This window comes from Mangifera indica, chromosome 20 (assembly GCF_011075055.1).
Source record: "Mangifera indica cultivar Alphonso chromosome 20, CATAS_Mindica_2.1, whole genome shotgun sequence".
Lineage (NCBI taxonomy): Eukaryota > Viridiplantae > Streptophyta > Magnoliopsida > Sapindales > Anacardiaceae > Mangifera > Mangifera indica.
Window position 1 is genome coordinate 2,235,221 of NC_058156.1, and position 69,912 is coordinate 2,305,132.

Consider the following 69,912-nt stretch of genomic DNA (forward strand, 5'->3'; position numbering starts at 1 on the left):
ACCACAAACAGGAAGTGAAGTGGCCAAAGTTTGATTTGCAAGGTGGGGAGTATATCAACTCTAGAGAATAATACAGAGCTCATAATGACATACAATAGGTCTGTTTATGAATCGACAATTACAACTTAAATCATCCCATAAGGAGGAATTGAAGAGATTGATTGGAAGTCATTTGCCATAAGGTGAGGTAAGTATACCTTTTATGATGAATCAATAAGAAATGTTAGTTATAATATTGGTAGGGCAAGACTTATGAACAGAAGGGCTTTTGATAGGCTTGGTAAATTTGATTTAAAAAAAAAAAAACTTCACGTCCAGCAATCGTTTGATCCATAATAAGCATCAACTTTTTCTCGATAATGACATTGAATAAAGGATTTCAATTGGATTCGATTACATGCATGGATGCAAAAATGGTCAAGTTCTTAGTGATTAAATTATAAGCATTACCTTCGAAATCATTTGTTAGGTCTTCGGGTGATTAAATTATAAGCATTACCTCTCCTCACTTTTAAAGAATATCCATTAGTTTTACCAATTAAAACATATTTATAAGAATTGGAGATGGAAACAATAAAGATATAAATGAAAAACATATTGAGTTAACCGGTTGGAGAATAAATTAAATGATTTTAGGGCAGAATGACCTTCCAATCTTTTCACATAACGATTCCTATCAAGTAAACTAGATGACGGGCGAACAAAGTTTTCAAATTTGAGGGATGGACATGTTATTTCAAATAAGTTTGGGTTCATAGATCATCAAACATCACCAATGTAGCTTGTGAGCTACGCCGGTGGTCTGTCCAATCACTCAAACGACTGAGAACATGAACAGTGATCGCCTTGTTTCCTCCTATTACTTCTCAAAGACCAAATTTTTCCCTATAAAATTGAAGCAGAGATATCTGGCTGAATCAGAAATGGAGCGTGTGGTGGGTTACAGATTCCATCCAACTGATGAAGAAATCATCCGTCTTCTTGAGCAGAAGAGGCGTGAACCTGATTTCTCTGTCCATGCTATTTCTGAGGCTAATATCTGTGATTACGAGCCTTTTCAGCTAACTAGTAAGTGGGTTCTTGCTATCAGTTTTAAAATTGATTTAAAATAATGTTTCTAACAGTTGTTTTGCTTTGGGTGTGGTGCAGGGCTTTCACGGATACCGTCCAGTGAAAAATGGTGCAGCTTTTTCTGTGCCCCAGATTATATAAATGTTGATACTAGTCGTTTTAGTAGAGCAACTAAGACGGGATACTGGAAGCTAACCGGTGAACCTCGTAAAATTAAGGCTAAACGTAGTAAGAAGGTAATTGGTGCCAAAAGGATTTTGGTATTCTATGAACGTCATGGTGGTTCTAAGGGGATTAAGACTAACTGGGTTATGCATCAGTATTCTGTCAACAATGATCCTCTTTATAAGGTATATGTACCTTTCGTTTCTGATTTATTTGCTTGGTGTTTAGCTATTGTACATTTGGCTTTGCATTGAACTTCACTATTCATTATGTTTTGCTTAATTTCCTTGCTTTAGTGATGATCATCTGAGGAAGGCAAAACTTCTGCTAATGTTCATTTTGTAAACTGTGCTGACCTAAGTGAAATGTTACCTACTTAGTTCTCTTGATTGATTGTGTTAGTGTGTTTTACTGATTTAAGATAGAAATTAATGTGCTAGATTCTTGCTTTCAATTTAGATATGATTGGATTAGCCTCAAAATATTCAGAACTACAGGTTCATTTCTGTGCTGCCTTTTGTTAACATGTTGTGGGTGGTAACTAAGTTAACTCGCAGAATATTTCACCCTGTATGGTAGGTCTTGTGAAACTTAGATTTTGAGATTTGGGAGTTGGATTGCGGTAGGTGTGCTAGGAAAAAGAAAAATTTGAATGAATGCCATGTTCAGATATAGATAGCTACATGGATTTTTTCATTTGCTTATATCTTTTTCATCAATAATGTAAGAAGTTTATATATTTGTTTTTAACTCTAAGTAAGACTATTATTCATTTGGCTAAAGATATTTAGTCCGAGGTTTATTTCGATGGATGAGAGTTCAATTTTTTTACTTTTAGTTCTCCTAGAATTTCAGTAACTAGTACTTTATTGTTGTTGGTGGAAATTTGCTATTGCTGGAAATTAAATGTTAGTTCACAATTACAGAATAGCAACTCATTTTCTGTGACAATTATTTTGTGTAGAAGGATTTTGTTGTGTATCGCATAAAAAGAAAAAGAGATAAGAAGTATAATGTTTTAACCAACAGTAAAGATCAACAAAAAAAGAAGCCCCATGTATCAACCAGGAATGATGAACCAAGTCATAGTATTTCTTTTGCTAATGGCTGTCCTCCAGAATTGCAGTCACAAATTGCAGAAAACACTTCAGAATTTCAGTCTAATGTTGCAGAAAATGCTTCTATAGAAGCACAGCTAGCACCAAGCAATTGTTCAGCTTCCTCTCCTAGATATCAAGTTACAGAAAATACTTTGCAAGTGGATCCACACCATCTTGCAGAATCAAATATGCTCTATGAGTGTAATGGGTTGGATGACACATCGCCCTCGGCACTGCAGTCGCATGCAGGACAGGGACCCTCATATTCTAATGTCTCTAGTAATGACCAAGATGTATTGGATTCACCATTTGGCAGTAAGAGAGAAGACAACTCTGTGAATCCACAGCAGCATATCCAGAATTCATACCCTTACGAGGACACAGGAGATAGTACCCATCCTCATAACTTCAACTTGACAAATTCAGTAGCTGGATTTGGCTGTGGAGTTAGCAGTGAATGGGACTCTGAAACGTTCATTGAAACTGTAAGAGTTGTGTTTGAGTATAATCCACAACCAGATGCTGTATCTTTGACATTGTAATATTTTTTTCACTCTAGCTGGATATTCTTAAATATGTAATCTTTAATTATTGTTATATGATATCTTTCTGGAGTTTGTTCTTTAGAACATTGGAGAACTCCAATTTGTTTGTACCCATCGATGCTGCTGAAAACAATATGTAAGGCTGGTACATAGTTGTTTTTTTGCTCCTATATGATTACTGTGAGAATGTCATAGAATAGCTAAAAGAACTGTTTCATTTCGTGTCCAAACGGAAATTGCCGGTAAGCAACTGGTGTTCCTGATTGATCACTTGAGTTGACTACAAGCTCATCGTGCATGGTTCTTGATAAGAGGAGATGCCTCCATGCCAGGAAATGGTGGCTTCCTAGTGGCTTGAGTTTTGGTTTGCACGACAAACACGAGTTGTTATCTGCATGCCAAAGACTAACACCATTGCGACCTAGGTTGCATTATGCTCGCCAAAGGGATGCCTCTAGAGAAGCAGCAGGTTCATGGCACAAGTTACCCATATGCACGATGTTTGCACACTAATCTCCATGCCATTTTTGGCGCGAGTTATGTCCTGCATGTCATTGTCCTATTTGTGTCCAATTTGCCTGCAACATCTCGCTCAACCTAGACTGTTATAGCATTTTAGGAGGCATTCTTGGTGATGCGAGCTATAGAGAGTGCTTCTTCAGAGGAAGGTAATAGATGGGTTGTTATACAAACTTGTAGCTAAAGGAACCAAAAATTTTCCAAAAATAATCCTTTCGATAAATACCCGAGAGAATCAATTTTCATTTATGCATGCATAACATCACTAAAGGCAGAAACAACTTGTAAAAGAAGGGATGGCTTCACTGTTACTTTTGAAGAAGAAACCGTGACATTTATGGAGAAAGACAACAAAAGGAGAAGAAGATTCTAGACAACTTGTAAGGGAAGGGGACAAGTTTTTGGTTTTTCTAACTTCAATACTTGTCGAGGAAGGATTTCACCTTTATAATCAAATTGAAAGTGGGGAAGTCAGATGGTGGGGTCTTCATTAAGTATTGCTTGTTTTTTGTGTATATAAAGAAGTGATCGCCATCGCCCATTTGCCATCAGAGCAAATTCTTCAAATGGGTGTTCTTGTTGGTTTTAGATTTCATCCAACTGATGAAGAAATCGTGCATCTTCTTGAAATGGAAAGGCTTGACTCTGATTTCTCTGTCCAAGATACTATTGAGACTAAAATTTACGATTTCGAACTAGGTGAATTGTTCGGTATGTGGCTCAACATTATCACTTTAAATGTTAAAAGTCCATAAACGTTTCTATATTTGTTATTTTCCTGGCTTTGTTTCAGGGCTTTCACGAAATCAATCCAATGGAAAATGGTTTAGCTTCTTCTGCACAACTGATTATGTAAATGCTGATAGCAATCGTGTTCACATAGCAACTAAGGTGTCTACTAAAACCGACTAGGTTCTTCTGCCAAAGACAATACTCTTTATAAGGTATCTTCTAGTTTCCTTTCTTATTTATTTGCTGGGTTTTGACCTGAACATTTGCCGTTGCTTTCAGTTTTATTATTCGTTATGCTCATAACATGTCATTTCTCTGAAATTATGAAAGAAATTTTAATCTTGTTTTTCACTTCATCCTCAAATCTGGCTGGAAAACTGTTAATCATTTGGTTAGCAAAATAGTTGTTCTGCTTGCGGCTAGAACTTTGGCTAGTGCTAATCTGCCATTTTTTTAAATGAAAATTTGCTATTTATATTGATGCTGTAGCATTTATAGTTAGCAAGCTCATTTCTTCTTGACCAATAATTTGTGCAGAAGGATTTTGTTGTGTGTCGTGTAAAAAATATGGAGATAAGAAGCATCGTAATTCAACCAAGGTCAAAGGTCAACTGCAGAAAAAGCTTTGTACTTCAACATATGTTGAACGTGAACGACAAGGAATACCCGGTTTCTAATTTCAGAAATCCTGTTGCAGAAAGCACTTTTCTGAAATCACAATTACCACCAAATAACAATCTGCTTCATAAGTTCAGAAATCATGTTGAAGATACTTCGATTTCTGAATCTAGAGATAGTCTTGAAGAAAATACTCCAATTTCTGAATCTTGGAATCATGTTGAAGAATCGTCGATTTCTGAATCTAGGAGTCATGCTGATCTATATACTTCAATTTCTAAATCTAGAGATTGTGTTGAGGAAAATACTTTGGTCTCTTAATCTGAGATAATGTTGAAGGAAAATACTTCTCCAGAATTGCAGTTACTATTATAGTTTCTACCAAGTAACCATATGCTTTCTAATTCTATAAATCATTTTGGAGAAAACACTTCTCCAAATGGCTATTTGATTTCTGAATGTAGAAATCATGCGAAAGAAAATACCTGTCCAGAATTGAAGTTATTGCCGCAGTTACCAGCAAATGACTATTTGATTTCTGAATCTAGAAATCATGTTGAAGAAAATAGTTATCTAGAATTGCAGTTATTACTGCAATTTCTACCAAGTAACTACACAATTTCTGAATCTAGCAATCATGTTGAAGAAAAAAAACTCCCCAAGAATTGCAGTTACTGCCACAGTTTTTACCAAATAACAATATGATTTCTAATGCTAGAAATCTTGTTGAAGGAATATTTCTCCAGAACAATCAGAATGGCAATCAAGTAACAATTTGATTTCTAATTCTGGAAATCATATTGTAGAAAGTGCTCTGCCACTGTATTCTGATCTGCCTACAATATCAAATGCACGAAGTGAGGGTAATAAGCCAGATGAGGCCATTTCTCACCACTGCAGTCACCTACAAATCAAGAACAAGGATCTTCATATTCTAGTTTCTCTAGTAGTGGCTATCCTCCATTTGGCAGTGAGCAGGAGAATGACATGAATCCAAAATCAGGAATCCATCATCCTTATAAAGGAACCGGACACAGTATTCTTCCCCGTTACTGCCATTCACCGGAGACGGGTGGAGGATTAAGTGGTGGGGATAGCAGTGACATATAGACTCTCAGACCTTGAACAAATGGGTAAATGATATATTTGTGTAATACCACACATGAATAATCTTGTTATATTGTAATTGTTCTTGGATTTTGTTATTAATAACACTTTGAGAACTCAATTTGTGTGTTCTTATCTTGTATGTAATAATATATCAAAGTTCTGGGCTTGTCAAGTAAAGAGTATTAAGAGATGCAGTGGTTCTTAGATAAAACGAAAAAGTTTTGGTTTCTGTCGTTCAACAGATCTGGTTATAAACAACTGATCTTTTTCAATTTTTACAATTTATTTTATTAGAAAATGATCTGCTAACATGCTGAATGATAGTCTAGCTCATCATGGAAATTTCATCTCTAAACAGAACAAAAGAAAGGCAAGACATACATGATACAAAATTCTGGTAAAAGACACCATTTTCGTTCAAAGCACCAACTTTTTCTGGGGTGTCTGTATTTCCACTCTGCGGTTTGTTCCTCACTTTTGAAGATTTCTGTGTGGCCTTCTCTACCTCCCATGGCATCTTCAAGATGATCTCCTGGCACCCTTTAAGCAACACAAAAAAGTCAGTCAAGCTGCTCTTCATGTTTTGAAGCTTGGAGAAAGGATATCCTAGTGGAGGTAATTATATGTATAACCTTTAGATCATTGTGTCTGTGTTCTGTCATCCAGGTGATTGTGTAAGTTCACACTAGACTTCACTATATTTCCAATGATCACTGAAATCACTAATATAAGTTCACTGGAGAAATCAACCTAACCTTAATACTATTTCTTTTCCTGCATTAGAAAATATGAAAATTAAACAAGTTTTCAGTTGATCACGCAATTGACCATAGCCATTGGAAGATTCATGTAACTGGTGAGGGAAGATCTTTGATAGTTTATCAAACAAAAGTCAATAAGAATTTTAAGATCCGGAACAAAGATCTTATTTTTGGCAAAACACATCTTACAATTACTAATCTGTCATGATGTCAAGTAAAATGGTATGTACATTGTTACCTGTCTTTTTTGTATGGATAACTCTGGCAGCTAAGATTCTGAGGAAGGGATAAAGAGAAGTGATCTTTCTTCTCTAGGCTTATGACAGGCCCCAGGCTTTAGGATTGCTGTAAATTTTCATCAGTTGTTCCTTCATTATCATCCCTCAGTGATTCAGAATGGTCATTGAAGGACGATACTTCAAGAAAACCATCAAGTGATCTACTACATTCAGATTTTGATTCTTGGTAATCCTTGTCTAAGCAACCATGTCTTATTCTATAAGCATCAAGCTCGGCCTCTAATTCTTTAATTTCTTCCTCCCTCTTTGAGAGTAAATCCCTGGTTCTTTGCAGAGCTTCCTGGTCATACTCTGCCTCCTCCTCCGTCATCCTCTGATATTGTAAGGCATCCATCTGAACAGCTGCTTTCTCTGCCTGCAACCTGGTAATCATGGCCATTGCATTGTTAGCTGCAACGGCAGAAGCACTTCTTTCTTCATCCAATTCCATGTACAGAGCCATCAGTGACTTGTGATCCAAGCGAAGATGTCTATTAAATTGCTGCAAAATGGAGTCGCCATATGCTTCATTTGATCCATGCCCCTCTGTTAACTCTTTCGAATCATCTGTTTTCTCAAATGGCAATTTTCGTTGAAGCCTTGTGCTAAAGTTAGGACTGGAATCTGACAGTGGGATTCCAAAGAATTTATTTCCTCTGATAGCTCTATCTTCATTAAAATCTTCAGAATCAATCAGCAATGGAACAGTAGTAGCTTTGACTTCTTCCCTTACTACAACAAGAGATTCAATAAATGGATTAATGACATGATAAGCAGACACTGTCATAGACATAAACAGGCATCCAAGTATGATCAATTATGTATGACTACTAGATTTTTTCTATAAATTGGAAATATATGAACTGAGGAATGCAGGAGAAAATTGTACAACAACAAAGGAAATTGTAGAAACTCACATTGCCTATTGAGAGTCGAAGTATCATCTGGAACCTCTGATCCATTATCTGAGACAAGCTTGAGTTCTGTGTATTGAATGTGGGGCAAATCAAACTGGCGAGACTCGTCGTCTCTCAAAGTGATGAATGGTGATCGCGGAGTAGGAGCAGGAGCCATTGAATTGAGCGCAATATTTTTGGGTTTAGAATGGTATCTAACTTTCAAAGGCTCCCCGCAGCAAGAACAGCATTTGAAATTGCTCTTCTCCCTTATCAACTCATCCTTCTTGGAAGAAGGAAGTGTCAACTGAATTTCATATTCATCATCGAGAAGCAGTTCAACATCCTTATGCAAAATCGCAACAAGAGATTTATAGGTATCACAGTCAGAAACTTTCCCTGTAGCAAACGAAAGGAGACACCCATCACACATCTCCCTTACATCAGAGAGCTTCCTATGAACATGGCAATAAGCAAGGGATGACGCATCTTTCTTGTGATTCTCACAAATGGATTCATTGTAATAAAAATCAGAATTTCTATGAACAAGATAATGATCAAGCCTTGTACAAAACAAGCAAGGAAGTCTCAATTCAAAGAACTTGGCAAACTCATTGGCAGCAAATGCAAGAAACCCATCAATGAAAAGTATAATTATCAACACCCATTCAAGAGCAGCATAAATCACGAAATATGGGAACTTTCCAAATTCTTGTTCCACAAAACACTTAAATGATCTCTTTGCCATATCTTTGTTTTCTTTTTTGTTAATTGTAAAAACAAAAACAAAAAATGCTACTTTGTGCTTGTCCAGGTTTAGACAGAAATTCTCAAAGGATAATGATGAGGTAAAAGATCATGACCTGAAGGGGGCAAACAAGATCAAGATCATGACCTTCCTCTATGGAGGAGATCAGGAGAGAGTGATTTTGAGAGGAAGAAAAGGACACAAGTGAAATAGTGATGCTCAGTTTTAGGTTTCAAAAATTGAGTGGTGAATTTAAATTATCTTTAAATAGGAAAGTTTTGATGAAAGAATTTGAGGATTATTAGGAAGACCATGAAACGGAAATAACGGTCTATCCTACAAATTACAACAAATGCTATTAAATGGGTTGGTTTGTTGTGGATAAAACTCTTAGAAATTATATTATAATTTTCTATTTTTTTTCATAAAAAATGCACCTATGAAAATATCCCTCTTTTCCCTTATACGAGAAATATTTTCATAGGTGCATTGTTTAGAAATAAAAGGAGACAATTTACTATCGTTACACTATAATCAAAATTTCATCTTCTACTACAAATTGGCATTTACACTTAGTATAACATCTATTTATATGTTAGAATCTCAAGTATAAGGTATGAGACTTGAATCCCAAAAAATATGGGCTTCTGGTATGGGGTTTATATGCTCTTAGGTTCTCCAATCTCAATAACTAAATTTTAAGGTGTGATTCTCCTAAGATTTATATCATTTGATATCAGAGACATCATCATGTCTCCTAATTGCAATCGTGCGATCTGACTTGTGATGTCGGTATTGTAGTATTTGCCCAAAGTTAGCACACAGCCAGCCTATATGGGTGTTAAGGCTACGAAACATGATGGTATGTTAGAATCTCAAGCATTACAATGTTCGTCCAAAGCTACTGCATAGCCATCCAATGTGAGGGTCAGGGCTACGGAGCGTGGTAATATGTTAGAATCTCAAATGCAAGATGTAGGACAAGGTATGAGACTTAGATCCCACATTAGAAAGTATAAGCTTTTAATGTGGGATTTATATGGTCTTAAGCTCTCCAATCTCAATAGCTAACTTTTGACATATGATTCTACTCAGATTCATATCACTATATGTGAACCACATAAAATTGTTTTCTAGCATCAACAACTCTAAATCAATTATCAGTTAGCTTGTAGGTAAAACATTAACAGATATGAAAGAAGATGTGCATCCCTGCACCTGCAGAGTAAACCAAAGAACAAGGTAATTGTTAAAAATAAGAATTAATCTAGGAGTCAAAATAACATCACATATGCTTTCACAAAATAAATAAATAAAATAAAATAAAAATTATTTAAGCCACCGTTAAACTTTTAAACTTTTGTCCAACACTAATTATCTATGTACTTTCTCATGTACTCCTCTATATATTGTAGAAAGTAGAGTAAGACCAATATATCTTCTCCTTTTCTCACTTTCTCTTTATACATGGTATCAAAGGGGGTCTTAACAAAACCCTAAGTCTGCCACTTATATAACCTTAGCCGTCTTTCTCTTCTTTATCTCTTTTTTTCTAGGGTTTCTCTCACGCTTTCAACCACCAAGACTTTGTTCACTTGCCCTAAGTGAATGGTGAGCATTTAGGGTTTTCTCAAATCACTATTGTCTTATCCTTAAATATATGGTTTCGTGATTTTACAATGTGTATTCTTATATTATTGGCTTGACGTGGGTATATTAAACCTTCATCCACGTCTTCTGCCTCTTTTAGTGTTGTTTTTCAATGATATCCTTTTTGCCCTCATTTGAGAATAAGACTTAATTAGGTACCACAATCAAACTTACTGGGCCTAATTACTTACTTTGGTCTCGAGTATTCAAACTATTTGTGAGATCTTATAATAAGTTATCACACCTCACCGATGCCTCTCCAAATGTCAAGGATGCCACTAAAGCTAATTAGCAACAAGATGATTACTCTATCAAGACATGGTTGCTCAATAACATGGAGCCCACTATTAATAGTAATGTCATGTTCCTGTCTATAGTAAAAGAGATGTGGGATGCACTTAGCAAAATGTTCTCCCAGGACAAAAATGTCCTCTAGGATAAGAATGTCTCCCGTGTCTATGAGTTGTATGAGAAAATGTTTAGTTTGTATTAAGGTGGTAGATCAGTTAATGAATACTATATCGATCTCAAAGGTGTCATAGACAAGCTTGCCATTTATCATCTTGTGACTATAGATGCTCAAGTTCATCAGACTTAGCTTGATGAGTTTATGGTTGCTAAATTTCTTTCAAGATTAGATGAGTCCTTACTTCTAGTTCGTGATCAAATCCTCGATGATGAGAGTCTGTCATCTTTATCAAGAGCACTAACACGAGTTTAACGTGTGTCTCCAGCCTTTAGTTTTACCTCTACTACTATAGGTGAAACTTCTACTTTGACAACTTGTGGTTGTGGTCATGGTAATGGTCGCAATCATGGCCAGCAAGTGGACACAAAGTAATTCCTAGAGCATGACAATGTAAGTACTATGGCAATACCGATTATGTCTCAAAAAATGTTGGCAAAAGTTTAGACATCCAGATTGGGCTAATAATATTGAAAGTGCTATTTTTGTTACTGAAGAGGTTGTAACCATACCGAAGAAATAATATGAATGGTTAACTCGTCCTTCAACATCTTATTTAGTTACCACAACTTTGGATGTCATCACTGCCACTTCAGATCAATCTTGGTTGTTAAATTTGGTGCCACCTCTTATATTATCGGTACTTGGTCTCATTTTTTCTTTTTATCTTTATCTCAATCTATATCACTATGCAATTGGCTAATGATTCCTTTTCACCTGATGTTAGCATTAACTCTATTTCTACTACTTCTTTTCCTCTTGATAATGTTTTATTTATCCATCAGTTTTCTATTAGTTTATTATCTATAAGTCAAATTATAAAAACGTTGAAATGTTTAGCTAATTTTTATCCCTCTTATTGTCAGTTTCAAAATCTACTGATGAAAAAAAGGATTGGTGATGAATATAAACATGGCGATCTTTGTTTTCTTGATGAGGGACCTTCATCTCACAATGTGCAAGCCTTTTCTACATCTATTTTGCCCTTTTAGTGGCGTTGAAGATTAGAGCATCCTTCATTAGAAAAATTAAAAAAGTATCATATGTAGACAAATGGTCAAATTGAAAGGACCAATTAGATGTTAAAGAATATGTTAAGAATATGTTGTTTGGATCATAGGGCGAGTTAGGTTAAGATATTGCCTTTGCTGGAGTTCGCTTATAATAACAATTATCATACTATGATTCAGATAATGCCCTATGAGGCACTCTATGATAGGAAGTGTCATTCATCTCTACACTAGGATGAGTTAGATGAGAGATATACCTTATTTTAGTCTCTTGGACCAAAGATGACTCAGAAAATGATTGAGGACATCTAACTTATTAGACAAAAATGAAGCAAGCTTAGAATCAAGATAGAGATGCCTTGTTTTAGTTATTAGACAATAGTTGCATTTTCATATGTTTTGTGTAAGGCCACCAAAACTTCCTTTACTTGAAACCTCATCTTTTGTCACTTAAGCTATCCTTTGGTGGTTGTATACAACATTGTTATTGTCACTACTACTCATACTTTGGAAGTTTCTTAACACCCTCGAGTTTGTTTCAACTACATCACCTCTCATAAGTTTCACAAACTAACAATGCCTCCCCATCATCACTCTTCGTTGTCTGTCCATATAAATAAAAGGTTGTATTGTAATATAATTGAAGTAATGGAAAGGGTGTATTGTAATAAATTTAAATTTTTGGGAAGAAATAGAAGGCTTATTGTAATAAATTTATGGGTGAGTGGCAAAGCAAAAAAATGATACTCTAAAACTAAAATGATGAAGGAGGTGTATTATAATCAATTTAAACTTTTGGGAAGGAATAAAAGCTTTAGAAGCAAAATGACTTATTTTTCCTTTCACATAATAGTTTTCGTTAATGAAGGTGCATGATGGGTGGAAATGAATCTTTCAAACTTAAAAGGTGAAAAATCATCATTTCATCCAAGTTCACATGCAAAATAATTGTTCAACTATCAAATAAATAGTAAACTTTTTCTCAACTAATTTCACATTTGGGAATAATGTGTTAATCTACGAAATCTGAGGGAGAAAATGTTCTTTCACCAAACACTGTGGTGTTTGCAATCCCCCTTCTTCTTATTTAAACATGCAAGCAAAATAGTAGTTTCAACATTAAGTGCATAGTTTATAATATGATACATGAGAAAAATAATATATATTTTAAGGTGTATTAATATTTGATACGATATAGTTGATGGTGTTAGATTATATGATTCAAAAAATTAGATTTTCAATATGATTCAACTAGAATAGGTGAGAAGACGGGGGTTGGGTAGAATTTTTAGAGTCGAGGAACCTTAGTTTAAAAGAAAATGTCAAAAATTGGATTACATAATATCATTGACAATACATAATATAATTTTAAAAGGCCAAAAGACTTATTCTCAGTCAAGGAACCTTAATTTAAAAGAAAATGTCAAAAATGGATTACATAATATCATTGACAATGCATAATTTAATTTTAAAACGCCAGAAGACTTATTCTCACCCAATGTCCAGTCCATTGCCAAAGTGATACTTGCTTAATTTTGAAAATCTAAATACCTATTTGTCATCTAATTTTTGTTTATTTTTTTTATTAGTTACAAGGGTAAAAATATTATTTAACCAGTAATAATAAAAAAAATAAAATTTTATTTTATTTTCCCGTCTCTATTTAGAAAACTAACAAATTTCCTCTAACCTCATATTTTTCAATTTTAAACAGTGACTTTTTCCCCATGGCTTTAAAAGTTTCATCTCTTTTAGTTTTCTACTTTTCATCACCCCCTTAAAATTTTTGAAAATTTTGTTTCAACCCTAACTTTAAGGTTTCATCTCTTTCAGCTCTAGGGAACTCGGTGGTCAGCTAATCTTCTTTGTCAGCACTCTTCTTTTTTCACTATTGGTCTTCCATTTTTGTCAACCCACTATTTTTGTCAACTCTCTTCTCTAAATTGTCTTCATTGATGCTCTCCTTCTCTCATTATTTTCGCCTTTTCTCACGTTTCGTTGGCTTTCCACACATGCCAATAAATGTGTGGAAGAAGTGTGTGCAAAATATGTTTATTGTACTTGACACTCATACTCAATATCCAAATATTCTGGTGAATGACATGATTGAACCTAATGAGAATGAAATACAGAAACCATCGAACTATAATGGGCTGTCAAAGATGATTCAACTGGATTCCGAGAAGGAGAGTCGATGAAAATAGTGGGTCAATGAAGATGGAAGATGAATCATAGGAGAGGGAAAACACCGATGGAGAAGACTAGTCAATGACAGAATCCCTAGAGTTGAAAGAGATGAAAATCTAAAGTTAGGGGTGAAACAAAATTTTGAAAAAAATTTAGACAAGAAATTGAAAGGGATGAAACTTTTAAACAGAGGTGAAGTTACTTTTTTAAAACCGAAAATTATAAGATTATGAAAAAACTATTGTTTTTCAAAACTAAGATGGGGACAAAAGATTAAATTTTATTTTAATATTATTGGTTAAAAAATGTTTTTATTTTTATAATTAATAAAAAAATTTACTAAAAGTTAAATAACAAATAAATATTTAGATTTTTTAAAGTTAATAAATATTACTTTAACAATATACTAATCCTAACATTTAGAATAGGTGAAAAGACAAGACTGGGTAGAATTTTTAGGGTGGAGGAGCCTTAGTTTATAAAAGAAAAAAAAAAAAACCAAAAATAGATTCATAATATCATTGACAATACAACAAATAATTTTAAAACAACAGTGAAAGGTTTTCGTATAAGAAATAGATTAGGCCAATAAACGGTACAGTAAAATATCGATCTCCTACCTTTCAACTTTCAAAAACTAAAACATCCATCTATAATTTAAAAAATTAACATATTTTTTCTTAAAATTAAATTAAGATTAAGGGCAAAATTATCATTCAACAATAATATTTAAAGTTGATATAATTTTACTCTCTTAATTTGAAAAACTAGCAATTTCTTTTAAAATTAAGTTTTAAAAAGTGACATTTCCCCATTACTTAGGGTTTCCAATTTCGTCAACAAATTTTTGGTCAACAATAGGCGATCTCTCTCTCTCCCTCTAGTGCTCAATATCAAATCTACGATATCTGAATTTAATGAAATCTAAATGAAATCCAAATAAAAAGTCAAAACTCTTTGTCTAGATCTTTGTCATCTATATGAAGTTGGTTTTTTTTGGACGATAATGATGATGATTTAGACAAAGAGATCGGTTTTGTTTCGATCGTCATTATTATTTAGATAAAAAATTTTAAAAATTAGATGATTAGAGTTTGTGATTTCACCATACTTGGGTGGGAATAAGTCTTTTGGTTAATAGAGTATTTAGAAAATATGCATAATGAATTGTCATGTAAATTAAAGTTTCAGCCAATTTGTCGCTTTAGTACTGATCTTATGAATGGATAAACATTGAGTCAAAATCTCAAAAACCTAACAAAAGTGTGCAGCCCTTTTCCTTGAAAAGAAAAAAAGGCTTTGTCATGTCTATTTCATTGAACAGACAAAATTTACCCTAGGTCAATTGATGCACATTATGTGCTAATTGCCAGTTTATCTATGCACATTCTAACAAACATTTATAAATAATTGAATCAAGTGGGTTAAAATAGTAATTTTAATTATCATTTAAATTAATTTTTAACCTTATCTTATATGGTACCAATTGTTCTACACTCAGCCTTTATAAGAGTTCAATAGTTGCCCTTACTTAAAGAATGTTTTCAATAATAGCCCAATGATTTAATAAAATAATAAATATATGTATATATATTTTTTTATATAATTTAAATATATAAATTATATATCATTATGTGATTAAATGATTTTGAATTAAAAATAAAATAACACTCAACACATAATGACACATCATCTGTGTATTCAAATTATATGTAAAAAATGTGTAGGTGTAATATTGCCCTTAATAAAATTTTAATGTTGGCTTTATCGAAGGGATGTTGCATTGCATTTATAGTTTGTTTCAATACAAAACTCTAGACACTATAGATGATGAACGCATACATGACACTGGCTCATATTATGTCAATTTTGGCACGATTCATTATGTCTAAAGGTTGGCTTATGTCTAGGTTTGCCAACTGACGAGTATAGTGGGTCAAACCAATCCACTATCATGACAGGACTTATGACACGGATCAAAACCTATGGGTTATACCTTCACGAACCCTTAACAAATCTGTCCACATGTTTTGTGGGTCGATTCATAAAATTTTACATTTTTATATTTTTTTCAAATTTTAATTATTTTACTACTCTAACATATCATATCAGATCGACCCACGAGTCTTGTTCCATTACCCCTTTTACACCCTGTATGACTTGTAGGTCGTGTAAAAAACGAAAGATCATCTCTAAGCAGAACGAACAAAATGAATAACCTCAGCGTATTAACATAAAGTAAATAAATAATAACAATATTGCAAAAACAAAAATATATAATAGTGAAATGTTTGATGTAACTAGGCATGGATTTGATTCAATCAAGCTCGGATATGCTCAAACTTGACTAACATCAAATAGGAAGTATCTCTAATTCTGCTTAAACTGAATTCAATTAAGATATTTCCGATTTAAATTCGAGTTAACTCAAATCAAATCATTGTTGTGTTAATTCTATTTTATTAAGTTAAGTCTCTTTTTACCGGAGTAATTCTAAAGATCGTTTTAAGTTTTTAAACTAAGCTCAAATGAGCATTCTTATTTACCAAAGTTTAAACGAAGGTTCAGGCTTATCCAAATTAAGCAAGAGTGAATTAGAATTTAGTCTTTTTTTATAAAAAATGAATTAAAACAATGAACCATGTTTAGATCAAATTCAATTTCTTTAAGTTAAATAAAAGTTTTGAGTTAGTTCTGATCAAATCTACTAATGAATGTAATTATACTGTCATGATTAACTTTTTAAAATTGTTTTAAGTTTTAATTCAAGAACCATCTATATATTTACCATTTATATGCGTTTGATTCGAGTTACGTTTTATTATCACAAACAAATGATTGTTACAAAAAATTAAGTATTACTAAATATAAATTAACATTATGTTAGATTAAATTAACATATATAAATAAATATTATATTTAATTGACAATAATAAACAAATACATCAAGCGGGTAAGGTCAGCCCACAACATGACACAAACCCTTTTTTTTTGCATAGCTTGTGAGAGCATGACTTGTAAAATTGTAGTCTATGTCAGGGGTCTTAGGGTAAGGCTCATAAGCTAATTTGACATGATCCAATAAAAAATGATAAAAAGCTATAATTATTAAAAAATATAAAAAAATGTAACATATTAAGTCACCCTATGAATGTATATGGGTCAATCCATTAAGACACGACCTAGGGGCCCCTAGGGTAACCCACAAGCTAGCTCGCCTCACAAGACCTACCAATTAGTGGGCCTAAACATGACGAGCACCGTTATATTTGATATGATACAATCCACTTGTTATTTATGATAATAAAAGAATTTTGATATATTATTCTATTTAATGTCCTTAAATATGTTAAATAAAATAAAAAATACGGAGACAAGGGAAACTACAACAAATTAAAGGTGACCAAAAGAGAAATGACTAAGAAAAATTTTAATAAATCAAACGGTGAGACCTGAATGGAATAATTAGGGGATATCAATAGAATTGACATTAATATCATCTTCTAATCTTGATAAAATCAATCTTAATCTCATCTCTCATGTTGACAAAGGTATTTGGGTTCTCATCTTATGTCGATCTCATCTTTGATAGTGGAGTAGGAAATGTGGGTTGATCAAATTAGAAAGATTTTTTAGATTATCATGTTATTGATTTCTTCCAGTAACCTTCGCGATCTTTGTTGGTGGGCGGTGGCAGTGAGGTTGGGTGGCTTACAATTTAATTGAATGCAAAAACATTTTTATCTTGAAAATTGTATGACTGTAAGTAAAATAGTGAAATAGAGTTTTAAATTTATTTGAAATTTTAATTTAATACTGGAGCATTTACATTCTAAATATAAAATGGCTAAAGGACAAACCCTCACCCAAATTTTTTTTTCCTAAGTGTTCAGTTATTAATTTTAAAAAGTTTAAATACTCACCTATTTATTAATTTTGATTATTACTGTTAAAAATAAAATTTTTATTTTAAAATTTTATTTAAAAAATTAATTTATCCTCATTTTCTATTTTAATTCTAAAAATTAATAATTTCTTTATAACTTAATTTTAAAAAATTACTTTTTCACTCCCATCATTTAGGGTTTTTAAGATTCTCATATTTTAATGTTAACAATCACTCTCTCAAAGTTTAAAACAATACACTTACACCTCCAAAAATTTATTCTCTCGTACCGATGATTGTTCTTTCTGACAATTCCCTCCACTATATTGTCAACCCCACTACTAGTAAGCGCTCTCCCTCCTAAGTGGCTTTTCGATGTGAAAACTATCAAAAATCTAGTTGAAATGGCCAAATTTGTCACACGAATCTATGTGGCAAAATTGCATAGATCCGTACAACAAATTTAGCTATTTCAACCCAATTTTTGGTAGTTTTCACATTATGAAACCATCGGGAAGGGAGAGAGTATACTAGTGGTGGCGTTGACAATGCGTTTGAAGAAATAACCAGAAAGAACGATTGTCAGAGAGAGATAATAAATTTTTAGTAAGTGTAATGTTTTGAATTTTAAAGGTGTAGTTGTTAATTTTAAAATATAAAAGCCTTAGAAACTCTAAATGGTAAAGGTGAAAAAGTAATTAATTAAATTAAAAAAATTATTTATTTTCAAAATTAAAATAAAAATGAGGATAAATTATTATTTCTTTAAATAAAATTTTAAAATAATAATTTTATCTTTAATAATAATAATCAAAATTAATAAATGAATAAATATTTATATTTTTTTAATTTAATAAATAAAAACTTGACAAAAGAGTAAACTTTATATGAAAATAACTCTATTAGCGATGTAAAATTATAACAAATTGGATTATTTAACAATTTTTTTAAGAGTCTATAGTAAATTTAATATCGTATCACGTATTATATTATTTACCACAAACACAAAATTATAAGCATATTCTTTTTCTCAACAAATTAAATAAAGTAATTCCAATGATAGCAACAAAACAAGTAGTTGGAAGCTATCGAAAGATTGTCCCGATTCTTTGTCGGAGGAAAAATATTAATCTATTTCAACATCGGCAATCTGTTCACTGGACCCAAGGTCTCAATAATCTCTAAAAAGCCACGTGTCCAGTGTGTGATTACAGACAACAACCCCTCCCTGCTTAAAATTGGTCAACCAAAAGTTGCTTTTTAAGGAAGTCAAAAGTACACAGATCAGACGGTTAAAACGCTAAGTCCCTTTATCATCACCGATCAAATTCATCACGCCACGTTCACAGTCAGACTGCAGGCGCCAAACCTCACCCTCTCGCAAAATATTTCCTCCTCCGCCGCCCCTGAAAAATATTAAAAAGAAAAAAAGTGAAGAAAATAAAGAAATAATCAAATAAAACCGGAGGTCTCTCTGATATTTTATTTATATATTATTTAATATTTATATCCATTTCTCTCTCTGTACGGTTCTTTTCAGTTCGAATTTTCAAGGGAGAGAAGCATGGAGCTCCAACAAACAGTGAAAGAAGCCCTAAATGCACTGTACCATCATCCAGATGATACGGTGCGTATGAAAGCCGATAGATGGTTGCAAGATTTTCAAGGCACCCTCGATGCTTGGCAGGTGACTTTATAATTTCTCATTTCTTTTTTATGACTTACAGTGTCAAGCATCTTAAACGTATCGAATTTCACTTTGATTGTTTACTGTCTATATTTTGAAATATATTTATATATTTTTAAAAATTTCTTTAGTGTTTAATTTCGCTCTGGCTGGATTGAATCATTTAGCCGTGTTACGTAATTCAAACGTCTAGGTTTGAATTCTGCTGTAGTTAGGGTTTTGTTTGAATTTCAATTGACCTTAGTTAACTGTAGCAGTGTCTTTACTTTCCCGTGTTATGCTGTTACATTTTGCTTCAGTTGCTGTTAATTTTATTTCATTCCTCTGTATGAGTTTTGTTATTCCATTTCCTCTATCGAGATGAAAATGTGTTTATTGTTCTCTTTCATGTTTTGTTAACATCTTATACTGACTTCAGGTTGCCGATAATTTGCTTCATGATGCCACCAGCAATCTTGAAACGTTAATATTTTGTTCTCAGATGCTTAGAAGTAAGGTAACAAATTGTAACTTTACATCATTGCTCTGATGGCTCATGATTATTGAGCCACTTGTGAATTTTACAACTGTTTGATCTTATATGGCTGGGAAATGCTACTGCTATAGTAATAGTTATATAGCATCAAGATCTTGTGTAGGACTCTAGTGTTTTGTTATTAATAGAGCCTGATTTTGATTCTTTCCATATTTTATTTATAGGTACAACGAGATATTGAAGAGTTACCTTCTTCTGAAGCTGTTCGTGCACTACAGGATTCCTTAAATGTGAGTGGGTGAAGATGTCTACTTTCTCCAAAGGCTTGGGTGTAAATTTTATTAATTTTTCTGATATTTTTCATTAGTTTTTATGCATCTTATGTCATCCCATAATAAGTTAAAATGTGGCTTTAATCTGTATTTGCATCTATTAAGAATGATGTAATGCTGTAGAGCTCCTGGTTCTGGTCCATGTACTTATTATTATTGTCATCATCATCTTCATTTTTTTTATGTATCATTTGCAAGTAGAAGTATCATTGCAAGGCAGGAAGATGGGAGGCTAAACTCCCACCCTGCTCCCAACCTTGGGCAAGCCATAAAATCTATGAGAGTGATCAACTTAGTATTTGCTTAGTTTAAATACATCTCTTTTAATTAATGGATTCTTTGAAGAACGATTGTCAAATTATTCCATCAACAATTGCTTATAAGATTTTCTTTGAGCTCCTTTCAAGTTTGGGAGGTTTCTGAACTCCATAATAAGTTCCTCCTGGATTTATTTTGTTAGTCAACAGATAGTCTTTAGTTTGGTTTTTATGAACTGGATATACTTCATGAGTATTGGTACAATTTATTTGTCCACTTTCACACATGTCAGCATGTACATAATGCTTAAATTTCCCATATTGCCCACGGAATATAATGGCATGGATATTTTAAAATGCAGACCTTATTGAAAAAGTTCCATAGAGGCCCTCCTAAAGTCAGGACTCAGGTATTTTTTTGATAGCTCCTTTTTACTTATTATGACCTTTATTAATCCAACTTATCAACACTAAGAGAATTATTGTGCTCAATAATTTGGCTTTTTAGATAAGCATTGCAGTAGCTGCCTTGGCTGTCCATGTTCCTGCCGAAGATTGGGGAGGTGGTGGTATCGTTAGTTGGCTTCGGGATGAGATGAATTCTCACCCTGAATATGTCCCCGGATTTTTGGAGCTACTTACTGTATTGCCTGAGGTACTACTTGAATCATATGTTGGGGATGGTTCTTTTTGCTGCATTTTGTTTGTTCCATTTCTATATATGTGCATTTGCTTAGGTTTTTAAGCAGATACAATATGGTAGCACCTGTGGCAAACTGTGAAGGAAAACGAAGAAAATGGTTCTTATGAGAGAAATATCCTGATTGAAAATTATGATTAGTCTAAATAATTGAAAAAACTATAATGATTCAATGTCTGCATGATGAAAGAGCTTGATATGCTTTCAGTCTCTTGAACTTAGTAGATGTACAATCATCAGGAGCTCTATAAGCAGCCCACAACAAAGAACTAAAGCAAAAGATAAACATAACACTTATCTTCAGCTTAAGCTGAAACAGATTACCTATCTCTATGAATAAACAGAAAGGGATTTATCCTTGAAACTAAATCCATAAAGAAGCTGAAGAGTGGACAATGTCAACCACTTTCAGAATTCAATATTTCAGAATATTAGTTTAGTTACATCATCGAGTTTTTCTTCAGCTCAATCCTTAATCATTCTAGATGTCGGATTTTCTAACTTGGTTACCTGGGAGTGTTAATTGGGGTGCACCTTTGGTGTTAGAGGATACTTTCTTGCCTAGCACTGTTTTCATGTTCTGAATCGTGAGGATTTTATGCTTTTGAAATATAAGCTAAATGCTTTGCTTGTATCCTTGAAAAATATATAATTTTAGCTTGTTCGTTAGTTTTGGAGACATCTTTACTACCTATTGTCATATATCTTTTTTTTTCTTTTTTGTTTGTCATTCCATCAGGAAGTATACAATTACAAGATAGCAGCTCGTCCAGAAAGACGTCGCCGGTTTGAAAAGGAATTGATTTCTCAGATGGAGATTGCTCTTAGCATATTGACAGCTTGTTTGCAGATTAATGAATTGACTGAAAAGGTGGGACTTCTCTCATAATGCTGTATTCAACTGAGTGTTGTATGGTTACTTTTAAGATTGTTTCCCTCATTGGTTTACCATTAAGAAGTGGGCTCGTGAAATTATGCTTCTCTGTATTGATGGGGTAGGAAGAGGAAGCTGTTAATTTCAAAATTTGAGTTTGTTGACAGTATTACCTAAATGATTTTTTTTTTGGTTGTTGCTTGTATACACATAGTTTACTTTTTTTATTAGATTATGTGTAAGCCCTTGAGCTAAAACAAAGGATAGCCTTTTGCTATTAAAATTGTTTCTTTACAATAAATATTATTGAAATTAGTCCTGAATCGAACAGCAAACCAACTTATACTGGAAATATGTACCATAAAGACAATTTCCATGGCATTGTTTAAATCATTAGTAAAATCAGGAGTAAGATTTTGGTGCCTACAAAGGCATTAGTATTAAGACATGCCATTAGCATGGCATTGTTTAAAGCAAGAGTAAGATTTTCCTTTTAGATCACACAATTTGGTACCTACAAGTAGCATGACATTAATGGTGTTGTAAAATCATGAGTAAGATTTTTATTATCTTGTTTTCTGTATGTCATGTGCAAAAATGATGTTGAAAGTGTTTTTATCTTTTTCTTCATTGCCCCATAGCTTTGAAATTGTTTTCAAGCTTTTATGCTGCTGAGGTATTGTGTGTAATTCTGTTCTCAACTGTTTTCTCAATCCTAAAGACTTTTTTGCTTTTGGAGGAGCAAGGAAGGTTGAAGTTTAATTGAAAATGTAGTGTACTAAGAATTCTTTAGATTATTTTTTGGACAGGAATTACAACAAGGTTTTGAATATGCTCTGGAGAATGAATGGGGCACTTTATGGCATAAGAATCATTCTGTAGCTTCATTATGTCTTCAATTTGTAGTGACTAATCCTTGCGCACATATAGACATTCATACCCTGTGTAATTGTAATTCCTGGCAATTTTTTTAACTTAAGATGCTTCCTTTTGTCATGTAGAAGCATTTTGAATCCTTCTTTTATCAAAAAAAATTGACAAGTCTGCCTTTAAATGCATTGGTAAGTGGCTTTCTGATCATTTCTTCTTGATTGATATGCTAGGTTCTCGAGGCATTTGCATCTTGGCTTCGATTAAAGCATAGGTGAGTATTTTTTTGAGTAGAACTAGAAATTTGACAAGTCCTGTGTATTTTTATTGGTGTTTTGCAATACTTCCCACTTAGTTTGAAAGCTGCTGCCAGAATTTTGTGTCCTTAACATGTTTGAACCTCATGGAAAATTTGAAATAGGGTTTTTACCTGTGCACGAAAAAGGATGGAATTTCCCATAAAGTTGATATGTCGTAAAAGGCAATTAGTGGCCCAAAAATGTCTCCAGATCTGCATTATTGTTTTTTTTTTTTAAAATAAATTTATTGACTTAGAGTCTTGTTTGATTTGTTTAGTATTTTCTTTTTATTCTTGGTTCTTTTTTTTTTTTAATTGGCTAGAAATCATGGCATAATCACACTGTGGAAAAGAGTTAATTTCTTAAAGGGGTTGCTTCTCTAACTCATTTTGTTGCTTTTTGTTAATTTAGTAAACAATGTGGCTATTGATACCATAAATTTGTATCAATTTGTAGCTACCTTGTATGACCTTTCTAATCTACCTTGCTTCATTGTAGTTTAAAATTTGTAGAACTTCTCTTAAATTCTGTTGGTTTCAGGATTCCTGGTTCTTTGCTTGCCTCTCATCCACTGGTCCTCACAGCTCTCTCAAGCTTGCATTCCGAGATACTGTCTGAGGCATCTGTAAATGGTACTGTTTTTGCAACGTACTCACATTACTCAGAACATTTTGACTTTCTTGTGATTTAGTATAATGTGTTTATGGCTTTATTTAGATTATCTGCCAACCATTTATGTGTGCATTATAAATGGATATCTGAACTTATCCAGAAAAGGATAGTTAGAGATATTAATAGAGTTTACCTCTCAAAATATATTGGCTTTTTGTCTTTTTCAAAATAACGAAAAGAATGTGGAAATTAATTGTTCAAGCCTGGACATTAGCTATAGAATTTTCTGAACTGTAATGAAAGAGCAAAACATTATGAAATTTCTTTTACATCTTTGCAGTCATCTCTGAACTGATACACTACTCAGCAGCTGCAAGCTCTGGTGGTGCTGCTGTAAGCATGCCCTTAATCCAAGTAATTGTGCCTCAAATTATGAATTTAAAGGCACAGCTTACAGATTCATCAAAGGTATTCTATCATATAATATTTCTGGGTCTAATATGGATACCCAATGGCTGGCCAATGTGAGTGATTGGAACTTGACGGCATATTATGTTTACTTCTGTATTTACTTTCAGGATGAGGAAGATGTGAAGGCTATTGCTCGATTATTTGCTGACATGGGTGATTCATATGTTGAACTGATTGCAGCTGGTATATATTATTTGCCTTTATAGAAACTTGTAATTTTGTGTGCTTTTTGCTTCTTATGGTTTGTATTACTCCTGATTAATTTAAAATACATTTGGATTAGTTTTGTTGTTTTACTATGACTTATTTTCTTTCCACAGGTTCTGATGAATCGATGTTAATAGTGCATGCCCTGTTGGAAGTTGCTTCACACCCTGAATATGATATTGCTTCAATGACTTTTAATTTCTGGCACAGTCTTCAGTTTATCTTGACAAAAAGGTATATCATCTGCAGCTTAGCAAAATAGATTGTTGGTCTTTAGTATGGTGTTCTGGATGTAATGATCGTAATGTACCAGGGATTCTCATGTCTCATTTGGTGATGAAGCATATGCTGAAGCCGATAGAAATAGAAGATTGCAGGTTTTTCGTTCAGCCTATGAGTCCCTTGTATCCTTGGTGAGTCTGCTGGTTAACTTCATAACGTCAACATTTTGTCGTTTCAAGTTATTAAGTTTCTTTAAATGGATTCTGCCTCACCTATTTCCGTAGTTATGGCACTACTTGCATTAGTTTAGGGGTTATTATCTGTATGTGTTGTTTAGGTTGAGGAGAAGTAGATGAGTCACCTTGATTTCTTCCATTTTATCAGCCTCCACCAATTTTTTTTTTCCCTAGAATTAATATTTTTTTCCAAATGCATCTGACCTGATTAGAAGAGGTAACAGTATGAAACTCTTATCAGCTAAAGCTTCTTGAGTGTTATGGTTTTTCTTCACAGGTTAGCTTCCGAGTTCAATACCCTCGAGATTATCAAGACCTTTCATTAGAGGACCTCAAGGAGTTTAAACAGACTAGATACGGTAATAACAAGATATTTGGCGTTGAGATTATTTTTGCTTCTGTTACTTGTTAAAGGTTTCATAGATTGCATGGTGGATGTTTCAAACGATACTCTTTTGCTAAGCTCACTGAAAGACAACAAAGCAATTTTTTTAGAATTGATTACCATCTGTTGCTGTGAGAGCATATTTTATTGGACAAACTAGTATCCTTGGATTGCAACATTGATAGATTGGACACATGTAAACCCCCAGAAAGGAACTTTTTGGAGATGAGAGGTAGAAATAACTACGGTTTAGCAAATGCTGACTGTTTGGTCATGCCCTCAAAAATTTGGAGTTTGCTGTTTGGTGACGGCAATAAATTCAGATCTGCTAACTTAGTGTGTTGTTAATATGTTACTGGGTACTGGTGATTTTTTTCAATATATGTTGACTTTTGCATATAATCAATTACTTCTGATATCTTCCACCTTTCATCTACATTGTTCATGTTAAAGATTATTTACTTAAAATGATAAGCAAAGTAATTGAAAAATTAATGGCCCTCAGTTAGCAGCATTTTTGTATCAGACACTCTGCTCATATTTTGTGTTTTAGGTATTTTAGCATGTTAATTTGAAAGATGCTTCTGCTGTAAGGCAGAGTTACAATTCTGGTCCTCCGAGTAATGCTTATTATAGGCTGCTCCGCCAAGGAGCATGTAATGATAAAAATCAGGTGTTTAATTTTTTCCCTATATTTACTGTGGTAATGATCTATAGGCAGAGTTTGGATTTTTCTTATCAGTGTAACGTATATGTTTGTTCTTACTCATATTTCTGATAAAAGTGAATCAAGAGCATTAAAGTAATTTGGTTTTTTCATCTCATTTAGTGTAGTCAACGAGTTGATTTTTACTCCATGCTGCAATGGTATTATTTATTTCATTGCTTATTCTATGTGATTCAGTCAAAGTTATCTTTTGAATGTGAAGGTTGTTACATCTGCCTCTTCTTTTATATTTTCATCTTCATGAGACCTGGCATCTAGCACTTCTTCAATGCTAACGGAATCTCTGATGTTCCTAGCTGTTGCGGATGTCCTAATTGATGCAGCATCAGTTTTAGGTGGTGATGCAACATTGAAAATTCTTTACACGAAGCTTGTTGAGGTGCGTATCATTTGCTTCGATGTGGGGTGATAATCTCCACTGTCCATGAAGTTGTTCGATCTTTTTTTATGGTTTAATCTTTGAATATCACAAGGCTTATAATATTGCTGGCATCAGAAAGATTGTGTTGCTCTCTTCTTTTGATCTATGCATGCCTCAGAGTTAGGGCCATAATACAACGGTGTAAGGGTTGTAATAATTACACTCCCCAATGAATTCTGTAAAATTCGTTTTGAAGATCCTCCCACTCATACATTGAAATGCCTAAATGATGCCAAGGTTCACCCTTACTGGATTTCTATAACTGTTCAACTCAAATGTGTAATTTCTTTATAAAATTTCAAGACTTGCTTCATTTTCTCTAGAATTGCTTATGTAATTTTTTATTGTAAATTTCTTTAACGTGAGAGTTAACTAAATTCATTTAAGATGCTCAAATTTGAATGATACTGATATATTAAGTTTTTGCTTTCTGTTCCTGTCTTGAACAGCTTGAGAGTTATTAGTTCAAATTAACAGTCTCTTTTCATGTAACCTAATGGAAACCTGTTTGTAAGATTTTGGTTGATACTAACTCTTTTTTCAGATTTTGATCCTTGCTAATTTTCTGTTTTTGAGAGTTTAGTCCATGCAAACTTTCTGTTTTTGAGAGTTTGATCCATGCAAACTTTCTGCTGCATGACATGACCTTAGATATGGCTCTAGTGACCAGTGTGATGTTATGTGTTATCTTAGTTGAGAATATTTATGGTTAAATATAGTGTCTTGCAAATGATGTTGCATTTCGGAGTTTTTCTTTGGAGAGTGAAAAGCTAATTAGATGGTGATATCCTCTTTTGAATAGACTTAAAGAATGATTATAAAAATAAGCCTCGACTGTATAATGGCTACTCCTGGGATGCACTGCTAGAGCTTATTGTAAGTTAAATCTTAAGGAATTCTAATTAATGGTATGAAATTGTGCACATTCTTGTGTTTTAGTATAGCAACTGAAAAGGTTATCACGTTGCATCATAGGGACATCTGATATTGCTTATGATAATATGAGAGTACTTGAAGCATCAAATCATTTTGAAGAATGGAACAGGAGATTGATGGCATGGAATATAATTATAATACTATAATCATGCAATTCAGTATTCTGTCCATTAATATAAAGTGTCTAATTATAATTTTTTGCGGTTCCCTCTTGGGTAACTTTAGATTGAGGTTTTGGCTAAAAGCTAAAACTTCTTCTGCTACATTATCAATCTTTCTTTAATAAGACATGAAGTAGGATTTGTGGCTAATGGGACAGGCCATTGGAATGTAGAATAGGGTGCTGAGATTCCGCCATATGTAAATTCTTTAGTTAATGGGTTGCTATGATGGCGCTATTTTGTTTCTGGATTTCAGATTCTTGTGGGAGTATATTAAGCTTATCCACCAGATCATGACTGATAAGAGCTGCATACCTTTTTACTGTGCTTGACAGTTTTTTACTATATTATGTTTGGCTTATTAATGTGACAACTTCTGTGGCTCAAATGTTTTTCTTTTGTATTATCCAAGGGTGTAGCTTGTTGTGGAAATGAACATAGTGGGTGGCATCCAGCAGAAGCTGCTTTATTTTGCATCCGGGCTATATCCAATTATGTTTCAGTTGATGAAGCTGAGGTGATGCCCCAGGTATGAATGTTCCTTGGGCTCTCTCATTTTTAAATGGTACTATATGTTATGAATATTTAAGTTTATCCTTTTGCATGGCTGCTTGGTGAGTGTTCCTGCACCTCAAGTTTCTTTTGAAAATTAACTCTGCTCCTTATTTGGTTTTTGTAATTGATTGATTTGCTTTTTATAGATTCTTTCCATGGGTAAGTATTTTTTCCTTTGTTTTTGTTCATATACATTAATTTCAATTTTGTTCTCTTTGTTATACAGGTTATGGCTTTGCTTCCTAAACTTCCTCAACAACCCTTACTGCTCCAGACTGGTATTGCGTTAATGGATATCTTTTAATTTTATTTTAGAAGACAGAAGATTGTTTTTTCTGTGCTAGTATTATGTTTCTCCAAATTGGTGGCCAACAATTATTAGCAACCTTTGTGATAAGAGTATTAATCCCTCATTATAAAGGTATTATCTGCTTACCTTATGAATTGCAGTTTGCTTAACTGTTGGAGCATATTCAAAATGGCTTGATGCTGTGTCAAGTGATCCGTCTATATTGGCTTCAGTCCTTGGTATGCTCACAAGTGGCATGGGCGTATCAGAAGATTCAGCTGCGGCTGCGGCTGTGGCATTTAGACATATCTGTGATGGTATAGGATCTCTTTTATTGAGTATTTATTTGTTGTGTATTTCTAAGATTGGGAGAAGAGGGGAGGGGGCCAAATAGTTGGTTGTGTTTTTACAAGATCTCGGTCTCCATTGGTTGCTTACAGGGAATTAATGGATTATATGTGCTTGTGACAACAATGAACTAATTGATCTAGATTTTTTCTCTTTTTAATGTAAAATTTTTGTTTTCTTTAAATGGCACTGAGTTTTTGATCTTTTGGCTTCATTACCTTCTTAGGAAATTCATAAAGAAGAAATTACTTTCGGTTACATCCTGGAAGTTTTAAGGTTCCTGTGGGGTTTTGGGTTGTTGGTATGTGTTTCAACAAGGATTGGAGTAGCTCATTTAGGTTCTAACTCATGTTCAGTAGACTGTTTATTCTGCCTTGGAAATCTTAAATAGTTGTAACATGTTTTCTATAATCTTTATGTTTTCCGTCCTTGTGCCTGAATTTTTAATTTCAATGCTACTATTGATGTGTGTTCATTTGTTTTTGATGTAGATTTAGTTTATCTTGATAGTTTCTTTGTTTACTGATTAGCATATCCATGGAAATATGAGTGTGCTTTTCTCTGGTTTTTAGTGTGATAGTAATGGTTTGTATACAATTGTAGATTGCCGGAAAAAGCTTTGTGGATACTTGGATGGCCTCTATAATGTGTACCGAGCAGCAGTTAATGGGGAAGGTAGTTTAAAAGTTTCTGCTGAGGACTCGTTGCATCTGGTTGAAGCCTTAAGGTATCTACTGCTCAAGGACTTCAATAGTGAAAAATACTAGATTATTTGAATTCTGCATAAATAACTTGATTAAGTTCTTCTAAATCTATTTTTGCAGCATGGTTATTACAGAACTTCCTCAAGATGATGCTAAGAAGGCTTTGGAGATGTTGTGCTTACCGGTCGTTACTCATTTACAGGTTAGTTCTGCATCTACTGGATTCAATGAGTATCATCTGCTAGTTTACTATATTATTAATTTTATGATCTTACAATCAGGACGTTATCAATCAAGGACCAGATGTATTGCAGAAGAAACATTCTCGTGACTTAACTGTTCATATTGATCGATTTGCCTACATCTTCAGGTGTGGTCACTGTCCTTTTGGTTTTTCTACCTATTTTAATCTATAGAGATATTCTGAATGTGCTACTGCCTCCAATTTCAGGCATGTAAATCATCCTGAAGCTGTGGCAGATGCAATACAAAGGCTTTGGCCCATATTCAAAGCTATATTTGATATGTAAGCATTTATAACCTACCAATTTTGGAAATTTCATGTAAATGTGCTTTCTCTGCTTCGCATTTTATTCTTGGTTAATATCTGTTGAGTATGTTTCTGGTGCAGTCGTGCTTGGGATATGCGAACAATGGAGTCTCTTTGTCGAGCTTGCAAATATGCTGTGAGTTCAATCAAACATTATAGATTTCTAATTGTCAAAATGATGCTTGCTGTTTTATTGACTTGGTGATACGCAGCTTTGTATTAAAAATAGTGATGCTATATATCTTTATGTTGAGATAAGATTCCAATGAAGTGCTATCTTAATTTTATGTTGAAGCTTATCTTTCTCTGTCCATCAGGTGAGAACTTCTAAAAGGTATATGGGAATCACAATTGGAGCCATTCTAGAGGAGATTCAAGGTCTATATCAACAACACCAACAACCATGTTTCCTTTATCTCTCTAGTGAAGTTATAAAGGTATGTATGTCCTAATATAAGCATCAACTGTAACAACCGGGTCAACTGTCAAGATATTATGTATTTATGTGCGTCCCTCTTGATCTAGGTTCAATTGAGAGGGATGTGCCTAAATATACAGTTCCTTGACAGTGGGCCAGGTTGCTACATCAACATTTGTCTATCATAAACTTGAGCAGTCAGCATGTTTTACTTCACAGATATTTGGTGCTGACCCATCTTGTGCTAGCTACTTACATAATTTGATAGAAGCTCTTTTCAAGCGCACAACATGTCTTCTCACAAGTATTGAGGTATGGTTTCAATGAGCTCTATGTTGTCTTCCTCTTTCAAGAGTTTCCTGATATTTATGTTACTTGATCCTCTATTTCCCAGGAGTTTACTTCAAGGCCTGATGTGGCAGATGATTGTTTTTTGTTGGCATCAAGGTGCATTCGCTATTGTTCACAGTTATTTATCCCGTCTTCTGTATTTCCATCATTAGTAGATTGTGCTATGATTGGAATTACAGTACAGCACAGGTCTAGCTTCTCTTTCTTACAGTGTGTGTTATATATTATATTTTTTAGCCATTATAGTTTTTCTTGAGTCCTTAGATATGATTGTTTAAATAAGTCTATAAAAATACAATAAGCTATGTTATGTAAAGGACAAGTGAAAAAGTAACACAAATGACCATTTAATTAATATATTGATCCTGATTTAATCCACTATCAATTAAGCTAGTTTCTTTGGATCTTTTATCAAAGGAGACCTTGAGTTGGGTTTATCTTCCTCAAAGTTTAAAGTACAGAACATCATTCAAGAATAAGGAACAAAGTTGTTTAATAAAATGTCAAAACTGAAAACAGTACTGTCCAAGGCCTTTTAGGAAAGCCAAATCTAAACTAATATCTGTGATCTGTAGGTGCTATCATGTTGTAAGTGATGCAGAAACTTAAAAAATTTCTTACAACAAAAGTGGTATTGCTTAGACACTAGGACACATGCTTACAAGCTTATCCAGATGTAGCCTAAAAAACCTCATGCATCTACAGTGTATGTTATCTTTTCTGCATTAGGATTTTTGATATAAAATATGTTGTAGATGCACTTTTAACATTTGCCCGATGAACCAATGCATGAGTGTATGCAGCATTCATGTCTTACAGGACAGAGACCTTCTATAAAGGCTTTCCCTTCTATAGGTTTCTTATCTTTTTGTTGTTCTGGCATTCATCAATTTTTTATTCCTATCCCTACAGGCAGTTTTCATTCTTGTGTAATTGTTATCCACGAGCACACTTTCTGAAACTCTATGTTGCCATAAGTTCATGGTTAACTGTCACTGTTTCTTCTCTTCTTCATCTTTTTTTGTTTTTTTTTCAACTTTTATGTTTTCTTGGTTTGCAGGGAGGCCTCCAATTCCATATTGACCTTTCTATCTGATATCTTTGATCTTGCAAAGTCTTGCAAGGGAGAAGAATTCTTATCTTTAAGAGATAGTATCATTATTCCTCGTGGTGCCAGCATTACCAGAATTTTGATTGCTTCATTAACAGGAGCACTCCCGAGTTCTCGAATAGAGATGGTAGGTCCAAGTTCTTTGTAAAAATTTAAACATGTTATAGTAAATATTGTGTATTAGATTAATGTTTACGTACTTTTTTGTTGATTAGACTATCATGGAACCTTCTTTTACCGCAGGTAACTTATGCATTACTGGCCTTAACTCGAGTATATCGTCCCCAAGCATTGGAGTGGGCCAAAGAGAGTGTTTCACTGATTCCATCGACCGCCGTTGCAGAGGTGGAACGGACAAGATTTTTGCAAGCATTATCAGATGCAGCATCGGGAGCTGATGTGAATGTCCTGATGGCTCCAATTGAAGAGCTGTCGGATGTTTGCCGTCGTAATCGAACAGTTCAAGAGATTGTCAAAGGAGCTTTGAAACCGCATGAATTGAATATGGTGCCTGTATCATAATGGAAAGTAACACAAAAGGGGCTGTTTTGCTAAGGTCCCGATTGTCGTTCCACTCGATTGTGTATTAGTCATATTTTTTTATCATTGTGTGTCCATTATCATTCTCCAATTTTTTTGTGAGGAGAATCTGGCGTTTTTATTGGTGGGCGAGATCAGGTTGTGCCATTGTTTCGTCATTGACTGAGTGGTCCCAATTGGCTTAATTTTTTTAAGGGTAAAGTTTTCCGTATAGATTTGTAATTTTCTTTGGTAATGGAAAGATTTTTTTTTTAATTTAATGAGTTGGTGATTTAGTTTGAATTCGGCCCAACATTTAAGATCTAATTTAAATTCGGTTCAAATCTTGCTTGTTTGTTTACATGAGTTGAGCTTAACTCGAAATTTAACTTAGTTCGGATCAACTGGATTGCAGCTTGGAATCAATGGCTCAGAATGGACATTCATGCAAGCACAAGGTGTTGCTTTAGCTGAAAGACTGATAAATCCGCGAGGAATTAGAAGTAACACAACGCTACAGTCATCATTCCACTAATTATGTTGATTTTGAAGAGAAATTTCATGGCTTATGGATGTGAAAAACTATGATAAGATGTTCAGTTTAAGTATTGAATGAAAACAAAATGTCAAATATATACAATTAAAAGAAAAAAAAAAACGATGAAAGCTTCAGTACTTAAAATTCTATTTGATTTTAGGGACGGGGACAATTTCTCACCCAATTTTTAGTGTAACCTTAAAGGGTTGTTTGGTTTAGATAATGTTTTATTATTAAAATAGAAAGATTATTTTGAAGATAGATTACTTAGAAGATTATTGGATATAAATGATTACTATGTTTGATAAAATTTGGTAGATATAAATAATTATTGTGTTGGTTAAAGGTAATAAAAGATTACTAGTAAATTATTTTACTTAAATATTTTTTATATTATTTGTTATATTAATTAAAAATAAATTTATTTTTATCTCAAAAAATTAATAAATAATAATATAATTATGATAAAATCAAGATTACCTCGGTAATCTTTATATACTTAAGGTAAATGTGGGAATTAGATTACCATCTATATTACCTGTCACGTCAGCATTGGTAATAGAAGATTACTGTAATCTTTTATTACTGATAAACCAAATAAGGGAATAAAAGATAGATTACTAAGGTTATCTTAAAAAACACAAACCAAACGCCCCCTAAAAGTATATTCACACCTGATAAAAAACTCAAATATCTATCTAAAGTTTAATTTATTAGGATACATCCATATATTTTCTATTAGGGTTAAAGGGTAAATTCATCATTTTATCGATAATATTAAATAATTAAAATTTTATCTCATTTTTCCTCCTTTAATTTAAAGAACTAATATTTTCTCTCTGAATTAAGTTTTAAAAAATTCACTTTTTTCCCCTAAAATCCAGTCACTTTCTTCAACGACGATCAACCGACAATGGAGAAGTTTTCATCCAAAGGTTAACCTTTGGAGAATGATAGTCATCTAAGGAGGACGACAATCGTCCAGATCTGGACAACAGAAAGTCATCTATTATGGACGATGACGAGCGTCATCCAATGAAGGTCGATAAGCATTATTTAGATCTGGACGACACTTGTCACTCTCCCTCCAGCCATGTCATCATCGATGGCCGGAGGGAAGGTGAAAAAAATTAGGGATTCGAGGGGGAGTAAAAGTCACTTTTCAAAGTTCAGGTATGGAGATAAAAGTTAATTTTTAAAATTGGAGGGGAAAATGCAATAAAATTATATAACTTGAATAAAAACAGTAAAACAACGGTTTTACCCCTATATTTAATAAAAAACTTTACAGCAGTTTAGAGATGGATAGATGTTTGGGTTTTCCATCAAGCGTGGGTATACTTTTGAAATTGGGCTAAAACTTGGGTGAGAAATAGTTCTTTTCCCTTGATCTAATTTGCTTGAATTTGCTGGCTAATCAAGCAAATTAAATTAGTATACAAAGTAACATAGATATCATTATTTTACAATACACGATATATATCTTATAATATAATACAAGTGAAAAATGACATGTATCAAGAAATGTATCGAATTAATATGATACAGTAGACACATCATACGATATGATATATATTATCAATATATTTAAAAAAATGATTATATGATAGATATATAAATAAGAAATTTAAAATTTTTAAAAGTGTTTACGATATTCTATAAAGTGATGATGTATCAATTAGAGTTTATTATTATTATTTTTTTTAAAATTGTATTATATAATACGATATAATACTTAATATATAATATAAAAAATTAGATTTTAAATACATGATTTGATTATCATGCATAGTAATCCTAGTCCTGATGACATCAACAAAGCATACACATAAAGCAAATTGAATACAAAGCAAGAATACCTTCAGATCTGGCGCTAGAAAAAAATGAGCTCCTGCCACAAATCTGACATCAACAAGAGAGGTTTATGTTTGTTGAAAAAGCGCAAAAAAACAGAAATAAAAAATGAAATTGAAACAGAGACACTGAATGCAACTCTGGGGTGGTGAAATCAATGTTTATATACCTAAAGGTGTGCACAATTTGATTTGATAAGGTTTGACAATTTTTTCAAACTAAACTAAAGGAGTAATTTGAAATTTTTCAAACCAAACTAAAAAAATATAGTTTAGTTTTTTTGATATTACCGTTTGAATTTATTAAAATTATTCATTTATAAATATATATTATTTAATAAAATTAATAAAATTATATTTTTTTAAAAATGTAATGTGAATATGTAAAATAAATATGAAGTATATATATATTACATAGATAAAAAAATAATAAAATAAATATGAAAAAATTATTCACTTAATTGTTTAATGAAAAATTCTATTAAATATATATATATATATATATATATATATATATATATATATATATATATATATATATATATATATGAAGTTAAATTAATTATATGCAATGGAAGTGGTGAGAAAAGAGACTATAGATAAAATTAATTATACTAAATAAATAAAATTTTGAATCTGACTCTAAGAGTTAACAAAATTGATAGAATATTATAATTTTTAAAATGAAATCATAAATTTAAACTTCTATCATATTTATAAAATTTTAATTTATGTGATATAATAATTATAAATTTATTTATTATATTTTAAATTTATCTATTTAATAATGACGGATTTTTTATTATAAAAAAATAAAACTCTTTATCCAAAATCCAATATTGTACTGAGTAAGCTAGATTTTATATACTAATATCCCACCGTTACCACTTAAGCTACCATTGGCGTATGTCCAACTCTGTGCTTGTGCTCCGACTGAGCATGATCTACTTGAGCATCATCGGCGATTGAAATTGACGACCCGCACAAGCGCGTTTAGGAAATTTTGTCAACGTCTCCCCCTCATCCCATTCCCTGAATAATAGATGCCCACAAATTCCACCAACCTCTGCTACTCTCGTTGATCTCAATCAACAATCTCTCAATTCTGCAAAATGTAACATACATACATACATACATACATACATACATCCTCGGCTTCCAAAGCCTCACTCGTCGGCCATAATGGTCTCCGCATCACAAAAAGGCCTTCACACTCTCTTATCGGCTAACCTCAAAAAGTTAACCATCACACCTCCCTCCGCTTCCGCTTCTTCTCCCGACTTCGATTTCTCTGAAGTTTTCGGACCCTCAAAACCCCACCATGACAACAACTCTACCCAGTTACCCCCTTCCACATCATCAGCCTCTGCTTTCTTAGTGGACCCACCTGTTATTCAAAACCGATCGCACTCCTTCGTGGGCCCCTCCCCTCGCTACACTCACTCTTCTTCTCTCCCATTCCAAATCCAGGAGCTTGAAAATGAAACCGAAAACGAAAGCGAGCTTGAAAGTGAGAGTGAAATTAAAAAGGAGAAGAAGATCGGGCCGGGGGATTTTGAGATACTGAGAGTTGTCGGAAAAGGTGCCTTTGGCAAAGTTTTTCAGGTGAGAAAGAAGGGAGATAACGGTGGTGATGGGACGGTGATATATATGCAATGAAAGTGATGAGAAAAGAGACGATAATAAAAAAGAATCACGTGGATTATATGAAGGCTGAGAGGGATATTCTCACCAAAGTCATGCATCCTTTCATTGTTCAGCTTCGCTATTCTTTCCAGGTAATTTTTTTTAATCTTTTTAACTATTAATTAGATTGAATTCTTATGCATAACCTTTCGCAGACAAAGTCTAAGCTGTATTTGATCTTGGACTTTATAAATGGAGGACATCTCTTCTTTCATCTGTATAGGCAGGGAATTTTCAGGTGATTTGCTTTAAAGTTATGAGATTTCATTTGTGATGTATGTTCAAGTCTTTGATTTTGGCCTTTGTTATTGTGTATATCTTGAGTAGTGAGGATCAAGCAAGGCTTTATACAGCTGAGATAGTATCTGCTGTTGCACATCTTCACAAGTGCGGCATCGTGCATCGGGATCTCAAACCAGAAAATATACTCATGGACGTTGATGGGCATGTAAAGGCCTCTTATGGAAATGATGTTATTAATATATATATATATATATATATATATATATGCTATGAGTTTTACATGTTTGTTGAATATAATGTATTTGATTCCTGAATGTGATACCTGTTTGCAGGTTATGCTAACTGATTTTGGTCTGGCAAAGGAAATTGATGAATCTAGCAGATCAAATTCAATGTGTGGGACAACTGAGTACATGGCGCCTGAAATTTTACTTTCTAAAGGACATAACAAAGATGCAGATTGGTGGAGTGTTGGAATACTTCTGTATGAGATGTTAACCGGGCAGGTAAGACCAGATGTGGAATATATATGTTTGGGAAACTAACAAACTAGTAATTGCTTGTCCGTTCGGTAATCAGATAAATTATTTTCTTAGTTTGTAGAAGTTTACAAACAATGTCTTGAAAGGGTTGTTTTCAATTATTTGTATAAATTGTTTTCCGACTTTCCTTTTTTGGGAATGATTTTAATATTGCTTACTCTTTTTACAGAGGGTTGCCTATGCCGTATTGTTGTTTTTGACTGACTTTTCTGAGATTTTTGCTACGCTTTCTTTCTGGCAGCCACCATTTACACATGCGAATAGGCAGAAGCTTCAGCAGAGAATTATAAATGAGAAAGTGAAACTTCCACCGTTGCTTACCGGTGAAGCACACTCGTTGCTCAAAGGAGTAAGAATCCCCCCTCCCTTCCTTTCTCAGTTTCCAAATTGATGGTTAAAACAATGGAAAATCTTTTTGTTTCAGTTGCTGCAAAAGGATCCAACCAGAAGGTTAGGCAGTGGTCCTAGTGGAGGAGATGAGATAAAACGTCATAAATGGTTTCAGTCAATCAACTGGAAGAAATTGGAGGCTAGAGAACTGGTGCCAAAGTTCAAGCCAGATGTGAGTGGAAAAAATTGTACAGCAAATTTTGACCGGTGCTGGACAACAATGCCTCCAGATGATTCACCAGCATCTACACCGACGGAAGGTGAGCATTTTCAGGGGTATACTTATGTTGCACCTAACCCCTGGCTTTCATCAGATGGCAAAGAAGGCCCAACCAAGGAGAAATAAAAGCTAAAAGAGATCAATAATGTAAGCATAAAATGAAGGAAGTCATCTGTAAGTTTTTATAGTTTCCAGCCTGAACAAAAATGATATTAATGTCCACATGATATGTACTATTTCTAACTGTCCTTTTACATATGATCATTGAAGGTGTTTGTAAAAGCTCTCGTTTGCCAATAATTCAAATAGATTTTCTATTGATTAAACCTTTTACGTACTATATAGAATATAAATGACAATTTCGGTCTGACTTTAAGAGTCTCAACTTTCTCCAACCCTAACGGAAAGAAGATTCTCCTATAGAAACAAGGAAAGGAAAGGGGACAGAGACGGGGATAAAAAAAATTCCCGCAATCTGAGACAGGGATATATATGTCCCCTCTGCGCCCCTTCCCTTCCCCGCCTCGTCCCGTCCCCATCCTCATCCTCGTCCTCGTCCTCGTCCTCGTCCTAGTCCTCGTCCCCGTCCCCGTCCCCGTCCTCGTCCTTTTATATTAATATATTTACTTAAAATACTAACATATTTTTATAGTGTTAGATTATTTATGTTTTTTAAATTTATTTAGGTTAATATATTTATAACATTTGAAATAGTGGGTTGATTTTAATTTTACTTAATTTTATTTTTTTAATATATTTATATTGTGTTTAGAGGGTATAAAGATAAAATTTTTCCTTACGGGTACAAGGAGGGGATTTTTTCCCGCTAGGATGGGAAAAAGATTTTTCTTCATGAGAAGAAAACAAAGAATCATTTTCATGACAGAGATTGATATTCCTTACAAGGACAGTAAGAGGATCGGGGACGGGGACGAGAATAGGGATTGAAATCCCCTCCCCGCCCCTCCCCATTGTCATCCCTAATACATAAGTGGATTCGTGTAAGAGCATTAAGTGTAATACTTTATTCCTAGCTAGAATAAATTATATGTTAATTCTTTTCGACCACAGATTTAATTTAAAAACTAAATACCATAAAAAATATCCAAAGCCTTATTTTAAATCTCAACTCTATGTTGTAATCTTGATACAGTAGAATTTTCCGAAGAAACAAACAGTTGTTTATAAGAAGTTAAATTGATGTTTGGAAATTGGTTTAGTATCAAATCAGAATAAGATGGAAAATGTTGGTGTAGGATCAAATCAGAATAAGATGGACAAAGTTGGCTCAGAATAAGATGAAAAAAGTTGGCTGAAAAAAGAAGACTTGATTGCAGTTGTGGTGAATGGAGTGATCCTAAATTTGCAGAAGGATCCTGGTTTTCACGTTGCAAGATTAGAAATGATTTTCCTAGGTGTAAGTTACTAAAAGATAAAATTCTAGATAGAGTTGTTGATACAGACCTTTAGATGGAGCAGAACTACTCCTTACTGCAGTGTACTCACATTTTCTGATGACTGGAAGATTCCTGTAGCAAACTTTTCCAGAGGAGTCTTTCACCAGCTCAGCTACTCAATACCGTTAACAACATTCCTAATTGTTTTCTCCAATATAACGTATTCAATGTAATTAATCACAGACAAAGATTCATTACACAACAGAGCCTATATATATATTTCATTCATTAATGGATTGTTTACATTTAACAATTAGGTTCCATGTCAATGTTACATATCCATAGCAAAATATATTCAAAAGAACAAGGCACTCTGCACCCTATACAATTCCTTAGCATTGCTCCAGCTCTTCGAGAGGTTGTCTCTCCCTACTCCACCTTCTTAGTTGAATGTCCTCCTTTTTCTCTGTCTTCCAAGTTTTTATACTCCTTTTCCATTCCCTCGCACCTACTGCTTCTCTCAGGGAATGTCACCTCATCTTTTAAATTCCCTAGGATCTGGTACATGCTCCTTGCTTCCATTACCTGCTGCCTTTGACTCATAATACTTTCCTGGCTTGATTGATCATCTTGTACTCTCCTTACCTGGCTGCCACTTGTCATTCTTCCTTTCTCCTTTGATTTCTTCTTAACATATACTTTTGCCCTAACATTACCCCTCCCATCAAGAGGCACCTTGTCTTCAAGGTGCAGTGCTGGAAAAAGGTGTTCCAGATTGTCATAGCGCTCCCATGAGTTTTGGCAATCCGACAGTGTTTGCCATTTAATCAGTAACTCTAGGTCACCCTGATTGGAATATCGATGCTCTAGCACCTTCTCTAGCTGAACCCGAAGTTCCAAATCTTCATTGAGACAGCCAGGCAGCGACTAACTAGTGGCAATGGCTGACTAGTGGCAGCAGCTCCCAGTTGCTTCTTTAGCTGGGAGATGTGAAAAACATGGTGTATTTTAGAGCCTTCAGGTAGTTTCAGTTTGTAAGCCACAAGTACTATCCTTTCCAGCACCTCATATGGACCATAAAAACAGGGACTCAATTTTTCATTTGGGTGGGACGCCAATGAACGAAATTGATACGGCTATAGTTTGAGGAAAACTCGTTCCCCTACCTAGAGTTCGACGTTTCTTTTGTGCTTGTCTGCTGTTTTCTTCATCTTCTGTTGGGCTAATTGCAGATTGTGTTTTAATTCATCTAGAATTAGGTTCCTTTTTCTGATCATAGAGTTAACTTCTTCCACCTTGAATTCTTCTTCTACCCATCGAAAGAGCATGGGAGGTTCCTTTCCGTATAGTGCCTTAAATGGAGTCATGCCTGCTGAGCTATGAAATGATGTATTGTACCAGTATGTAGCCCATGACAGCCACCGAGGCCACTTTTTGGGTTGTTTCGAACAAAAACAACGTAAGTACATCTCCAAACTTCGATTCACGACCTCTGTTCGCCCATCGGTTTGAGGGTGGTATGTCGTGCTATATTTCAAATGCGTTCCAACAGCCTTAAATAGTTTCATTCAGAAGTTGCTGAGGAAGATACGATCTCGATCAATTACTATAGTCCGAGGGAACCCATGGAGGCGAACCACCTACTTTATAAATATCTCGGCTACATCTTTTGTAGTGAAAGGGTGTCGCATGGCTATAAAGTGTGCATATTTCGTGAGCCGATCAACCACAACTAATATCGCACTCAGCTGCCTTACTTTCGGAAGGCCTTCGATAAACTCCATAGACAAATCTTCCCATGTGCTAGTTGGAATCGGTAACGGTTGTAATAAACCAGCCAGCGGCATGGCCTCATATTTTATTCTTTGGCACACATCGCATTCTGCCACAAACGCCTTAACATCTTGTTTCATGCCTTCCCAATATAGAAGTGAATTCAACCTCTTATAAGTCCTGAAGAACCCAGAATGACCACCCAAAGGTGAAGAATGAAATTCAGCAAGGAAAGAGAGAATAAACCTGGAGTATTTGGGTATCACCAATCTGTTCTTATATAGCAGTCTGTCTCCTTTGAACATGTAGCCTTCATGTGAAGTTGGGTTGCATGACAAATCTTGGATAATTTTTTGTAATTTCTCATCCTTCTCCACTTCCTGCAGCAGATTTTCGCCAGCCTCAGTGTGCACCACCGACATCGCCTTACATTCTTGAGCAAATCTTGGATTTCTTGATAGTGTATCCGCTGTCTTGTTTTCGCATCCTGGTCAATACATAATTTTGAAGTCGTATCCAAACATCTTTACCAACCATTTCTGCTGCTCATGCCCTGCTATTTTTTGTTCTGTTAAAAACTTTAAGCTTTTCTGATCCGTACGAACCTTAAAATGTCCTCCTAAGAGGTAGTGGCATCATTTTTGAAAGGCTAAGACTATCACCATTAACTCTTTTTCGTATACGGATTTACTGCGATTCCTCATCGATAATGCTTTACTCATATATGCTAGGGGCTTGCCATCTTGCATTAATACAACTCTAAGGCCTGAACCCGAAGCATTGGTCTCTATGACAAATTGTTTTGAGAAATCAGGAGCTGTGAAATAGGGACTGAGATCATGGCAGCCTTGAGGGCTTCGAAAACTCACTGTGAATCGGGTCCCCAATGGAAAACATTTTTCTTCAGTAAATTCGTTAAGGGCTCCGCAATCTTGTCATATCCTCTCACGAACCTTCTATAGTATCCCGTTAATCCCAAAAACCCCTGTAACTCTTTCAAGTCATGTGGAACCGACCAAGCTTCTATATCTTTTATTTTTCTAGGATCAGCTTCTACACCTTTTTTAGAGACTATATGCCTAAAAACTCAATTTTATCTCACCCAAATGAGCACTTCTTTCAATTGACTACCAAGCCGTGATCCTTGAGAAGCTGCAATACTATCTTTAAGTGCAACAAGTGCTCCCTAAATGCCTTACTGTAAATCAGTATGTCATCAAAAAAAACTAAGACGAATTTTCAGAGATGAGGCTTAAAGACTTCATTCATCAAGCTTTGGAATATTGCAGGAGTGTTGGTTAATCCAAATGGCATAACGAGAAACTCATAGTGCGCCTCATGCGTCCGGAAGGCAATTTTCTCCACATCCTCTACTCGAACCCTTATTTGATGATATCCCGATTTTAAGTCAAGTTTACTAAATACTTTTGCTCCTCCTAACTCGTCTAACAGCTCATCAATGGTGGGAATTGGAAATTTGTCTGGGATAGTGATACGATTGAGGGCTCAGTAATCCACGCAAAACTGCCACCCTCCATCCTTTTTTCAAACCAATATTACTAAGCTAGAAAATGAACTCACACTAGGCCTCACCACACCTACCGACAACATTTCCCTTACCAACCTCTCAATTTCATTTTTCTGATAATACGAATATCTGTAGGGTCTCAAGTTTGGGGTTTGAGAACCTGGAAGCAAACGTATGGCATGATCTCGATGTCTTTGTGGCGGAAGTCCCTGCGGTTCCTTGAATAACATTTTAAATTCTTCTAAGATATCCACAATGGCTAGGTGCAAGTTTGATTCATCACCTTCAACTGTTTCAGTCATTGCAGTCAGCTTGATCTAGTGCCCTTCTTCTCTGACAGTCACTAATTTGCACAAAGTTTTGAGAGAGGATTCCAACCGAATAGGTGAGGAATTTCCCTTAAGCTCCACCCTTTTTTCCATTCCACCAGAATTTCATAGATTAACTATTCCGGTAGACTTTAACCTACCCTAATTTCTTCAACCATTCAACCCCAAGAATAACATCTATTTATTCCACCTAAACAGAAGGGAAAGAAGTTCAATTGCATTGGGATGTCATTCACCTTCAATTCTACTCCCTTACAGTGTCCCACTCCTTATATCTTCCTATCGTCGCCTAACACCACCGAATACCTGACAGCCTGCACCGGTAGTTTTAGCTCCTGCACCAGCTTATCAGAAAGAAAGTTGTGCGTAGCCCCACTAGCCACCAAAATAACTATCCTTTTCCCCTTTATGCTTCCCATCAATTTCATGGTCTTGGGAGAGTCAAATCCCACCACCGAACTGCGATTTAAATTGATCTCCCCTTCGGGTCCCTCAATCGGAGTGTCCTCGTCGTTCTCTTCTCTTGGCTTCTCCTCGGTTTCTTCATTGCCTACTAACATGATCCTCAAATGGCGAAACCGACAGCGATGGCCCAGAACGAACTTCTCATCACAAAGCATAACCCTTTCTCTACCTTGGTCTGGAACTCTTCATCTGAGAGGTGTCGAAAATTTCCTTCTCGTCGAGGCAGCCAAGACAAGGCTTCGGTGCTTGCAATAGGTCATTGATTATTGTTGGGTGTCGACTGCGTTGAAGAGAAACTGGTTTTGCTGTGGAAAGGGAGGTGGGTTTCGTTTTGGGCTCGGTTTGGATCGCTGAATGGGTTAACAGGTGGGCCTATTGGGCTTTGGGTGAAGGGGCGAGACGAAGTTTGGGCTGGTGCAGAAGGAGTCATGTTATTGGGCCGACTACTAGAGGTGGACGCACTTGGGCTGAGTGTAACAAGGATTGGGTTGGTATGGGTGGGGTAAGGAAATCGGGTTGTTTGGATTTGGGTTCTCAGGTAGCTTCTTCCTGGCCTCAAGACATAACGCTCGTCGATGATTTGGTTTTTCCTCTCCACCTGGCGCGCCTTGGTCATCATCTCTGTCAATGTTCGAGGGTGAAACATCCTCACCTACGACTGAATTTCGTCTATTAATCCATTCATAAAAATAACTTTCATCTTGTCTTCTGGAAGGTCAGCAACTGTCGCCAATAGGAGCTCGAATCGACTGCGGTATGCTTGCACCGATCCTTCTTGTCGGGTAGCAAAGAGTTATTCCTCTGCCGTCTGTTCATCAGCTGGTGGAAATTGCTCCACTACCTCCCTCTTAAATGCCTCTCATCCTGAAAAAGACTGGTGTCTTTCCCGCCACTGTAACCAATGCAGTGCATCCCCCTCCATGCAAACTCCAACCGTTGTTAGTTTCTCCAGTTCCGTCAGCCTGTTCACCTGAAAATGGCATTCCACCTTCGATATCCAATCCAAAGCCTCTGCACCTCCAAACAGGGGTAGTTTCAATCTTCGATATTGTAGATCTCTCCTGTTCCCTTCCATCGACTCTCTTTCTCCTCTGTCTACATTATTCATTCCCCCTCCTTCAATCACAACCTCTTCAGATCGTTCGAGCGGCAGCAACGGGCATTCTCCCTGTGGAGGAGAGTAAGATGGTGATGGATTGGATTCCATGGGTGCCTTACCTTTGTCATTTCCCTCACGTGCGACTGCCGATTCTCTTAACTCCTTTAAGTATTCTTTGATGGTCTCTATGTTAGATTCCATCTTCTTCATCCTAGTATCTTCGTTCCTCATACCTGTTCGTAGCTCCTTCAACCCTTCCTTCACTGTCGCTAATTCCGATTCTACTCTTTCCACCCTAGCTTCCATCCTTGTCATGCTTTGATACCAGTTGATACAGACCTTCAGATGGAGCAGAACTACTCCTTACTGCAGTGTACTCACCTCTTCTGATGACTGGAAGATTTCTGCAGCAAACTTTTCCAGGGGAGTCTTTCACCAACTCAGCTACTCAATACCGTTAACAAAATTCCTAGTTGTTTTCTTCAATATAACGTATTCAATGTAATTAATCACAAACAAAGATTCATTACACAGCAGAGCCTATATATTTATTTCATTCAATAATGGATTGTTTACATTTAACAATCAGGTTCCGTGTCCATGTTACATATTCATAGCAAAATATATTCAAAAGAACAAGGCACTCTGCACCCTATACAATTCCTTAGCACTGCTCCAGCTCTTCGAGAGGCTGTCTCTCCCTACTCCACCTTCTTAGCTGAATGTCCTCTTTTTCTGTGTCTTCCAAGTTTTTATACTCCTTTTCCATTCCCTCGCACCTGCTGCTTCTCTCAAGGAATGTCACCTCATCTTTTACATTCCCTAGGATCTGGTACATGCTCCTTGCTTCCATTACCTGCTGCCTTTGACTCATAATACTTTCCTGGCTTAATTGATCTTCTTGTACTCTCCTTATCTGGCTGCCACTTGTCATTCTTCCTTTCTCCTTTGATTTCTTCTTAACATATACTTTTGCCCTAACAGTTGTACAAAGGAACTGTCCCACTATAATAAGTCGTTGAAATAAGGTTTATTGGGTCAAGCTGAGGCAATCAAAAGTCGAACACTGTTATTTTATGAAGAGATACATGCCATGGCAGAAACAGCAGAACAATACTATCTTTCCTGGTTAGCTTTTTTATCTCCTTGGGAAAATAGGAGAGAAGGTATTTAAATCTTATCTAGCACTAATTAAAGCATTGCAGAGTAATAATCTAGAGCACCAAGATACCTCAAGGCTGGCCTTTAGGGACATAAACCCAGAGGGTTGGTTGGTGGATTCCCTATATAGCTTACTCATGAAGATGATGTAGAGTAGTGACGTTGAGCAGTGATGAAAAGTCAAGATAAGCCATTACAAAGTAGAAAGAGGAAAGAAAGTAGTGTAGAAGAATCTTGTTCCAACCTCCTGGAACAAGCAACATATTGTGTTTTTGTGTTTACATAACTTATTGAGACACCCTTAGCAGCAGCATCACACGGAACTTTGAATGGGTTTCACCTTAAACAAATTAAGGAAAAAGTATAGGTGTGAATACATAAATATAATCCTAGCTTTTGCTTCCCATAAGTTAGGTCGATTGTTTAGTTTGCTGGGTATCAAGCAGAAAATTTGTATATGCATATTATGCCATAAGCAATCAACTCGTCAAGATATTTAGAAAGGATAGATTCTTCTCTGTGAGGTTTCAGTCTTTAGAAAAGGACTTCATATGGAATGAGAAAGGGATCACATTCTCAAATTTTGGTTGTTTTTGGTTGTAAAAATGAGTTACCACAAATCTAGATTACCCCATTCAGTATAGCATTATATTATATATAACCCCTTACAGTACATTGCTTGAAAACCAAGTTTCATAAGCTTATTTATATACCCAGTTCATTCAATCTTCAATCATCTCATTTTGTTCTAGGTGGGTAGTTTGTAGTAGACAGTTTTAGAGTAGCCATGAGAGGTAAGGATAGAAACAATTCTCTTCGTGATAATTCAATGAAGATGGTGGTGAATATCATCAAACTGTCATCTTTTTCTATTGCCAACATGAGTCTTGGAGCTGCTGGGCCTTCCACAGCAACCAAAATAGTGGGTGACAACGAACCTCTGCTTCCTCAGTTTCCGGGAAGCCAAAAGTCAGAAAAGTCATGGAACAGTTCAAAGGCCACTTTCTTGATGGAGCCAAGCGGAGGGGATAAGTCTTCATATGTGAATCTTATTCAGGAAGGGAAATGTGTGGATGGAATGGCTTCTGAATATATAAGGAAGGTGCACCAGAAGAACAAAAGCTTCTGTGAGACATCAAATCTTTCTCAAGACATACTGCCACCTCCACCTCGTGCAGTCATGTAGCCTCTTTCATCTTTGTTATGCTGTTTAATTATAATCCTAGCTGTCCTGTGTAGTACACAGCACTAAATAAAACAACATATTTTGCAGTGATTTTTGTTTATTGTTCTTTGAGTGTACATAGCATTAACTTCTGTATTTCATTTTCTTATATTCCTTGTTGCCTGGAGCTCTAGGGGCAGGACTTTTCTGCTATATGCTCTGTTGTCTCCTATATGCAGATGATATTTTCTTTTGTGATTCACCTCCTGATTAATCCATTCTTCATATTATTAATCATGGAGATATGATAGAAGACTTAACTTATCCAGTGTAGTGGTTTTGTATCCAATCACTATAACTTAGGATTTATCCATCCAATCAATCTGGATGAGATTCCTCGGTTACTAAAATAAAAATAATAATAATATCTCTGATAGAATTACTTTGTTTCCAGGCAATGCTTTTCCGTCAATTTCTATAAATCTTGAGAATCAGGGGAATCTATCATGTATTTCCTGGAAGTTTGTTGATAATATAAACAAATGCACATGGCTTCAATAATATCTAAACCTCTCAAGCAACACACTCTTACCAAAGATCATTGCAAAAGGATTTTGGATTAGTGTCAGTAGGGAAGGGCTTTTTTTCTCAGATAAATTTTAAATAGTAATTATATTGATGAAATATATTGTTATCAACTGATGTACGTAATCTAAAGGTTTGCGTAAGATAGTCTTATAATAGATATAATAGTTTTTTAACGTGGTTTGATCCATGATTCAAGAGTGTATGTCCACAATTATAATATTAATAGCTTAGATAAGTCCCCTGAAAAGGACTATATGTCTCATATCTATTTGTGTTTTTCTTGTGCCCCTTTCTCTTAACAATTATTCATATTTATAGGATTTAAAAAAAGATTACAATATTATCATTACAATTAAAAAGTCATTGTTTCTCATTATAGATAGATGACCAAAAATAAATGTTAATTAGTAGATTATATTCTCTGATAGAGAAATAAATGACTTTTTTTTATGTTTCCCATGTTATTTTCATTGATAGTAAAACTTAATTCGGAGAGGATCAAAATTTTGAAGAAAAAATTTGGGTTTAAACTTTTGTTATATTTGTAAAATCTTAATTTAAATTATTTTTAAAAAAAAACTTTGGTGGTTTCCCTAATATGTTCTCCAAAACTTGATCTAAAAACAGTAGCAAAAAAATTGAGAATATTAAACAAAAAAATTGCCTTAAAATAAGCAATTTTCTATGCATACTTAGTTTTAAGTATTCAGATAATATATATTATATGGTTTAGTATTATTTTATTTTTAATTTAAAATTATTTAATTACACGATAATATATCATCTAAGTATCTAGTTAAATATTCAAAACTGAGAACAATTGGTTTTATTGTAAAATTCATTGAGGTAATTAATTTTGTTTTTCTTTTTTATCTTTTATAACATGTCTTGAGGACACTAATTAATATTTTTTTAATAATATTATATATATATTTTTATACACATTTTGAATATATAGATAATATATTATTTTATTATTAATTTAAAATATACATTATTTATATATCCAAATTATGTGTAAAAAATATTTTTGCATAATTTTATTGAATTAGGTTTTCTACGCAATGGATTACAAGGAAAAAAAAAAAAGAGAATCTTGACAATTCTCTTCCTAACAAGCACCTGGTTAGCACAGGTGCCTAGACTAAGTAAATTACTTGCAATAGGAATTTATACTCAATCATTAAGCAAACAACAATTTTCAAAAGGAGCATCTTTAAAGTCTATTTATCACCAGGCATTTTCTTGCCGTGTTACCTAAGCCAGACATCTCAAAACTCTCATAATATATAAATTAGTATATTATAGTAGGGCTGGATTCGAACTGAGCCTGAGCTGCCTGCAAGTTGAGCTCGGCTCGGTTTGGTTTGGTTTATATATGGGCGGCTCAAGTTCGGCTTGAGCTTGATTCGAATTCGGTTCGGCTCGTTTTCGGTTCAATTCGGTTCGGTTCGTTTTTTATTATCAAAACGATATTGTTTTTAATATATATTGATTAAAACGATGTCGTTTTGTATAAAAAATTTTAAAAAAATCTATCAAGCCAGTTTGAACTCGGTTCGAGTCCACCCTATATTATAGACTTGCAGTACAGCCCCATGAGGATATCTATAGGGTCCTGCTGTAATTCTATTATCTCTCCATTTCAATGAAAAGTAGATAGCCGAAGATTGGTTCCCTGATAAAGCATTTATTGAAAAGAATGAACGAACCCATTAAAGAAAAAGGCCTTAGTTTTGCTTTATTAAAGCAGGTTCCTGCATTATTAAGAGCGCATGTTCCTGAACCCTAAAGGTTGTTGTACCTTACAAGATAGTTTGATTTACAAAGAAAGAGGTTTTATATATAAGAGAGTATAATTTTAAGTTTTTTCTGATGATATATTAAAATTAAATTTTTAATTTATTTTATTCAATTATTATGAGATCAGTCACTAAATACGAGATTTATTTTACTTGATATAATTGATTCGATTCTAATGTGACGGTTGAATTCGAAAGAGATTCCTTCTTACCAAAAAGAAAAAAAACAAAAAAGCAAGTTCCTCCGATATATTGTAGATCTTATATGTATTATTATTATTTTAGTTTGTATTTATTTATTTCTTGAAACCCAAAAATTGATAGTTTTAATTCCCATTGATACGTTCAATGATGAAGGAAGGAATCATCGAGTGTACGAAGATGAGCTTATGATCTATAAATAACATATAATGATTAAACTCTCAATGTAGTTGATATAATGGGTATAGATCTTGTCACTAGACTTGAGGTTTTATATGGTTAGTGGGATTGGTTCAATCCTAAAAGAACAATTAAATTCCAGTAAAATTTTATTATTAATAAAACAGTTTGGTTTATAGATAGAATGAGCCAACCCATTAAAGAAAAATGCTTTGGTTTCACTTTAATAAAACAGGTTCCTACAATGTATCGAAAATCTTATAGATTATCATTTCAATTGTATTTACTTATTTATGGAAACCCAAAAATTTATAGTTTACTCTAGATATGACAATGAGACATATTGAACCAACTTCGACACAACCCACTGTGTCAACGAGCCTAGCAAGTTAAACCAACCAAATAACATGTCAAGGCTCAAGGCACAATCAATAACGCTCTGAGTTATGCCTATGTAGGCTAACTCATATAATTATATATATATGTATCCATTTTTTAATTATTTATTATTTTTTAATGAGTCATGTCGAGTCGACCCACACCCCCAAAGCTCCGACACCACTCGCATGATCCCTGGGTCTGGTATGTGTCACAAGTTTGTTGGTTGCCTTAAAAATAGGGTGGTTTGGCCGAGAAGTGGGTCGACCTGACCCGCTACCATGGCTAATTTAATCCAAAGCCTTTTCAATGTAATGTTTATTCAAATCAGTATCTCCTTTAACATATAACTGAATTTGCACATGAGATCGAGCGGAGTAGGCCCCCTTTCAACATAAACATTGATGGCTAATCCTCACAACCTCTTTGTTAAAGATGCATGGGAACCCACATTCATTTGGCAGCCGAAACATTCAGTAATATGTATGACCCCCACTCCTTTCCCATTTGAACAGAAATAATATCATAATTAAAAGAATGTTTCTCCCTAAAATGCAATCCTTCATTCAGGTGGGAAAAAGGCAAAAGCCACTACTGTTTCACTTGTAATTTCTGCAATACTCTTGGCCTAAATACCAAAGTAAATTTAATTGACAGGTTTAAAGTCAATAAAAAACTAACTTATGCAATGATTCCTTTGTAATGTTTTTTCGTTTAAATTTTACACGAAATGATAAGTCAAAATTTTGATATTAAAATATCGTTAAAATTTGAGTCATCACTTTCAAAACTGAATTAATTATATTAAAAAAGATAAATTTTTACTCTAATAATTGATCTTATAAATACTAAATTAGATAAATTAAAATTTTAATTTTAAAAATATTATCATATAAAATTTGAATATATAAAATATTTTTTTTATCACTTAAAGTAGCTTACCGGGGAATTGACTTAGAGAGGTGTTGTCACTGTCTTCAAAGCTCATGCAAGCCCTCCTGTGGCGGAAGGCCCTTTCACCATAGAAATTATCCCATTTGCAGCCTATAAAATTGACATGACTGACAGCCTACTTTGCCTGTCTAAGTAAAGACCAAACAGCCATAACTGGCAACTCGTTCAGCTCTTTATATAAGTCCAAAGATAAGGTATCCTGTTATGACCCATACCACCAGTCATTGCATTGAAACACCACATGCATCTATCCACATCTATTAGTGAGGACCATATTCAATATCACATTATCACATGAACAACAGAGAAGAGAAAAATATGCTTCCCTACCACTAACATCCAACTTGATAGTGTTCAGTAGAACTGTATATCCATATGTATGTACTCAATTGAATGACACGCCACGATATATCATTTAGGTCAATAATTGAATACTTAAAATTGGATATATATAAGACCACTAAATATTTAAGATTATTAATGAAAAGAGAATATAAGTTATGCTAAACAAACAGACAAATTAGCAAGAATTAAAGATAGTTCCGTCGTAAAAGCAACACCACGAGAACAAGAAATCATAGTCTTTCTCATGCTCTTTACAACAACAACATTAACAGTCACCTACATACCTTATCAGCATAGCATCACCCTCTAATTATCCACCTTCCTTTCAACTTTTATTTCCCTTCTCAAGCAACACTGATCATGTTATTGCCATCCCCATGATTTAAGGTTGGCATCACCTGAAAAGCTGAATGCCTTGACGAGGAAGATTCCCTTTGCCCCCTCTGCAACGACAGCTTGAGGGGCAATGGCGATGGATCCATCATTAGATTTAAATTCAAGTTAAGATCGGACACTGTTACGGCTCCGGGAGCCGGAACCATAGGATTTGGACAAACATGGTTTGTCCCAATTATGCTTGACTGATTGAGTTTTCCTACTATCAGATTTTCCATTGGATTGTCGATGCTTGCTGGTAAAAAGAAAGGCACAGGAAGTATCATAGCAAAATTGTTTGTTTCAAGCCGCTGCACAGTGGCTGATGGATTGTTGTCTAGTTGCTCCACTTGCTCATCATCTACTGATATATCTACCACCTGAAGATTCAACCGAGAACATAATTTTCTTTTAAGATCCATAATTTGAACTAATTTAACGTATGATCCAGGAAAATATATATTTTCTCATTATTTGAATTGATTGATTTGAGTTAACATATAGAGATTCAACTTCATTTTATTATAGTTTCTCATTGTTTGAATTGATTAATTTGAGTAAATTGATTCAGATTTAAGAAATCAAAATGAAATCGTTACCGAATCTGTAGTGATATCGAAGAGGCTAGATCGGCGGCGTCGCCGGTTGAGATTGCTCCGGCGAAGAAAGTACTTCTGAGCATGACTAGCCACCTGTGTTGGAGTTCTAGTCTTAACGAAGTTTCTAGAGATTCCTCTCCAATCTCCTCTCCCTACTTTCTGTAACCCTAACAAGAACAGCTTATGCTCTTCCTCCGTCCACGGCACTCCTAATATTTTTCAATTAAATTAAAAAAAATTAACAACAAAATTGTAAATAATAAAAACTAATATTTAAACAAACAGAGATCTCAATGACTGAATCCAACCTCGCTTCCGCTCGCGACTCGCTCTAGAGTTTGGAACTGCGTCGTCGGCAGAGGCGTAACCAGCAGCCGCAACGTCATTCTTATTGTTGTTGTTATCGTTACCGTTGTTTTCATGAGGCTGTACATACTGAGACAAGTTATTCATACTCACACTCTTCCTCATGGAGTCCACCACCACTCTCACGCCGAACAACATAATCTCGCCGCCGTCGGTTACGGTGGAGCCGCTGGTATCCGACATCGTACCACGAGAAAAATAAGCGATAAAACAGAAGAACCAAACGATTGAACGAAGACGCAAGTTGAAGAAAAGGAAATGACTGATATGGTATGGCCAGTGATGTGAAGAGCTGTAACCTATATTTATAGAAGGGAAGGATTGATATGGAATTGACAACTGGCACCATGTGTGGCACAGATTGCTTCGTTTATTTGGTGTTGTTGTGTAATGTTCCTGTGTATTTCTCCTACTCCCATCCCATGAACATGAAAAATGTTAAATTTTAGTAAGAAAAAAAATCTCATTTTAATCTGATAGCTTTACATTCTGTCAGCTAAAAATTGAAGCAGAATTATATACACATTATTAGGGTTTCTGCAACTGGTCGAAAATGGGCAATGGCTTCTGATTCAGAAATTAAAAAACGTGAAAGCACATGAAGGGCAGCAAGCCAGCAACCATTTCTGAGGAAAATATTATCTTATCCTCTTTTTTTTCAATGTCAGATGGATTTAGTCAACCCAGCTTGTCCCATCAATTTGACTTAAAAAATTAACTCAATCATGTGAATCCCAATGAATCAAACTAACTCAACATGCGGTGCATTATCTTTTACAGAAAACTGGTTTATATGAAAAACTCACATGAAATGTTAAAAATGACTGCAAATATGTAATTTAAAAATGAATGTTGATGTAGTTGGCAAGATTATTGGCTTTCTGAGAAGATATTTGAAAGTTTTGATGATGAAAGAGATAGAGGAAGATGGGTCCATTTTTTTATGTCGCCTCTCATGGTGGGGGCTTTGTGGGTGCCACCATTTTCATCTAAGATGCGTCACATTACTCATCTTCCTCATTCCTTGTCTGTCAAAGTGTAAAGATAATGAATAAAAAAAGATGGGTTTCAGTTTCAGCGCACATTGTAAATGGAGATTAATGCATATGGAGCTTTTTCTTGAGAGCAAAAGTGATCATCAACAACCATTTTTCTATTTTAACAGATACAGTACAAGGTTTTCTCCGTTAATAACTTTTCACCGCCTAATATCTGCTTTGTCTTTTTGGCATGTGAATGAATCCAGAATATCTTCAATAAGCACAAATCCTTCCATTGATTGAGCTTTTGAAAACCTTTTGGACTTCTGATGCATGGTAATCCACATGACATGTCGCCTCAGATTACCAAAAGAAATGTCCAAATAATGAATAGGGTAAATTGGAAAATAACCATTGTCAGTATGTGATGTCAAAGTAAACCAACATTATTGTAGAGAAGGATTGGTTAAGGATGGCAATGGAAAGGAGCGGGGAGAGGATCTTAATCTCCATCTCTATCCCCATTCTCATAGAAGATATTAATCTCTATTCTTGTTACAGAGATGACAAATATCACGTAAAGAAAAATCTCTTTCTCATCCTTTTCCTCTCTGTTTTTCATCTTTACAAAGAAAAGTCTCTTTTTCATATCCTTTAAACACAATACAAATATATTAAATAACAAAATTAATTAAAATTAAAATCAACTCATTATTTCAAATGTCACAAATATCATATATTAACTATCTTAATATACACAACAAAAATATCAATAAATTTGAAAAACATAAATAAAACTATAAGGGTATATTAGTATTTTAAGTAAAAATATTAATATAAAGGGGTGAGGCAGAGAGAAGATACATGTATCCCCGTCTCCAATTACGGGGATATTTTTCATCTCCGTCTCTATTTCTATTAGAGAATTCTCTCTCTGTTTGGGTCAAATACTCTAAATTCAGACCGAAATTATCATTTCTATGATTAGTGCATGAGTTCAACTAACTAGTTTATGCAGATGAAATCTGAAATTATCAAATAAATAAAACTTTAGTCTTGAAATATCATCAAGAAGGGATTGCTCTCATATTTGGAATCCCCCTCTTTTTTCAGTCAAACTACCCTGCGTGTGTTGTTGGATAAGAAAACAATCACTAAAATCTGGAAAGTGAGTAAACCCATCACGCCTTTAACATATTTGTTCAAAAATCTTCGGTAAATATGTTACAATCTTATCGCTGTTATCTAAAAGGCATGGTTTCCATTTTAGTGCAATATGACTTCTTTATTGGTGGTCCATGGCTCAAATAATCGAAGGTCTTCTCCCATTTTGGTTGACAAGAAATATTTGATTTTGATTTTGTTTGAGTGCACAGGCCCACATGAAGGAATTTAATTTGCTCTTTCTTTATGTCATGCGTTTACAATTCTAAAGCTTAAAGATATCACTGTCAGGAGGATTACATTGACATCAGGTGACTACAATTTTTTTAAAACCTGATTGGTGGTGAAATCAGTTATCTCCTTAGTTCATAGTTCTTGATTCAATTAAACAATCAATCAATTTAACTTATTATTAAATTATTATATATTTTTTAAAATAGTATCAAATATTTTTTATTTTTTTAAATATAAAACATACGAAATATATAAAATATAATTTTAAATATCTATTATGTAAACTTAATTTTATTAGTTTTAAATAATATTTTGGTCAAATAAATTTATCAAATTTAATCAAATTTTAAATAAATTAATATTTATAAATAGGTCACACTAAATTTTAAACTGATTAATCATTTAACCGGTTAAACCATTTAAAAATATCCCTTTTTCGGCTAAAATTTGTTACCTTTAACCAGGAAATCTGTGTAGTGGAGCAATTAGAATACATCAATCACATCATCGATGACATACATGTAAAACAGGTATTCTGTTTCTAGCATATCAAATGAGTTCAATTAGGAACCTCCATTGACACTTCTTCCAATCTTTGATAAACTGAATTTAATACGGTACTATACATAGTAATATCAAAGATATTTGTAATATATATCAAGATGATGATATGATAGTTAAAAATTTTTATTATTATTTTAAAAAGACATATCTTATAATATGGTATAATACAAGACACATGTTAAAAGACAAATAAATATATAGTACGATATACGATTCGACTATTATGTAATAACCTATGACGTGAAAAATATCATGTAAATTTAGATTTAAATGAGGATAACTTACAGCTACAAACCACCCTTTCTTCATCCAAGCTCCCTGCCACTGTATCAAGGAATCAGAAATTGCTTCAAATTTAACCAGCAAGAAATTGCTTTAAATCCTACTTAGTTGCCTCTGGCTATTGCATCTGCTGATATCATACCTGTCAAGACCTTTTTTTTTTTATTCCTCCATGCAAATATCAAAAGGTAACATCATACTAGCCCTCAACTCTTCACTTTCTTTCGACTGCAGGTAGAAGACAGAGATCTTCCGAGCATTGAAAACTGACAAATAGATTTTGTATACATCTATTTATACTTGGCTTGCCATGAGCCCTGCTCTTGTACTTCTTGTTTCAGAAGCAGAAGTATCAGGTTGATCATTCTTCGCATCTGTTGCATATGTTTGTGTTTCTGGTGAAGAAAAGGGTGAGTTACTTAAAGTAATTATGTTCTTCTTAGACCCATCAGAAGACAATTCTATGCCTGTCAGAATTCGCTTTAGTTTAGACCGCTGGCAGATAATTCTTCCTTTATTCCATCCTGGGAAATTAAATAAAGGTGATACATCCTGCAGGAATGCGTAAGCAGCCTTCGCTATGGGATACTCTTGTGTGATTGAGTTTCTCTCCATGTGCCCCCTTCTGATCAACAGAAGGTATACCATCATTAGAGAAAACATAAAAATCATACAATCATGTCAAGTCTTATGAATTGCCAGCAAATTGCAACAGATAGAATGGTCAGCATCCCTTTGAAGGACAAACTTGGCTTGGAACTATAGACTAAGCCCCTCCATGTATCCTATACACTAATGTTAGCATTTGCATCCCAGCTCAGTCATCTTCCAACTACATGGGTCCACACCACACATGCAGTTCAGAATTAGGCATACAGAATTTCCACTGAGCTTAATCCCAGTTAGTCACCTTTCTGCCTAAACAGGAACAATATAGGTCCACATATAGAGCTGCAAATTTGAGTTGCCAGCCTATTTCCCAACTGCCCAATTTGACCTAAAATTTCTAGGGCCAACTTTACTAATCATAATTCCCAAAATGTCAAGGTTTTGATTAATGGACAGATTTAGCCATAAAATCATTTAACATAACCTAATTGCCTAAATGAAAATAACAAAAACAAAAATAGCCTGAATGAGCTAGATTACCAAGTCTAGAACCACCTAGCATGCTAGAGAATGCTTTATTTAGACTGTTAAACTGTACAGTTTCATGCCAGACTGTTGAGTCTAGTATTGTCTAGCGTTATAAATTAGGAATATATCGTTTGTTATTTTATCAAGGGTATAATGATAATTCATGGGATTTTATGACTAGCTTTGTCTATTAAAGAAAACCTGTTGGGAAAGGGTATTGATTGTCCATTGAGTTGGCTATATAATGTCCAAACCCATTGACTTAAGGTGGATAAGGTTCAATAATTGGCCTTTTGAGCTGGATTGGGTTTTATCGTAGCAGGGTCCATGGTCTGCCCCAGTACATGTTATGTAATATGTCAGAAACACCCTTAGGTCCAACCTCGGTTAATTTGTTGCACTCATATAATTAGCTGTTATGCTACATGAAATGGCAAAGGTATCTGCTAAGATTAAAATACTTGTACTCAATCCGAAAATGGTTTTTATTATAAATAGTATCTCTAAATTTCAAAAGAGAGGGGAAAAGAAATATTTTTAGAATTTTATAATTTAGACAACAAATCTTGACTGATTCATGAAGGTTTCTAATGTCTCAAATAGCCAAAAAATAAAAAGTCTCAAATCCTTGAATTGTCCAAAATGGAAGGTTTCAAAATTTTTGAATGGTTAGCTTTGTCTTGTAATTTTTTTATTAATAAAATAGTTTTATTTATTATACATTTTGTATGTTTCTCCTCTGTTTTTGTTGAATAAGAGTTAGTCCTTAACAAATTGTATCAAAACATTCAATCGAACGAGAGAGACAGATCGGCAACAAAAATGGTGAAGGGTGACCGGACTTGACACCAGAAAGGTGGCTAGAAAAAAAGGCAAACAGAAGAAGAAGAAAAGAAAGCAACAGAATATGAACAAGATCGATGATGCAGCGGTCGATTTGTGAAAAAAGTCTGACCGGCTAGGGAAGAAAATTTGCAACGTGAAAGGAAAAAAAAGACGAAAGAAGAAAGAGAAGAAACAAGACGACGACAAAAGCGTGAAGAAAAACAAATTTACAGAACACGTAGAGAAGACGGGAAGAGAGTGAAAAAAAATTTAAAAAGGAGAAAGTTGTGTGAGATAGCTGTAAATGCATGAAAAGTTGAAAAAAGAAAGAAAGAGAAAGTTGCGTGAAAGGTTAAAAAAAAATAAATAGAAATAAGACAAAGAAGTTGTATGAGACAGTTGAAAAGAAAAGATATGTGGGACTGTTTGGGAAAAAGTGGAGAAGTGGAAAGGAAGTGGACAGAAAAAAGGGTGAGTAGATATATAAAAAAAAAAGTAAAAAAATAAAATAAAAAATCTGAAAAATTAAAAAAAGGGAAAAATTAGAAAAAAATTCAATATATATATAAGAAAAAAAACCCATAATGAAGACAAGATGATTTTAAAGAGACGGAAAATGTTATAATAGCATTTACCCTTAATCTAATAGTAATTTTTATTATAAATAATGTTTTTAAGTTAAAAAAAAGAGGAGAGAAAAAATATTTCTAAGGTTTTATAATTTAGACAGCCAATTTCAACAGATTTAGAAAGATTTATGATGCTTTGAATAGTCAAAAAATAGGAGGTTTAAGAGTTTTTAAATTGTCCAGAACGAAAGACTTCGAACTTTTTAAATTATTTGATTTATCTTTCTAACCTTTTAATTAATAAAATAATTTTATTTTACTGTATTCTTTATGTTTTTATCCTCTATTTTTATTGGTCAAGAGCTGATTCTTAAAAGTGTCCAAGACTATTCATCCAGGAGTGAAGAAGAACAATGAGAATAGAGCAGGAATTAGGACAACTGATGTGAAGAACAACGAGAATAGGGCAGGAATTAGGACAACTGATGTGGTAAGAAGTTAACGACGACAAAAGAGGCTGAAAAGACCATGGGTTGCGACGTCATATTCAGAGATTACATGGCCCAAACATAACTAGCCAACAAAGAAAAGGTTAGACTCTCAACCATTGCCTGCAGAGTTGGGCTGAGCAAACATGACTCAGACAAGCCAATATAGTATTGTCTTCCTCTAAGAGGATAAAACAAAAATCATGATAGCTTCAGGGAAAAAAATTACTTACACTACAACAACAGTTGCAAGTTGAGGAAGATCCTCGCCGCTCATGAACATCTCATACATATTGTTGAGCCAAACTGATATTGCTGTATATGCACTGCCTTCCCACATTCTGTGAAACAATCAACTTAAAGATTAAAAGGAAATTACTATAAAAATATAAGAATTACTTGAGAAAGTAATTTTCATGGTACCTATGAACATCCACAGACCAAACAAGTCTGTTATTACGAAAAAGTTCAGGGAAAAGCCCCCGCTTTGTCGCTTCATGAAGCACTCTTGCCGCCCGTTCTCTCTGGCCAAGCCACCAAAGTGCTTCCAAAAGTGCATTGTAGAACCTCATTCCCAAACCACAACCTTCAGAGTTAAGTTTGTCAAAGACATACTCTACCATCTGCCAGTTAGACTCATCATCGTATTCTCCCTTGATCATCTGCCCAGTTACTTGGTGGATATTTGAAACTCTATTTGTGTACATCTCATCAAGCAATTCATAGGCATCATTCCACCTGAATTAAGGTTTTAAAGGAATCAGATATATTGCCAAAAAGGAAGTAGGCTGACACTGCTTCTGTGACATTTATAGATAACATGAATTAATTATTATGTCACAAGTTAATAAAAACTAAAAGCGCTGCTACTTCACTGGCATTTACAAATTAATTACAGTTGGGCAAGTTTAAAGATGTTATATGAAATCCATAATTTTGTTAGCTAAATAACCCTTATATCTCCGTTTATCATTTTATGTTTTCCAAGTTTTAAGCATCACACGGATATACAATATACATAGTCCATTGCTTTCCATAACTCAAATTCAGTGCACTTCAAGGCAATTTTTCAAGATATAAGGACTTCTGGTAACACTAACTGCCAGAACTTTTAAAAAGATAGCTTATCTAAAACACCAAGGAGTTGAAGAAATTAAGGACCAACTGATAATGAATAACGCATGGAGAAGACAGGAATAAGCAGTTAACAGAAAGTTGAAATTTCACATCCTGAGGCCTAAGAAACTTCAAGTAAATGTTTGGTATCTTCTGTGCAGAAACACCACTAAATTTACAGAGCATACAATGTTTCAAAAGGAAAAAAAAGACATACCACAGCATGTACTCTTAAAAGTTAACTTTTATGAAAGCAAAGCACCAAGCAAGAGCATTGTTTTCACATGCAACCTCTCAAATATTGCACTTCCAAATACTATTCCATTACAAGCTCAAAATGAATAAGCTGACAGCTTCTCAATCCTATATGAGAAAGCAAGAACCACACCTTGCCAAGTGTACATTTCAACCGCCAAACATACCCTTTTTGTATTAAGTTTGAAAACAAAGTATATAAATTAAATGTCACAAATGACATAAATAAAAAAATTTATCACACTAAAAGAATGTTCATAGTTACCATTCACAAAAACTTGTCCCTAGATTTTAACTACTTAATATCTAATAGAACAATGTGTTACTATTGTCATCTGTGATGAATCAGAATAGCTTATGTCTAAAAATTTAATCTGCTATATAATAGGATTCCTAGTGTTCAAGTTCTTCACACATTCAAGATTTTGAAAGAGATATGCAATTATTGAGAAACCCACCGTTCATGATTGAATACACAGAGAGAAAACTGACCTGTTACTCTTTGCATAAACAGCCAGCATCATACTGTAGCACATAACATTTGGCAATATCCCAGAAGCTTTAATTTCCTGGAATTGTTCCTTACTCTCGTCAACAAGGCCTGCAAAGCAGTAAACACTTAAAACCGCCTCAAGGGTCCTCTCATCAGGGTCACATCTCACCTTTTCCATCTGAACATACGCCTTTATAGCTTCCTCAAACTGGCCTCCTTGCCTAAAAGCTTCAATCAGAGCATTGAATGAATCTCGATTCCTTGAAACACCAGCCTCACCCATTCTTGACAAAATCGCCCCACACTCCTTGTACAGTCCACCTCTTGCAAAAGTATGCAGCAGTGAGTTGAAAGTTTCAAAAGTTGGCTGGCTCTGAATTTCATTCATTGTGTTAAAAGCAACAAGTGCTTCCTCATACAATGCAGCCTGCCCATATGCTGCAACAACACCAGTGTATACTTTGGAACTCGGTACTATACCTCTCTCATTCATGTAAAGTAAAATCTTCTTGGCATCCTCCTGTAGCCCTCCTTTCCCACAAGCAAAAATCAAACCCTCATAAGTCTCCATATTTGGCTCAACATTCTCCTCCACCATATCTTGAAACAAAGTTACCACCTCCTTAAAATACCCACCTTCCCCAAAAACCTGTATCAAAATATTATAAGTGGCTGCATTAGGCTCCGTATTACTCGCTTTCATCTCAAGGAAAAGCTCTCTCACATCATCATACCTCCCATTCCTCCCATACAGATTCAACAAAATACTATAAGTTGCAGCATTTGCAACACACCCTGCTGCCTGCATCTGCCTAAACTCTCCCATTGCCTCCTTAATCGACCCCATTTTTGCATGAGCTTCTAAAAACACATTATATGATGTTACATCTGGTAAATTCCCTCCAACCTCCATCTCCCCAAGAAGCTCCGAAACCTTTTCTAATTTCCCCAATTTCCCGAAAGTCTCAACGAGATAACTATATGTAGTTAAATCAGGTAACACCCCACCTTCATTCATTGTCCTGAAAACCATCTCTGCTTCATCACCTAAACCTCTAGCACCACAAGCACTTAACAATGTATTATAAGTCACAATATCAGGTTGTATCCCTTCATGTCTCATTTCCGCAAATAGTCCTAACAACCCCTCCCAATCTAATCCCCCTCTTGCACACGCATTAATCACAGTGTTATAAGTCAAAATGTTAGGCAAAATCTTCTCTCTTTTCATTCTCTCTAAGAGGTCAAGAGATGTTTCATACTGACCGTGACGTCCATACGCATTAATCAATGCTGTGTATGAAAAAACACTTCGTGGTACGCCTTGACTAGGCATTTCCTCGAAAATCTCAGCCGATTTCTCGAGCAAATTCTCTCGCCCTAACAAACTTATCATTATCGTGTAAATATGTTCGTTCGGTTTGCACCAGATCTGCCTCTGCATATATTTAAATAAACGAAGAGAGCGCTGCCAGTCGCCGCGTTGAGCGAATTCCTTGAAGACCAAAGCGAAGTCGTTTAGGGAAAGCTTGTTTTTGAACATGTCGAGGCATCGCGCGATACTGCCACGGGGTGGGAGGGAACTAAGCTTGTTAATTAGAGATTCGACGTCGTAACTATACTTTCCTTTCTCGACAATGACAGATGGATTCCCAAGGACCAACTCTTTCGGCTTGGCTCGGACTTTCACGGAGACAGTAGACAATCCACAGTCGCCAACTAGGAACATTCGATGTCCGTAGAAGATATCTTTGTCGCCGGAGAGGAATCTCCGTTGAAGTGAGAAATTACATAAGTATGGCTTCAAGTTTGGTCTCAGAAGAGAAGGACTGGGTATCGAGAGGGTCATCTTGGTGAAATAATTTGCATGAATTTCGAGAAAAATAAAGGAAACGGATTTTCTGGGTGAATTGTTGAGGTTTTCTAGCGAATTTCAATGGGAAAGTCATACAGAACTGAGAGTTTAGAAGTTGTTTTTCAATGAAGTCAGGTAGAGCTTTTGTGGATAACAGGGGGAAGGGATACTGGAGCAGGGTTTAAGGACCCTGACCCGAGACCCGTTTCTGAATGGTTGACCCGATACTAAACTGGTTTTTTGGCGGTAATTGGACCGATTAAAAAGTTCGCGATAAAACAACCATTTTCTCATAAAGGGCCGCACTATTCTGTTCGCTACCCCCCCATAATCCCTTAATCACCACCGCCAAACCTAACCGTCACACCCACGTATCTCTTCCCCTAAAATCACAACCATCGTTTTGCCACGTTTTATAATGCCACGTGCTTGACTGGACCCCACTATACGAGGCCCCCTCGCTCCCGTAGAACGCAACGGGGTTAACTGTCTGTCTTCTCACGGGGAGTCTTGTAGTTGTTATGAACTAGCGAGGGCTTTTTGGTAAAATTGACCTAACCTTCAGTTCGTAACAGTCAGCTGCAAAGGGAAAGAAAAAACAAAACAAAACCAAACCGTCTCCTTTGGTTTCTGCTTGTTAAGTTTTGGTCTGAAATTGAAGAGGCAACACATTAATGTGTTAAGCATTTAGCTGAACTTAGATTATGTCCGATTCCGAGGTATATTTTCTTTTTCTTTTAAACCCTTTTGTGAGCATCTCAGTGACAACTTAGAGCATCAGTTTGATATTTTGTGGGTTTATTTTTTTATTTTTATTTTTAGTTTTGGTGGAGTTTGTGGGTACAGAGATTGATTCTGATCTTGTTTTTGTTCGTTAAGTTGTGTGCTTTAAAGAGTGTTGTTTGATTGAAAAATTATTTGGTGTCTGTTGGTTTTGGTGTAGCATAAACTGATGGCCTTGAAGAAGGCCTATGCGGATATTATTTTGAACACGGCGAAAGAGGCGGCGGCGAGGATAATGGTGTCGGAGAGGAAAGCGATGAGATATCAGAAGGAGCTGTTTACGGCGAAAGAAGACGCGTTGCGTATGCTGCTTCGGCTTAAGCAAATGTTGGATACTAAGGTATTCTGTTTATATATTCCTTTCTGTTTGATCTTGTTTTTGTGTTTTGGTGTTGAGGAGTTGATGAAGGGTTCCTTCTGTTTGGTGTTAATTGTTCGTTTGCTGAGAAACCTTCTAATTTGATTCTTTTAATTCGTTCGTTTCATTTAATGTTTCTGTGTTTTCTTATTTGGCTTGGCTTGGCTTGCTGGGGTGTCTCTTATGATTGATTATGTCTTGTGAGGTTTTTGCTTTACATTGAAGAGAGTATTTCATTGTATATAGTTTCTTTCTTTTTCTTTTTTTTCCTTCTTTCTCTCATTTTTTTAATATTAAGCTCTGAACAGTCGATGAATCAGAGAGAACATGTAACCTTGGGGTTTTTACTTTTCTTTCAATGACTGTTTTTCCCCTATATGATTGTTCATGGTTAGAAAGGAGTCTGCATTAGCTGATGGGTTTGTCTTACTGTGGGATGGTGTGAAATAATGTTTTCTTCTCTTGCTAAAACTGCAATCTGGCCTAGAATACATGTAGTGCTTAGCAGTATTTGAAATCAGTCCTAGAATATGTCAAAGGATTAGCATTTTCTGAAATTTGTCCTATCATTCATGTTTTCAAGAATTTTCGTTGTTCATAAGCAGTCTTATTTTGGGGCATGTTTTTCTGTCTTTTTTTCAGTAAATGATGGATTCTATTGGTTTTTATGTTGTATTTTGTAATGGTTATGGCTTGTATAACATCTTTTACCCTTTTCATTGTCTAAATACTAGATTTCCCTGAAGACAATATTTGGTATCCCAATTCTATTGTTACAGGAGTTTTTGTCATCTTAAAATCATCTCATTGTGTAAACTTTCTATCATCATTCACTGAAAATAATCCAATTAGAGTTTCATCATGTTCATCAAATATATATTTTACTTATTTTATCTTGGAGTTCACTCTATTCGTGCCTGTGTTTGGGAGGAATGCAGGTGGGACTGCGGATAAGCTGTATTATAAAAATTGTCTAAATAGCACAACTTTTCATTCTAACATTAGACGATTCTTGTACATCTCTCTTGTTTGATTACTTCTAGAAAGTGAAAAACAGAGGCAGTTTTGTTCCTTCTTTTTTTTTTTTTTCTCCCCTACGGTTCTATCTTGTTTCACTCCTATTTCCTAATAGGTGATCTCAAATCCATTTTTTTCAGTTGCTTGCTTGAAAGAGTGTGTCTTCAGTCTCAACCTTGGCCCAAGACTGAATTCACAGAAAACAAACAGTGGGTACACAGCTTGTTGCAAATTTTTCGATGCTCCACTACAACTAATCAGTCATGTGTTTTGACATTTTTATGTCATATATCATCCCATGTATACGTTTTCAGAGAGTATTTTGTGTTGCTACATGATCTAAAGTGGAAAAATGGATTGCTGATTCTTGAGATGGCAGGAAGAACAGGGAATTAGGTTTGTTTGATTTGGGGTGAATCAAGCAACATAGTGAGGTCACCAGAATCTAATCTTCTGTTTGATAGTTTCTGCTCGTTTTGTGTTCTCCTTTTTGAACTCTTTCTTATTTTTTCATCTTATGTAGGATAGCTAAAAGAATTAAACTAATGGTGCATTAATTATAGGTTAATGAAGCACAGGTAGCAGCCTTGTATAAACAAAGTAAGATAGACGAACTTGAAGCACAACTTGGTGAAGCAGAAGATGTAGTAAAAGATCTTAGAGCAGAGTTGATAGAAGCACAAGATGAATTGGAGAGGGCAACAAACGATCAAATGCGACTTTTGGATGAACAAAATGCCTATGGTGATGTTGCTACTATGATGACAGCATCACTGGACAACAGACTCAATACTTCTGTGACTATGGTGTCTTCTCTACCAGATGCAATATCTGAATTGGTTGTGACGTCTGATGTGAAGAATTCACCTTTGAAGATGACTTTTGAGGGGAACCAATGTTATGGTGAAAATGGTTCTCATAAAGATAATTGTATTTTTTGCAATTCTGACTTTGCCTCTATAGTTACAAGAAGAAAAGAGCCTAAGCTTTACAGGAATGGGTGCACCCAGAGAATTCATGCATTTGAAAGAAACCTCTTAGGTGGAAATTTGTCTCTTCCTGGGCAAGTAGATGATGGAAAAAATGAAACCTCTATTGGAGAAGATGAAGATGCATGCACAAACCTTGACGCTGGGGCTGATAAAATGGATGGAGTAGAGAATAATCCAGATGAATACAAAATGACAGAGGGAAATAGAAACTGCATTTCAGTTCAATCTTTGAAGTCCTTTTACTGGAAAAGAAAAAGAGCTGGCAGATATAAGAAAAGAAAGGTTTTCTTTAGGAATTTTCCAGATGGGGTTGTAGAAACAACTCAAGAATCTGATCATTTCCGCCCCAGGAATTTCCCTGATGCAGTTGGTGACGATGTCCTACTTGATTCCTCTAAGATATTTGAAACTAAAGCTGAGAAGGATTCAGAATATCTGTCAACCCAGCAATCACTGTCAGATAATGGTAGGATGATTTTTCAGTCAGAATGTGCAGAAGTTATTGAAAGTGATTTTGAGTTTCACAATGCTTGTACTGTTCAAACCCTATCAAACAATGATGACTTGTTGGTAGATACATTGGAGTTGACAAGTCAGGAATGTGGATCTGTAGAGAGTTCTGAGGTTCCAGCTTGCAGTGCAGATGCTCAAGCTGTCAATATGCCTTCAGTAAATTCAGATGTTAAAGCGCCTAATTTAACGGAAGGGATTCCTACTCAACCTTTATATGTTAAATTTCTCAAGTATACCTTCCAAAGGAAGCAGAAGAAGGAATCTTTGAACGGTTATGATGGGAATTCTTCTGCCAAAGAAAGCATTGTGAAGACAAAGATGGGGGAAAAGCAAAATGGTTCTTTGGAGTCACATACGTCAACTGAATCATCTCGAGATAGTCAATGACTAGCACAGTTGGCTTGTCAGGTTGGCTATATGTTTATTTATAGTTCTGGTTTGGATGCATGCATTTGGAGTATGTTTGTTTTTCATGTTAGTACTCATCTAGAAATGATGATATCTTTATTTACTGGTTCTATGGTTGTCATGAACTGTGGCTCAATTGGCGAATTAGCTAGTTTTTATTTCTCTTTTTTTCTGAATATACTATTGCCTTTGTTTAAACTAATCAATTTGAGAATCTCATCTGAGATGCTGATGATGGATCATAGATTTATTTAACGCACATGTTTGCTTGTGCTTGAGGCTTCCAATAATTTGCCATTAATATAGTCATAAGTTCTGATTGATCTCTCTGCTAAGTAATATTCCTGTAGATTCAAAATCTCTCTTTCCATTTCCCTTTCTTAAATTTTCTGGAAAAATAGGCTGATTTGTCGATTTTATTACCAGCGAAAACATCAAAATATTAAGCCTTGAGCTGCGAAAAGCAAGCATATTGTTAAGTCCTGAGAATGGTTGCTTTGTTTCTTGTTGGTGTATTCACGCTTCATCTCTAAATCTCGCATTCTTTTTCCATCCACCTTTCTTTGTTCATTTCTTTTTCGTGTGCAAATGTGGGTGTCATATTTTCATAATCGGTTCTGGTCAGGTTTATAGTTGTGTCACCGTCTTGGCTGACTAACATGAAGCAGGTTGGTGATGAGAGAAAACCTAACGCTTTTTGAAGCATCTCCTTTCCGATATCCATAGTATCAACAGGAAAAACATGCAGAAAATTACTGTCTTGCTATTGACTTTGGACTGTCCCATTTATCATCTGAATATTCCAATGCAGCTATATTTGAACACTTTTTTCTTCCTAATCATGATATTATATGGCTTAGAATTAATCTCTAAATTTGTCCTTCACAGCTTATATGACTGACTGAGAAGAAATGCTGTATTCGGCCGAATGGAGCAAGCACAGAATTGACCCCATCCTAACCCTCTTCAATGTAGCTCAGAAGACGATGTTTGTCGAACAATTCTGATGAATAGGCTGCAGATTATGAAGGGAAAGCTATACATCTCCAACTTTATAATATATATAGACATGTTCATCAAGAAATCAAAATTGTTGTACTTTCTGTAATTGCTGCATCATATTATATTATATTTAAGTAGTCTGATGAAATTATTTGGGGTGGTTTAATGGAAGCCTTTAGTAAAATTGTTACTTGCTGTGTTTTAATGTCCATAAAATACATCACTGCTTCTTGATTCCGAGATCAAATGACAAGATCTGGAGTTTCACTCCATAACTGCATTTGTCAACTTTCATATCTTGTTATTTTAGTAACAAAAATCATTTGTATTTATAAATTAGTATTAATTCGAGTAGTAATAATAAATTAATATTATATGATGGATGATTTCAACCTAATCATATAGTGATACGTAACTATTGATATTTTAATTAGTATTCATTATACAAGGATATTGTATTGTTCTTTCAAGAATTTCTAGTTCACAACTTTTAAGGTATAAAATTTATGATGTGATTTACCTCTTTATTATAGTTATTAATATTTTGCAATATACGTTATTTTGGGCATAGAAGTCTTAGAAATCTTTTTGAATGATTCCTACTCATTAGCATTTAAAAGTGTAAGTGAATCGAGTTGAGCCACGAGCGCAATTTAGTTATTTTAAAACAAAGCTCAAGTTCATCCAATAAGAAAATTTTAGACTCAAGTTCGAGACCGAAATAGTTTATTTAAGCTTGGTTTAAAAAATTATATTTGAACTCTATAACAATTAAAAAAATTATATTTAAATTTTTTTAACACATATATTTATAAAGGCTAAGATTTTGAGAGTATAAAAACAAGATTTGAAACTTTTAAATATTAGTGATATTTTACTTAAACCAAATAATGAACTTGTGAGGTTACCAAACTGATTACAACAAATTTGAGTTTGAACTTAATTTGACACAAATCAAGCCTCTAGCAGCTCGTAAATGGCTCAGTTGATTTACCCCCTACAGCGAAGGCCCAAATTTACCATACAGTCTTGCATTAATTGAGATTGTGTGATATACAATATGTATCATACGATACGATACAGATATAAAATAATACATATCATTAGGTATACGAATTAATATGATACAAATTTTTTTATTCTATTTTTTAAAAACCGTATCATGTAATACGATACAATATTAGATGTGCAATACAAAAAATTAGATTTTCGATACATAATATAATATTTGATTTGACTATCATGGTGGTGATCTTGAATGTTACATAAAGGTGTGCTTAAAGATACCATAATTAATCACGAGAATCATTTCCATTTCATATTCAAGCTACAACGAAAGAAAATGACTAGCTAACCGTCAGGAGGGCGAAAAGGCTGCCCTAATCTATACACATCTCACACTTGGTGGAAACATTTGGTGTAAAGTGATTACTCTTCTTTCAGTCTTCGAATTACTTGAAAAGTTTAAAAACCAAAAAAAAAAAGCTAATTGAATTCAAGAATTATTGAATGAATATGCTTCTTGATCCCCTGACTGCTGACTAAGAGGACTACTTTCATGGGAAAGTAAAGAGAAAAAGAAAAAGAAAAACCTGAATCCATGTACTCAGTAATGGCCCTCAGATATATCCCTTACATAAGAGTATTTTCACCAACTATCACGCGTATAATGATTCCTTCATGACCTGCTAACTTCACACCTGCTGCACAATAAGTAGAAATCAAATGGTTACCAGGATAAACAGGAGTTAATCTAATATGTTAAATTTCAGCTTTGACAGAAAAAGAAGACAAAAAGGGAAACCACATTTTGTATGCAATGATCCAAATGCCCATCTTAGCATTATAAAAGATCATGGCAGAAGCTTCATGGGAAACAGCATCCATGTGACTTGAGCTAGCTGGACAGGAGAGATAAGTTTGGGGAAGGTATATGCCCCTCACATGAATTATCTAGACAAATCCACAGTCAAGTTGATTTTATGGAGGGTTCTAACTACACAAATTGTTTGTCAACAGCGATACAATTACAATTATATCAAGCATCACATGTCCGAGAACCCCTGAACTGTGCTGAATCACATCATGCATGAACTAGCAGTCTAGCAAGATTATGAAAGAAAGAACGAACAAATAAGAAAGGAAAACATGAGACTGCTTGAAAAATCAAAGGCCAAAATCAGTGTTATTTTATAATACCTACTGATTCCACTGGTTACTGATGTGCCACCTCTGATACAC

At 34.6% G+C, this 69,912-nt stretch overlaps 8 protein-coding genes and 1 pseudogene across 16 annotated transcripts in view; 5 read left to right on the forward strand and 4 right to left on the reverse strand.

The window, feature by feature from the left end:
• Positions 1–797: 797 nt before the first annotated feature.
• LOC123204732 (NAC domain-containing protein 91-like) lies at positions 798–3,053 on the forward strand. The gene is made up of 3 exons (XM_044621535.1): positions 798–1,068; positions 1,150–1,421; positions 2,201–3,053. Exons 1-3 carry the CDS (start codon positions 831–833, stop codon positions 2,876–2,878), a joined length of 1,188 nt encoding a protein of 395 aa, XP_044477470.1. The 5' UTR covers positions 798–830; the 3' UTR covers positions 2,879–3,053.
• A 484-nt stretch (positions 3,054–3,537) lies between these two features.
• Positions 3,538–6,294, forward strand: LOC123204733. 2 transcript variants are annotated; one of them, XR_006499612.1, is made up of 4 exons: positions 3,548–4,111; positions 4,194–4,344; positions 4,670–5,883; positions 6,219–6,294. XR_006499612.1 is itself a non-coding variant. In XM_044621537.1 (3 exons), the coding sequence occupies exons 1-3, from the start codon at positions 3,967–3,969 to the stop codon at positions 5,069–5,071; spliced, it is 645 nt and encodes a 214-aa protein (XP_044477472.1). In that variant the 5' UTR covers positions 3,538–3,966; the 3' UTR covers positions 5,072–5,883. The 2 variants fall into 2 exon arrangements, 1 of the variants encoding a protein (XP_044477472.1); XM_044621537.1 differs by lacking the exon at positions 6,219–6,294 and having other exon boundaries at positions 3,538–4,111; positions 4,194–4,291.
• On the reverse strand, positions 6,062–8,858 carry LOC123204731 (probable myosin-binding protein 5). Of its 4 annotated transcripts, none has more exons than XR_006499609.1 (3): positions 7,817–8,858; positions 6,860–7,631; positions 6,062–6,400 (listed from the first exon to the last, which is right to left on the reverse strand). XR_006499609.1 is itself a non-coding variant. In XM_044621534.1 (2 exons), exons 1-2 carry the CDS (start codon positions 8,541–8,543, stop codon positions 6,958–6,960), a joined length of 1,401 nt encoding a protein of 466 aa, XP_044477469.1. In that variant the 5' UTR covers positions 8,544–8,858; the 3' UTR covers positions 6,062–6,957. The 4 variants fall into 4 exon arrangements, 1 of the variants encoding a protein (XP_044477469.1); XR_006499610.1 differs by having other exon boundaries at positions 6,062–6,634; XR_006499611.1 differs by having other exon boundaries at positions 6,493–7,631.
• Positions 8,859–19,084: 10,226 nt separating this feature from the next.
• LOC123204465 (transportin MOS14-like) lies at positions 19,085–32,735 on the forward strand. Its single transcript, XM_044621132.1, has 27 exons — positions 19,085–19,429; positions 19,848–19,925; positions 20,129–20,194; positions 20,856–20,903; positions 21,002–21,148; positions 21,933–22,064; positions 23,171–23,211; positions 23,777–23,868; positions 24,189–24,316; positions 24,427–24,502; positions 24,640–24,760; positions 24,840–24,939; positions 25,262–25,343; positions 26,393–26,475; positions 28,027–28,143; positions 28,396–28,447; positions 28,620–28,775; positions 29,410–29,533; positions 29,631–29,712; positions 29,792–29,880; positions 29,962–30,036; positions 30,142–30,196; positions 30,378–30,497; positions 30,698–30,790; positions 30,873–31,018; positions 31,890–32,067; positions 32,184–32,735. The coding sequence occupies exons 1-27, from the start codon at positions 19,307–19,309 to the stop codon at positions 32,460–32,462; spliced, it is 2,883 nt and encodes a 960-aa protein (XP_044477067.1). The 5' UTR covers positions 19,085–19,306; the 3' UTR covers positions 32,463–32,735.
• Positions 32,736–35,730: 2,995 nt separating this feature from the next.
• LOC123203820 lies at positions 35,731–38,257 on the forward strand (annotated as a pseudogene).
• Positions 38,258–50,562: 12,305 nt separating this feature from the next.
• LOC123203944 (transcription factor MYB1R1-like) lies at positions 50,563–53,182 on the reverse strand. 2 transcript variants are annotated; one of them, XR_006499403.1, is made up of 5 exons: positions 52,579–53,182; positions 52,271–52,479; positions 51,581–52,051; positions 50,940–51,150; positions 50,563–50,625 (listed from the first exon to the last, which is right to left on the reverse strand). XR_006499403.1 is itself a non-coding variant. In XM_044620442.1 (3 exons), exons 1-3 carry the CDS (start codon positions 52,817–52,819, stop codon positions 51,641–51,643), a joined length of 861 nt encoding a protein of 286 aa, XP_044476377.1. In that variant the 5' UTR covers positions 52,820–53,181; the 3' UTR covers positions 51,400–51,640. The 2 variants fall into 2 exon arrangements, 1 of the variants encoding a protein (XP_044476377.1); XM_044620442.1 differs by lacking the exons at positions 50,563–50,625; positions 50,940–51,150 and having other exon boundaries at positions 51,400–52,051; positions 52,579–53,181.
• Positions 53,183–55,683: 2,501 nt separating this feature from the next.
• Positions 55,684–62,796, reverse strand: LOC123204455 (pentatricopeptide repeat-containing protein At1g74850, chloroplastic-like). The gene is made up of 4 exons (XM_044621118.1): positions 60,743–62,796; positions 59,303–59,617; positions 59,113–59,220; positions 55,684–56,485 (listed from the first exon to the last, which is right to left on the reverse strand). The coding sequence occupies exons 1-4, from the start codon at positions 62,590–62,592 to the stop codon at positions 56,155–56,157; spliced, it is 2,604 nt and encodes an 867-aa protein (XP_044477053.1). The 5' UTR covers positions 62,593–62,796; the 3' UTR covers positions 55,684–56,154.
• A 311-nt stretch (positions 62,797–63,107) lies between these two features.
• LOC123204456 lies at positions 63,108–67,861 on the forward strand. Its single transcript, XM_044621119.1, has 4 exons — positions 63,108–63,317; positions 63,542–63,721; positions 65,320–66,669; positions 67,558–67,861. The coding sequence occupies exons 1-3, from the start codon at positions 63,303–63,305 to the stop codon at positions 66,646–66,648; spliced, it is 1,524 nt and encodes a 507-aa protein (XP_044477054.1). The 5' UTR covers positions 63,108–63,302; the 3' UTR covers positions 66,649–66,669; positions 67,558–67,861.
• Positions 67,862–68,945: 1,084 nt separating this feature from the next.
• The window catches only part of LOC123203855 (TORTIFOLIA1-like protein 3), a 3,798-nt gene continuing 2,831 nt past the window's right edge, over positions 68,946–69,912 (reverse strand). The window contains exons 4-5 of one of the 4 annotated variants that reach the window (XM_044620311.1): positions 69,875–69,912; positions 68,946–69,371 (exon numbers count right to left, since the gene is read on the reverse strand). The exon at positions 69,875–69,912 is cut by the window's right edge and continues 379 nt beyond it. In XM_044620311.1, the coding sequence (XP_044476246.1) occupies positions 69,887–69,912 (26 nt within the window). In that variant the 3' untranslated portion in view covers positions 68,946–69,371; positions 69,875–69,886. Of the gene's footprint in view, positions 69,375–69,870 lie in introns of all 4 variants that reach the window. The other 3 variants (XM_044620310.1, XM_044620309.1, XM_044620308.1) reach the window with 3 other exon arrangements.

Excerpts from the sequence above, each read along its gene's own strand:
- LOC123204732 (XM_044621535.1), top strand. The coding sequence starts at position 831 with ATGAACAGTGATCGCCTTGTTTCCTCCTATTACTTCTCAAAGACCAAA. Across the intron at positions 1,069-1,149 it reads CGAGCCTTTTCAGCTAACTA|GGCTTTCACGGATACCGTCC; the intron begins GTAAGTGGGTTC and ends GGTGTGGTGCAG. Across the intron at positions 1,422-2,200 it reads ACAATGATCCTCTTTATAAG|AAGGATTTTGTTGTGTATCG; the intron begins GTATATGTACCT and ends TATTTTGTGTAG.
- LOC123204733 (XM_044621537.1), top strand. The coding sequence starts at position 3,967 with ATGGGTGTTCTTGTTGGTTTTAGATTTCATCCAACTGATGAAGAAATC. Across the intron at positions 4,112-4,193 it reads CGAACTAGGTGAATTGTTCG|GGCTTTCACGAAATCAATCC; the intron begins GTATGTGGCTCA and ends GCTTTGTTTCAG. Across the intron at positions 4,292-4,669 it reads GTGTTCACATAGCAACTAAG|AAGGATTTTGTTGTGTGTCG; the intron begins GTGTCTACTAAA and ends TAATTTGTGCAG.
- LOC123204731 (XM_044621534.1), bottom strand. The coding sequence starts at position 8,543 with ATGGCAAAGAGATCATTTAAGTGTTTTGTGGAACAAGAATTTGGAAAG. Across the intron at positions 7,632-7,816 it reads TTCGACTCTCAATAGGCAAT|TAAGGGAAGAAGTCAAAGCT; the intron begins GTGAGTTTCTAC and ends CTCTTGTTGTAG.
- LOC123204465 (XM_044621132.1), top strand. The coding sequence starts at position 19,307 with ATGGAGCTCCAACAAACAGTGAAAGAAGCCCTAAATGCACTGTACCAT. Across the intron at positions 21,149-21,932 it reads TACTTACTGTATTGCCTGAG|GAAGTATACAATTACAAGAT; the intron begins GTACTACTTGAA and ends TCATTCCATCAG. Across the intron at positions 28,144-28,395 it reads AAGCTGAGGTGATGCCCCAG|GTTATGGCTTTGCTTCCTAA; the intron begins GTATGAATGTTC and ends TTTGTTATACAG.
- LOC123203944 (XM_044620442.1), bottom strand. The coding sequence starts at position 52,819 with ATGTCGGATACCAGCGGCTCCACCGTAACCGACGGCGGCGAGATTATG. Across the intron at positions 52,480-52,578 it reads GAGTCGCGAGCGGAAGCGAG|GAGTGCCGTGGACGGAGGAA; the intron begins GTTGGATTCAGT and ends GAAAAATATTAG. Across the intron at positions 52,052-52,270 it reads TCGATATCACTACAGATTCG|GTGGTAGATATATCAGTAGA; the intron begins GTAACGATTTCA and ends TTGAATCTTCAG.
- LOC123204455 (XM_044621118.1), bottom strand. The coding sequence starts at position 62,592 with ATGACCCTCTCGATACCCAGTCCTTCTCTTCTGAGACCAAACTTGAAG. Across the intron at positions 59,221-59,302 it reads TGGTCTGTGGATGTTCATAG|AATGTGGGAAGGCAGTGCAT; the intron begins GTACCATGAAAA and ends ATTGTTTCACAG. Across the intron at positions 56,486-59,112 it reads CTTGCAACTGTTGTTGTAGT|AAGGGGGCACATGGAGAGAA; the intron begins GTAAGTAATTTT and ends TCTGTTGATCAG.
- LOC123204456 (XM_044621119.1), top strand. Across the intron at positions 63,722-65,319 it reads AGCAAATGTTGGATACTAAG|GTTAATGAAGCACAGGTAGC; the intron begins GTATTCTGTTTA and ends CATTAATTATAG.